Source organism: Pogona vitticeps, chromosome 4 (assembly GCF_051106095.1).
Source record: "Pogona vitticeps strain Pit_001003342236 chromosome 4, PviZW2.1, whole genome shotgun sequence".
Taxonomy (NCBI): Eukaryota; Metazoa; Chordata; class Lepidosauria; order Squamata; family Agamidae; genus Pogona; species Pogona vitticeps.
The window spans coordinates 15,989,787-16,050,357 of record NC_135786.1 but is presented as its reverse complement, the minus strand read 5'-3'; the positions used below and the strand labels follow the sequence as shown (position 1 = coordinate 16,050,357).

The 60,571-nt window shown below is 43.0% G+C and overlaps 1 protein-coding gene across 4 annotated transcripts; it reads right to left on the bottom strand.

Moving 5' to 3' along the window:
* Nucleotides 1–17,162: 17,162 nt before the first annotated feature.
* CTCFL (CCCTC-binding factor like) lies at nt 17,163–47,614 on the bottom strand. 4 transcript variants are annotated; one of them, XM_020797479.3, is made up of 11 exons: nt 47,483–47,614; nt 46,520–46,589; nt 43,422–43,947; nt 41,762–41,939; nt 38,659–38,826; nt 36,733–36,866; nt 32,210–32,330; nt 30,451–30,600; nt 23,982–24,142; nt 20,719–20,901; nt 17,163–19,893 (listed from the first exon to the last, which is right to left on the bottom strand). In XM_020797479.3, exons 3-11 carry the CDS (start codon nt 43,854–43,856, stop codon nt 19,765–19,767), a joined length of 1,659 nt encoding a protein of 552 aa, XP_020653138.3. In that variant the 5' UTR covers nt 43,857–43,947; nt 46,520–46,589; nt 47,483–47,614; the 3' UTR covers nt 17,163–19,764. The 4 variants fall into 4 exon arrangements, with proteins under 4 accessions (XP_020653138.3, XP_072852920.2, XP_072852921.2 ...); XM_072996819.2 differs by lacking the exon at nt 47,483–47,614 and adding an exon at nt 46,828–47,190; XM_072996820.2 differs by lacking the exon at nt 47,483–47,614 and adding an exon at nt 46,897–47,190.
* Between the last annotated feature and the right edge of the window lie 12,957 nt (nt 47,615–60,571).

The following is a 60,571-nucleotide window of genomic DNA, read 5'->3' as shown; positions in this document are numbered from 1 at the left end:
TGAATGTGAATAACACATTTCAAAACACAAGCAGGGACACTTTAATCCATGAAAGCTTTGGGTTCTTAAAGAGAAATGTTAATGTGAGAAGAGTAGTGGAATTTCTTTTGTCATTATCAAGCTTCATCTCTTCCCAGGCAAACTTTTTCAGTCAGTATCCTCAAATGAACTTTCTGTATTCCAACTTTTTATGACCTTGACTGTGGTCTACTAGATGTGCTTTTCTATTAAAAATAGCAAGAGTAAATGCTCCATGTAATTGTTGTCCCCACAGAGGTGTTTGCCTTTTTTTGCATTCCACAATGTCTATTTTCCTTCTGCCTATCTGTCCATTGCAGCAGCAGTCCCCAATCTTTTTGGGGCCGTGGACCGGTTGGGGGGAGCGAGCTCCATGCGCGAACGTGACACGCCCCCCGCAGGCACGACATGCCCTTCATGCGAGTGTGACATGCCCGCCACATGTGCATGCGGGGGGTGGAGATCCGTATCCGCGGCCCAGGTCCGGCAAGCCTATGGACCGGCACCAGGCCGCGGATTGGGGGTTGACAACCCCTCCACTACAGATCTTGGAAATGTCCCTTTTGTGAACTCCAGCTTCCAGACAAGTCTTGTTGTTGTCTTTACCACAACTGTACAAATTTCTTCCAAGACAGGACAGATTAATTCCTACCTTATTTTTGCTCTAAATCAAGATTGGGTAATTTTGATGGACCTTCCAGGTTTCCTGTTCAGCCAGATCTTTCCTGGAGATGCTACCCAGTGCTTATTTGAACCATCATCTGTACTGGACTCCAGCTTCCTTCCTTCCTTTCTTTTAAAGTAAGTCTCTCAAACTAGTAGCGATAGAAGGCAAAATGTGTACTCAATAATTTGACCAATTGTTTTGTGAGAAACACACCTCCATATGGCTAGCCAAAGCAAAGCAAAGCAAAGCAAAGCAAAGCAAAGCAAAGCGTGCTTCTTATATACCACCCCATAGTGCTTCAAGCACTCTCTGGGCGTTTTACAAGTTAATTATGCAGGCTACACATTACCCCCTCCCCAGCGAGATGGGTACTCATTTTACCGACTTCGGAAGGATAGAAGGCTGAGTCAACCTTGAGCCGGCTACCTGGGATTGAACCCCAGGTCGTGAGCACAGTCTTGGCTGCAGTACAGCGGTTTAACCTCTGCGCCACGAGATCAATGAGTGAAGCCATGTGTGCGTTTTCATACAGATATAAGTCATAGAAATGGGTAAATGATACAGTTGAGAGAACACACTGTCCTTTTGCAAGCAGCTGAAATCAGATTGAAGATGCCTTCATTTTTTTGTAGGCAAACAGTGCATAGAAAGAAATTAATCCATAGCAATGAATGCTACCAGGGTGTGTGTGTTTGTACGTAATTGGAAACCATTGTCTCCCTATTCCCCAAAAAGTTTCCAAGCTCTTATTTATCATTTTATGCATTTTTTTAACCTTGCCCCTCTTGTAAAAACGCCCTAGAAAGGCAAAATGATTTGGAAAGAAGGAGGAAAAAGAAACCCAGACACTGGATTCTTGACTGCAAAAGTGCTGCTATTACTATATTCACTATATTGTATTGTAAAAATCAGATTTAAGCACAATGGAAAAGCTACTGTTTTCTCTCCCTTTAGTGATTATAGGAACGGCAGGTTATATTATTTATTTGACTCTTTAGGCTAAAGTCACTCTCACTGGGAACTAAAATAGTCTACTGAAGTCATTGACACATATTGTAAATGATGTGTGATCAGCCTTATTCATTTCCCTGGGCCTACCTTAGTTGCAACTAAAGTGTGCTGCTGATTTACAGTAGATTTAGAGCAGAGATTCCCAAACCCTGGTCCACGGCCCGAGCCGGTCCATAGCCTGGCCGGACTGGGCCGCAGAGACAGACTTTTTCCCCACCCCCAACACACTCCCCCCGCACAGCCCATTTGTGTGTGCGTGCATACTCCTGCGCCCACATAAGTGCTCCCCCACTCCTTCATGCATGTGCATGCATGCCCCGTGTGCTGTGCCACTCTTTGTGCATGCGCACAAGCAGTGTGCCACCCTTTGTGCATGCGCACAAGCATGTGTGGCCCCACATGAGCTTCCCCACTCCTTTGTGCATGAGTGCACACACTCCTTTGTGCATGCACATGAGCGCATGGGGGTGCCCCACCTTCCCCAGCTGGTCCGCAGTGCTAAAAAGGTTGGGGATTCAAGAACCCACAAGAAAAGTGCCCTCTGGTGGTCTGTCTCTTCTACATCAGCGAGTCTGTGATGGATTTACCTGGCAACCGAGGTGGCTGACGGTGCACATAGTGTTCTGATCAGCACTGGGGATGCAGCCATTTCAATTTCCCACAATGCACTGGGCCCAGGGAAATTTAAATGACAGCCCATATTTGGCCTTCAGGACCCAATCCAAGAGTTTGATGAGCTGGCATTTGGCATCATAAACCTACTTTCATAATTTAGTTTTACAGTCTATATTTATGTGTATGTTTGCAGTGCAGCTGACATGACCCATTGGTAGGGTGTTTGTTCCACCAGGTGGAGACCATTGTCATAGGACACTTCTAAATAATAATAATGAGGCTCACGCTCCTTCTTATGATTTGTTGCTCAGGTGAGGGTTCAAACATATTTTCCCCTTTGCATTCCATGTGATTGATTGTTGGCCTACATCCAGGGCTTAGGTATCTATTTTGCCAGGAGAGCTGGAAAACACAATGGGTTCTTTGCATTTCCTGAAAGAGGTGAACTGGAATGGGCGGGGGGGGGGGAAGAGGACCAGAGTTTGGCCGTAATGAAAAGCAAATACTGAAAGCCTTTCTCTCTCTCTCCCTCCCTCCCTCCCTCTCTCTCTCTTTGTTTGTACAAAAAGGGGACGCTGCTGTTTCGAAGGCCAAGTATGGAAGTTCTCTGTCAGACCTGTGTTTATCATCAGAGGACTGCAGCATAAATGCATCTGATGGGCGCAGAATCCCCGGGATATAATTATAGCAATTATCCGGACGGATCTTCTCATCAATAACCTTTGCCTCATCTCCTGCAACCTGTCATCCTTCATCATCGGGCTGTGAGAGCAACGTATTGTTCCGACTCGTTCGCCTGCTGTTGAGAGGGAGAAATCTCCAGCAGCAGGAGAGTCTGACGGGGAGCCGTGTGTGAGCCTGACCTCCCGGAGCGAGCAGCCATCTGCCAGATGGATGGCAGAGCACCAGAAACACAGAGCCGCTTCTCCTCGCTGCTAACTGCTCCTGGCTGGCAAGCAAAGCGCAGGGAACACAGCTGCAGATCTCCCCAAAGAACAGTACGGAAAACTCACAAGGTTTCACATCACTCCTACAGGAATTTGCAATTCCTGTGGGCCTGGACTGAAGCAGTAGTAACCCATTCATGCACCTCTTTGATGCATAGAAGAGATGAAATAACAGGCTGACTTAAGGTCAGCTAGAAAGAGGGTGGCGGTTGGAACACCATCTGAAGGCTTTTGGGCCAACAGACACATAGGGAAAGCTGAGAAAGGAAAGGGTTGTGGGTGGTCTCATAAAATGGCCACCAATGCAAGGAGGACTTGTCCAAGCTCAAAATGGCTGCCATGGTGCCCACAACAAGCCACAGTATTTGCCAGAAGGCAAACTAGTGAGACTAGCAGAAAACAAACCTGCCCAAGGGGCAAAGAACTAGACCAGTGGTTCCCAAACTTGGGTCCCCAGATGTTCTCGGACTAAAACTCCCAGAAGCCTTCACCACTAGCTGTGCTGGCCAGGATTTCTGGGAGTTGCAGTCCAAGAACACCTGGGTACTCACGATTGTGAACAACTGTACTAGACAGAGATAAGGTGTGAGTTATCACACACAAAACACTCTTGTACACCCACTGTTTTCGGCTGCAACACCCATTTCACAGTCAGTTTGCTTAAGAAATAGAGCACATGATACACACGTGTATGCATGTGCACTTGCATGTATGTGTGTGTCAGCATCCCCCCCACTCACACTTGCTGTCACAAAACACTGATAAAAATGCCCGTTTCACAAAAGGAAATCTGGTGGTGCTCAGAATAATGACTGCCTAAGCAAAACATACCCCTCCCTAACTGCCCAGGCGCATGGGACGTGGTGGCGCTGTGGGCTAAACTGCAGAAGCCTGTGCTGCAGGGTCAGAAGACCAGCAGTTGTAAGATCGAATCCACGCGAGGGAGTGAGCTCCCGTCACTTTGTCCCAGCTCCTCGCCAACCTAACAGTTCGAAAGCATATAAATGTGAGTAGATAAATAGGTACCATCTCGGTGGGAAGGTAAAACGGCATTCCCTAGTCATGCTGGCCACATGACAATGGAAACTGTCTTTGGACAGGCGCTGGCTCTATGGCTTGAAAAGCGGGATGAGCGCCACCCCCTAGAGTCGGACACGACTGGACTAAAAATGTCAAGGGGAACCTTTACCTTTACCTTTAACTGCCCAGGCAAAACAAACAAGACACCAACCAACCCCCCTTCCAAACATAAAGTGAAACACATAAACACACAAAGTAGAACGCCTACTCCCACCAAGTTCTACCCGTGTCACTCGTGCGAGCCAGGAGGTGAGGTTGAGGAGCCTAATGCCGAGGGAGGCCCGGAAGGAGAAGACAAGAAATCGGGCCTTCTCGGCGGTGGCTCCTCGCCTCTGGAACAATCTCCCTCCTGAGATTCGCGGGTCTCCCTCGCTGGGTATCTTTAAGAAACAATTGAAGACATGGATGTTTGGGCAGGCCTTTCCATCATATTCCTCTTGACCTCCTTCTTCCCTCTTTACTGTTCCTGTTTTGCACTCTATGTAATGTATTGTAGTGTTTTTACTAATTAGAATTGTTTATTTATATTGTTACTGTATTTTATTGTTGTTAGCCGCCTAGAGTGGTCCTCACCGACCAGATAGGCGGGGTATAAATTAAATTAATAATAATAATAATAATAATAATAATAATAATAATAATAATAATAATAATAATAATAATAATAATAATAATAATAATAATAAAGGTCCAAATGAAACACAAAACACTGAACAAATATATTAGCCAACATAATCTCGCAAAGCAAAACATCCTGATCATTCACCATCCCCTCTTTCTGGGTCTCTCATTTCCAGGGGTGGATAGAATGAAATGTAAAATTAACCAGAAGAAGCAGCATTTTTAGCTTTAAGATCTGTATGGCCATCAAGCCTTAAAGCAGGCATTTCAACACTTTTCCAGCCCATACAAACGTCAGAGACCACAAAATGGTGTCACAGGGCTCAAGCCTTGAAGTGTCCCATCCTAGTACTGCTCCTAGCGAAGCTATTTTAAATATACGTCTGTTATAAAGTTGATTTTGTTGAATATAGTGGTGCCTCGCTAGACGATGATAATCTGTTCCACTGAAATCACTGTTTAGCGAAATCATTGTCTAGCGAAAAGCATTTCATTATTGGAATGCATTGAAACTTGTTTAATGTGCTCCAATGGGGAAGAATCGTCATTGTCTAGTGAAGATTGGCAATAGGAAAGCCGCTTTGCGAACCACCAATCAGCTGTTTAAATAGCTGTCTTGCGAAGCTTAGATCCCGAAAATACCCATTTTGCGAGTGCGGAGCGAGCTGTCAAAATAGTTGTCTAGTGAAAATCGGTTTGCGAAGTAGGGACCAAACATTGTCCAGCAAAATTCCCCCATAGGAATCACTGTTTTGCGAATTGCTATAGCGATCGCAAAAAGTCAAAGTCTAGCAAAAAATACTGTCATGCAGGGTAACTGTCTAGTGAGGTGCCACTGTACATTGGAACCTCATATGTTGCCTTTGAGAGGGTTTCACTGGGAGTGAGTTGCTGTGAATGTCAATCAACTTAGTAGCAGTTTACCTCTCTGCCTTAGAATTCTCAGTTATTATTTCATTTCTTATTTTTTCCATCTTGAATAATTTGCTTATTGATGTTTATAATGTTATCTTTTATAATGTTCTATTATATATGTTGGAAGCTGCCCAGAGTAGTCAATTGACTAGATGGGTGGGGTATTAATTAATTAATTAATTAATTCTTTTCCCTGCCTTTTTTCCTATCAGAGTTCAGTTAGTTGTGTGAGTTATGGAGTCAAAAGTGAACAGTTAGAGTGAAGGGTTTTGTCATCAATATGACCAGTTAGTTAATAATGAAGTAAATTAAGCTCAGTAATGTAACAAGTGAACATTTAAACAAAATATGTTTGTTTTTATATATGAAGAACTGTAAGTAAACAGAAACATTTTATTCTTTCAAATTTTATCTGAATCTCTGAGTGAATGTATTGAGGCATTCAAGAGAAAATTGGACAACTATCAATCTCCTTTGATTGGATTCCTGTATTGAGCAGAGGGTTGGTCAATGGCTTTATAGATCCTTCCAACTTAATTATTCCATGATTCTCTATAACAGATAAGTGCCTGTTGAGGTAAACTAAGAAATAAGGGGTGATCTACTAAGGGAGACTGTAGTTCAGTCTGATCTGTAGGTTCTTTCCTACTTTTACCTGCTGTGTAATACGATGTTGTTTATTTGTTATCCGACAATATTATTATTATTATTATTATTATTATTATTATTATTATTATTATTATTATTATTATTATTATTATTATTATTATTATTATTATTATTATTATTATTATTATTATTATTATTATTATTATTATTATTATCCACAATCAGAGCTACAAAAAAAACAGCAATATTAGGAACAGCATACATACTGTGTCGATACTTAGGTTTTTGGTTAAAACTTGTATGTGTTATATAATACCAGTCAATGTTTATTATAATGTTGACTGTGCCTGGTTTTTCATCATCATCATCGCCATCATCATAAAAACCAGGCACTGTCAATCAAAATTATAAAATTATAAAAACATTGCCTGGTATTATATAACACATACAATTTTTAACCAAAAACCTAAGTATCTCTTAAATATTGGTGCAGTATGTATGCTGTTCCTAATACTGTCATTTTTTGTAGCTCTGACGGTCTGATTTCTGAGATCTGCAACTGTTTAGTACTTTGTGAAATTTCTTGATATTATTCCCAAAGCCCCAGTGACTATGGGGACCACAGAAGTGTGTTTCATCTACAAGTAAGATGTTTCGATTGCCAGGTCTCTGTATTTTGTTGGTTTTTCCAATTCTTTATTTTCAACTCTGGCATCCCCTGGGATTGCAATGTCAATGATCCAGATATTTCTTTGTTCTATTACTACTATGTCTGGTGTGTTAGGTTCAAGGTGTCTTATCAGTTTGGATCCGGATATCCCACAAGATCATGACTTTCTCATTTTCTGACATCTTCTCTACTTGAGGTTCCCAGGAGTTTTTGGAGGCTGGCAAGTTATATTTTTTCCATAATGACCAGTGCACGAATTTTGCCACTCGCATGTCTAATTTTGTAATCTGTTTGTGCAGTCTTTGGATATGTGCAGATGAGGTGTCACACCGTTTCATCTTTTTCTTGGCAGAGTTGACATTTGCTGTTAGCATTAGTTCCTTGGATCTTAGCTTTCATCATGTTAGTTTGGAGTGCTTTTTTTGAAGCTTAGAAATTTATCTTGGGGATGAGGTTTTGCACTCAAATGGACAGACTGTGGAAGTAGGAGGGTGGTATTAAGGGGCAGATGGTCACTATCCAGCCTTAGGCCTACAGAAAATTCCAGTACCTCTCTAGATAAAGAATGGGAGATTAGCACAAAATCCACAGCACTGCTTCCATCTCCCGATACATATGTGAATTCAGGGCATCTGTCATAGTGGGGGTTCCCATTTAATATTATAAGACCAAGGCTACCCCAAATTCCTCAAAGTTGCAAGCAGACATTCCATTCGGTGTAATAATGACATCTGCTCATAAACTGGCAGTCTGCTAAAGGAGGCAATAAGATGAGTCTCCGCCTCCTCTTCTGGCCAAGCAAGACATGGAATGGTCTTTTTTGTTGCATGGCTATCATCCTTGCATTTTTCTGTAGGGTTACCATAATTATTTTGCCCATCAATTGAGTGGTCTTCTAAAATTTGAATAAGATCTTCCTCAGTGTGCTTCTCCTGGACATAGACTGGATTCTCCCTTTCTGTCTTCCTTGCATACTCACTTAACAAGGGTAGTGAGTGTGCTAAGTTTTGGAAGTACCTGAAGACTGTTATACCTCTCACAGCTAGTTCCTTTCTTCTACTATAAATCCTATTGGTTATTATACTATCCTTAAATTTTACAATTCCCCTGCATGGACATAATTGTGGAACAAATATTCCACATTTAGAATTTGGGATGTGGAGGTTAATTCAGGGATTATGGGTTCTAAGATATTTACCAGATTCCATTTGTGCTCATTCTGTGTAAAGGTAAAGGTAAGTATTCTTTTTTGGTTTGGGCATCCACAGAAAGCTAAATACATATGGAACCTCCTCTTCGACGATGATGCAGCCATTGTTGCCCACTCTGTTGAAGACTTCCAAAACATGAATCGTTTCAGCAAGGCCTGCCAAGACTTTGGACTAACAATCAGCCTGAAGGAAACACAAGTCATGGGCCAGGGCGTGGACTTGCCTCCCTCTATTACCATCTCTTCACAAGAATTGGAGGTTGTTCATGACTTTGTGTACCTTGGCTCAACAATCTCTGACACTCCCTCCCTAGATGTCGAGCTGGATAAACTCATTGGCAAAGCAGCTACCATGTTCCCTAGACCAGAGGTCGTCAACCCTCAGTCTGTGGCCCCGTGCCAGTCTGTGGCCTGAACTGGACCGGGTTGTGAAGACAGGCCTCCTGGCTCCCCCAATGCACTCCCCTCCCCACAGCTGCTTTGCACATGTGCCAGTGCCAGCATGAGCGTTCCCCTATCCCTTCACGCATGCACCCAAGAGCCCGAGTGAAGGGGTGGGTGTGTACGTGTGTGGGCATGCATGCACCCCTGCACATGCGCGAAGGGATGGGGGAGCACTCACACCAGCACTGGCAGGCGCTCCCCCACCACTTCATGCATGCACCTGAGTGTGCGTGCAAAGGGGTATGCAGGCGCATGGGTGGGTGTGCAGGCGCTCCTGTGCATGCACAAAGGGCCAGGTGCTCCCCCACCATTTTGTGCATGCGCCCGAGAGTGTGCGTGGACCCGTGCGCACCTGCGGGGGCTCCCGCCTTCCTTGGAGGCTCAGCCAGTATGCAGTCCCAAAACGGTTGGGGACTGCTGCTCAAAACTCACAAAGAGTGTATGGCTTAATAAGAAGCTGACGGCCTATACCAAGATCCAGGTCTCTACAGCCCGTGTCCTGAACACTCTCCTGTACTGCAGTGAGTCTTGGAGCCTTTGTGGATGGCAGGAGAGGAAGCTGAACATGTTCCATATGCATTGTCTCCAACACATTTTGGGCATCACCTGGCAGGACTAAGTTCCAAATAGTGTAGTCCTGGAATGAGCTGGAATTGTCAGCATGTATACATTACTGAAACAGCAATGTATACGTTGGCTTCGACATGTCATGAGAATGGCTGACGGTCGGATTCCAAAAGATCTCTTTAATTGATAATTAGTGCAGGGAAAGTGCCCCAGAGGGAGACCACAGCTGAGATACAAGATTACAGTATCTACAAGCGGGATCTGAAGGCCTTAGGAATGGACCTCAACAGATGGGAAACCTTGACATCTGAGTGTTCAGCCTAGAGGCAGGCGGTGCATCATGGCCTCTCCCAATTTGAAGAGACACTTGTCCAGCAGGCCGAGGCAGGCAGTCCCGAAACCAGCAAAATCAGGGAGCTGGACAGGGTACAGATTGTATTTGTCTTCAGTGTGGAAGGGATTGTCACTCTCGAATTGGCCTTCTCAGCCACACTAGATGCTGTTCCAAGTCCTCCATACAGAGCACGTTACCATAGATAGTCTCTGGGGATTGAAGGATGTCTAATCAAGTAGTAAACATATACTGTACCCTACCAATAATAAAAGACTCCAAAATGTTATCACCATCTTGAGGCATATACTTGTCACGGTAGCCCACTCATAATGATTTGTGCTGTCAAATTAGTTCTGATTTATGATGATCCCTATCAGGAGTAGATATTTTCTGGAACTTTCTGGCTTTCTTCATAATCCAGCGCATGTTAGCATAGATACAGTACAGAGAGCCAGATATCTAACTCATTAAGCTAGCCAGCTTTCTGGAGCAGGTTTAAAAGTTGGAGAAAGGGTTTTGCTCTCAGGCACAGGTCTTTTAGTTTGATTATTCTGTCACTGCTTGACTTAAACCCTGAGGCAGGTGTGCAGATACGTGCACAAAACGGGTGGGCCCTCAGTTACTTTGGAGTACTTGAAGATTCCATAGTCAAGGCCCCATTCATCCCCATTCGTCCAGAAATAAAGCAAATCTGTCTTTGTCTGCTTTAGACTTTGCAGCAATACTTTTTAAAAGAGACCTCTGGGTAGTGTGGGCGGCATATAAATTGAATAAATAAATAAAATAAAAAGTTTGGGGAAGGCAGAGCAGAAAACTCTGTTTGCTTACCACGCCTGATGTTCTTGCACCGTGTAGTCGCTGCTTGATTGTGAATATTTGCTTAGTAATGAGGCCCTGAGGGACGTGGTGGCGCTGCGGGCTAAACCGCAGAAGCCTATGCTGCAGGGTCAGAAGACCAAGCAGTCATAAGATTGAATCCACGCGACGGAGTGAGCGCCCGTCGCTTGTCCCAGCTCCCGCCAACCTAGCGGTTCGAAAGCATGCAAATGCAAGTAGATAAATAGGGACCACCTCGGTGGGAAGGTAACAGCGTTCCGTGTCTAAGTCGCACTGGCCATGTGACCACGGATGATTGTCTTCGGACAAAACGCTGGCTCTATGGCTTGGAAACGGGGATGAGCACTGCCGCCTACAGTCGAACACGACTGGACAAAAATTGTCAAGGGGAACCTTTACCTTTACCTTTAATGAGGCCATGAGGATGTATGGCTTTCACCCAAAGTTGTCAAGGCAAATACGATTCCAGTAGCTTCTAAGAGCTCGGGAGATCACCAGAGTGCAAGCTGTAAATCTCTGGCCATGTTTTGCACTTGCTCTAGTAAGAAAGAGGAACCTGCTTCTCTGCCTTGCTCGCCTTCCCTGGTGGCCTTTTGTCTCAAAGGAGAAGGCAACGGCCTGGCACTGCCTAGACCAACCTCTGCCTGGAGATAAATTCTTTCTGACTCCCAAACAAACTACACCAGAGCACAGAGTGCTGTTCTCTGAAGATGCCGGCCACAGAGACTGGCAAAACGTTAGGAAGAACAACCTTCAGAACACGGCCAAAGAGCCCGAAAAACCCACAACAACCAATAAATTCTTTCTGTTGGCTCGAAGGAGGACAGATAGGAGTAACACAATTCAGGGCAGCAGGTCATCAGTTCAGCTGGGTTTTTTTTCCTCTCCCCCTTTCCTTGTTGTGTTGATAAAAACAGCAGAAAATTCCAAAGGTTGTTTTGGTTCCCTAAAAGCTTGGCTTCAAAAACTTCCTCAAGAGCTATTTAGAAACTATTTAGAGGGAGTTAAGCGTAGTTTTTTTTTAAAAAAGACTATGGGACTTGTTAGCCTGGGAAGGCAGCCCATCTAGAAGGAAAACTCCTATTTCATACCTCCACTACCTTGTGGCTATATCCACTGATGGAAAAGGTGTCGGGAGTAAACCTTGAGAAAAAATCCGGAGGCAGTTCGTGTCGTTCTGGCAACTCCTGCGACGTCGCTGGAACCAGTTGTATTGGCTCTTGCCTTTCCATTGGACTATTTCAGCGATGTGGAGAGGGGGGATTTGCTGCTTGGGTAACAGCCTGTCCTCCATATTACTTTACCCAGGCTTCGTGCTCTAAGAGAGGACACTCCAGCTTCGCATACAGTGTCTAAGTCCTCTATACAGAGCACATTGCCATAGTCTCTCGAGACTGAAGGATGCCTATGATGATGATGTCTATATAAACGTTTAAAGGGTTGAATAAAAACAAAAGAGCAGAAAGGCCAGGGAGAGGACGCTGCTGACGCACCCCTACCGGAACTGGAACCTCAGTTCTAGAAAAGTAAGTCAAGAAGAAAATATCAATGCACTTTTAACAGCAACCAGTAAATGGGACTTGCTCACATGGCACAGAATGAAAAATGAAGGGGAAAGAGCAAAAATGAAACCGAGGACAAAGGGTTTTATATATATAAACAGCTCTTATAAAGGCATAACACATGTTTGATAGTAACCGTTCAGAATACTGGCAAACTGTTAAAACGTCACATTAAAAATGGTTCCTCGCAAACTGTTAACATCATTTTTTCATCGTTTATTATAGACATACAGCATAATGCTAGGCAGAGTTCAACTGTTTCGGTGGTTGAATTTAAACAATAGCGAGCTGTTGAGAAAACAAAACGAACCCAGGAGGGACTAGTACCATTTGCTGGGAAGTACTGCTTCATTAAGCAGGTTTCCAGGGTTAGCCTGACTGCCCAATACACAACGGCAATGCCTCCCAAAGTTTTAGCTGTGGAAACAGAGAAAGCTGCAAGTGTATGACTGTATGAGGCCTTACAAAGATGTTTTAAAGTGCCATCCATCCATCATGGAATCTGCCATGAATCAAATGGAAGCTCCTAGTAAGTGCCAAAATTCCTCCGAACCGCTCTCCAGGTGTCAATGGTAGAGTGGATAGGACTTCTGAAAGTAAGCTCATACCCAAACGGCAATGCAATCAATCAAACAAGTGAACAAAAAAGGACAAATGTGAAGTTAGTCTGCAACAGGAGGATTAATAGACAGCAGGTGTAGCTCAATGGGTTGCAGTGCCTGGTTGCATAACCAGAGGCTGAGTGTCCAAATCCCTTCTTCATAATGAGAAGATCAGCAATAGAATCTGAGGATAGGGCCTCCAAACCAAGAGTGGACGGCTGCCAGCAGATGGCAAAGATTAGGAGGGCCAGATTTGATCCAGGGCCTGAAGTGCCCCACACTGGTATTAATGCTAGCTAAGTTATTTTAAAGTTAAAGAGTTTTATAAATGTTTTGACCCTAAGTAAGTCAAGAATCAAATGCAGATTATTCTGGGACTTCTTGGAATGCACATTTAGCAAGGGCTAATGGCCAGGTGAGAGCCAGTGTGGAGTCGTGGGTAGAGTGATGGGCTGGACCCAGAAAACCTGGGTTCAAATCCCTGCTTGTTCATGGAATCTCACTACTTGAACACATCACAAACCTTGAAAATCCTATTAGGGCTACCATAAGTTGGAAAGATCATGATGACACATAACAATGGCCAGGGAGGCTTGCTGGCTGACACTGTTGTTATGGATAAGCTGAAAGTTACGTCTTGGGTTGCAGTTCGAAGAATCCCTCAGTGAGCATGACTAGGTGCTACTTAAAGGTAAAGGTTCCCCTTGACAATTTGTCCAGTCGTGTCCGACTCTAGGCGGCGGTGCTCATCTCCGTTTCCAACCCATAGAGCTAGCGTTTGTCCGCAGACAATCCTCCGTGGTCACGTGGCCAGCATGACTAGACACAGAACGCCGTTTACCTTCCTACTGAGGTGGTTCCTATTTGTCTACTCACATCTTTGCATTCTGCATGCTTTTGAACCATAATTACCTTCCCATGCTCTTTATCAATAATACTACACTTTTTTACAGCTGTATATTGCAAATGCAAACTGGTGTAATGGTATGTATCACTTCCTCAGTTTTATATGGCAACAAAAACAAAGAGTGATTGTTAACTGTAATTAGGGTAAACCCATTAAATCAGTGGACTTTACTTCAGTGCAACTTAACTACTCCCATTCCTACAAAGGGTCTATCCTAGCATGAACATTTTTTTTCTGAAGACACCTTGTCACTGACTTTCAAGTGGCCATTCTGGAGCAAATGAAGAACGAAAGCAGACTGCAGGGTCAAAAGAGCTGGATTGCAATTTCATAGCATGTAAACAGTACGATAACGAGACACTCGTCCATAAATATTTGTCCCACATATCTCTGATAAAATCTTTTGAGTTGCCACAAAACATTCTGTTGTTTTTATGGCAACAGATGAACAAATTTACCGAGTTAGGAAAAGTTACTTTTTTCTTTTTTACATCAAAACTCTCAGAATTCTCTAGGAAGCCTAACTACTGGGCATGGCGGTTTGAGGACGTTCTGAGTGTCAGAGGTCCAAAAAAGGGTATTTCCTAAATCCCGTGTCTTTTTGTCTGAAAATGGCGAGAGGGTTCCCTCTTCTATCAAAGTCATAGAGTGTCATCAAATATGCAAGTGGAATCGTATCGCCATCTTGAGGCATATACTTGTCATGGCAGCCCACTCATAATGATTTGTGCTGTCAAATCGGTTCTGATTTACGATGATCCCTATCTGGTAGAGAGTACTCAGAAGTGGTTTACCATTCCCTTCTGCTGGGGATAGACTGGGACTAGGCAGTTTGCCCAAGGCCATGCAGGCTGGATCCTCGGGAATTGCATTCCCAACTTCTTGCTCCACAGCCAGATACCTAACACATTGAGCTAGCCAGCCAAAGCCCACATCTATATGCTACATCAATGTGCAAGGACTTTTAAAGACAAGCTTCTTATTTACTTTACAGCACTGTTTTTGACCTTTGCTTGCTAAGAAATATTATTTTCTCAATGCATGAATAACAGTATTCTCTTGAAGACAGGTGTTGAAGGCATACAACACTGGTGTGGTCCATGTAGTGATTACAACGGGATAGGATCCCACAGGTGACCGTGGACTACACTCTCAGCCTGACTCACTTCATAAAGTTGTTTTGAAGATCAAATGGAGAGAATCACAGTCATGTAAGTATATTAAGGTCCGCATAGTCAAAGCTATGGTTTTTCCAGTAGCAATGTATGGAAGTGAGGGCTGGACCATAAAGAAGGCTGACCGCCGAAGAATTGATGCTTTTGAATTGTGGTGCTGGAGGAGGCTCTTGAGAATCCCCTGAACTGCAAGGAGAACAAACCTATCCATTCTAAAGGAAATCAAGCCTGAGTGCTCACTGGAAAGACAGATCCTGAAGCTGAGGCTCCAGTACTTTGGCCATCTCATAAGAAGAGAAGACTCCTTGGGAAAGATCCTGATGTTGGGAAAATGTGAAGGTAAGAGGAGAAGGGGACGACAGAGGATGAGATGGCTGGACAGTGTCACTGAAGCTACCAACATGAATTTGACCCAACTCTGGGAGGCAGTGGAAGACAGGAGGGCCTGGTGTGCTCTGGTCCATGGGGTCACGAAGAATTGGACACGACTTAACAACTAAGCAACAAAAAAGAGCATTAATCTCACTGAAGGACAGGCAGGATATAGCGGTAATAAACAAATGAAATATTTTTGCATATTTCATTCTCAGAGGTTGAGAACAAAAAATTTCAAGTGTTCTCCTTGAAGGGTGAAATTATAAGGGTCTTTTTTGGGGGGGCAGGGGTTTCACATTAATTTCATTTTATTTTATTCCTATGCTGCCTTTCTCCACAAAGCAACTCCAGGTGGTTCATAATAATTTCAATGTAATAAATTCACTTTTCATTCATGTTGCTGCTTTCGTCCTGCGCACGTGCAGGATTAACCCATTTGTGTGCATTCACAGAGACCACTATGAAGAACTGGCCCTTCTGCCCTTTTTGCAAAAGTGAAAAATTTAGCAACAGTTGGGGGTTTTGGAGTGTGCTCTATTTCAGTGCATCAAGAGAGCTTTTTTCATGGAGAAAAATTTGTAACTATTCATTGCATCCCTAAAAAAGATAGGACCAGTCCTACCATTTAATCAGAGTGAGGGGAACACCTTAGGTGGCAGATGCTCCTTGCTGTTACTCCTGGACTCCATGACTGTCCATCTTAAGACACATTTGAATTGGACTACGGTACCTAAATGAGAATGATGCCTCACATGTGGTAAGGATCTATCCCTCTTGTCAAGGTTAAAGTCATGTTGAACTGTTTATCCAGCCAGTATTTGTATATGGAAAATGGATCCACCTTTATGTCCTTCAACTTGGGCAGTAAAACCTCTCAAGCCAACCATGTTTTGCCATATTCTTGTTTAACCTCAGTCACAAATAAAAGCCCGATTACTGTCCTTACCCTATTCAGGAATTCAATACTGGATGAAGTTGAAAACATGAGCAGGGAGAAAGGTCTAGACAGAATCTGTTTTTTAAAAAAGCCTCTGCTAACATGTAGAATGTATGCATGCAGTTGAGGACCTACAGCAATTAAGGTTCTTGATCACATGGAGAGATTCCACATGTAGCAAACAGTGTCCTCTTCAGACGGTCTTCATGTGGAGACAGTGACCGGGAGTAAAGGTTCCCTTTGACATTTAGTCCAGTCGTGTCCAACTCTAGGGCGCGGTGCTCATCCCTGTCACCAAGCCGTAGAGCCAGCGTTTGTCCGTAGACAGTTTCTGTGGTCACGTGGCCAGCATGACTAGACACGGAACGCTGTTGCCTTCCCACCGTGGTGGTACCTATTTATCTACTCGCATTTACATGCTTTCGAACTGCTAGGTTGGCAGGAGCGGGGACAAGCGACGGGAGCTCACTCCGTTGCGTGGATTCGATCTTACGACTGCTGGTCTTCCGACCCTACAGCACAGGGGCTTCTGCAGTTTAACCCGCAGAGCCACCACGTCAGACAGTGACCGGGAGGGGGCAGACTAAAACTGTCTCTCTGCCTGCAATTTCAAAGGAACCCCTTTTTAAAATGCTTGACTAGACCTCATATTTTCAATGTTTCTAGAATGAACTCAAATAACTGCACAACAATGAAGAAATATTTATTGTATACTTCAGATGAAACTGGATCCTTCTGAAAGCAAGTACAGCTCTGCTCACAGAGCAAGTAAGTGAGCCGCACAGTGGGTAGACCTGCCTACTCTCTGTCATCAATTTCCTCACACGGAAAGTGAGGAGGTTTCTGATCATGTAGAAAGTCTCCAAATGAGTAGGAACGGGGTCCCCTCTTTAGATGCGCTATTTTCTGGTAAGGAAAGTGGTGACATAGGCGGAAGGGTTAGCCATTCCCACTCTTGAAGGTTAAATACAGCATGAGAAGCAACGCCTAAACTGAGTGTCTCTTTCAGTACCAATTTTACAGGTTTATACCTAATTTCCCAAATACTTATGATTTGAATTATTCACACGGTGAGACATTTTTATTCTACTTTTACTTCAGATCGTTTGCTTTATAAAAGTGAGAGACATAGATTTACCATCGCTTAAGAAACTTGGTGAAAAAATGATGTTCACAAATATTTTACAAAACGAAACAAGCCCTGTCACAAACATTAACAACCTGGCAACTCCTAGATATAAGACTATTGTATTGTAACATTTTTAACGAAATGACAGCATTCTTAAAATTTGAAGGAAAACAACGACACAACCATTAATACAATACAATGTTAAGAAATAGTACTCCCAAACAAAAGTGTGTAGATTTGTGTTTTTAGACTGCAACTCCCAGAATTCCTGAGACGGACTTGGGAATTCTGGAAAACTGTCAAAAACATAAATCAGCACATTTCTACTACAAACTGCTGTCTTACATTATTATCTTTGAAATAATCAAAATCTGGAAATGATGTACAACGGACTCCAACCTCTAGGATTTACCCCCTTGGCCATGCTGCTTAGGAGACAATGGGAACAATGGTGGCTAGTGACTCCAATTTTAGGGGAACTGTGAATCTGCTCCAGGGTTTAGTCTGTGCTTCACAGCAGCTATCCAAGGTGCTCAACACTATCTTCAAATAGCTTCAGCATCCGGAATGGATTCATAGACCCCTTGAGATTGGAGTCACCCGTCACTACTGACTGGGAGTTAAAAAGTAACTTTTCTTGGTTTTCCAAATAATTGTCTATCTCAAAAGGGGCAAACTCCGTTCTTTCTCTTTTTAAAGAGTTTTATATGCAGAGTGTCTGAGCGCCTGGATTTCTGCTCCTTAATTAACAGCTGCCATTGCCAAAACAGGGGTCATGGATGGGTGATTTGTTATAATAGGGAAGAATTATATAGTTAATGTCTGATGTAGCTTGGCTCTCAAAACCTCCAGAGCCTTCTTGATTTAGAAACAGGACAAAGCAGTCACTTCATAGGCAATGATGTCTCTCTCCTAAGACTTTGGGGGGGAAAAGCCATCTGAAAAAGTTGAGTCACTAAAGAGATCTACATCAATGGCATTGAAGAATGAAATCAAATCAATCTATCTCCAGTTTCTCAAATTGTAGTTGGGACAAGGGAATCCAACCGTTTATTCAGAAGTGTCTTGCACTTGGCAAGAGAAGAAAAGCCACTTGAAACAATTCTAATTGTTAAACCTTTATAAAAGCCATTTGCAAGACAATGGAATTACTTTGTATGACACTAGCTTGAAAAATGCCAAAATGGAATTTTTGCTACCTTTAACCCATGAATAACGTCATATTGCAACACACCATAAAAATCAACTGGGATACATGCTTCTCTATGGTTGCTGTTCTGGATGCAGAAGGCACATTATTTCAGCCACATTACTTGTCCATTAAGTTGAAGATCATTTCACAATAACTGTTGCTTTCCTATCATCCAAAAATTTACTGCCTTTTCTCCATGCTCCAACATGAACACCATATGAGACACCAAACTGAGAGTTCACAGAAGGCGCTGCTTGAAGAGACATAGTAAGAGAGACAGGAAAAGAGAGAGACGGGACTTTGCGGGAAACAAAAAAAAAAACAACAACACACACACACACAAAAAAAACACACACACACACAAAACCTTCATTGCCTCAGGGACTGTAACTTCATTTGAGGCCAATGCCCATTGCTCCATTTATTATTTGGGCAGGAAAATCAGACCTAAATTTTAATTAATTAATTAATTAATTTCCAACTTGTTGGGGGCTGGGGAAGTTCACCTGGTTTGGAAGGCTGGGTGATAAGACAATGAATTTGGTAGTGCCATTACACAATTTTAGACCCAGGACTAAATGGTTTTATAAGTCCCCTTCCCTTTCTGATGGCCATTGTCTTTCTTCAGCTGTGAACTATATACTAACATTTATCTGATCTCACCCAACCTCTGATGCTCTCTAATTATTCCTGAGTTCATGACATGCCAGAATAAAATACAGCCCCGATGATTACCGGATGGGAGGGCGGAATACTATGAGCCATAGGTACATTTTTGCCTTTTAAAAATCACTTGAAGCACTGCACCTTTATGACTATGAAATGCTGTATAATGGAGAGCTTCTGCTGCCTTGACTGTTAAGTAAATTTGCTTGGGGATGAACACTGTTCTGCTGGAGAAAGAGATACAGATCTCTTATATTAAAGGATACAATATTCTTAATGAGAAAATAATAAAATGAGAATCAGAACTCATGTGCATACCTGGCTTGCAATGACCTGTTTCCAGGCTTGAAACACAGAACACTAACTATTTAATTTGTTTACCATATATGCTTTTCTCAGACAGCAAATAGATCTATGTATTTTTTTTTTAACTAACTACTGAAATGGAGAACAGAACTTAGGAAATATACTTTTTTGGTCTATGACTCCCAGACTCTTCCACGGGCCATTCCAACTGGTGACTTCTGGAAGTTGCAGTCCAAAAAGGTGGCCGGTCTGATCTCTGTGCATGATTCAGGCTTCGGCCGTTGCAATGTCTGTTCTATTTATCGCCTGAAAACCTAACATCTGGAACACTGGTCATGTCAAGCTCTGCAACTCCACCTGAGATCCACTTAATTACTACCTTCTCGTTGACGGTTATGGCTGGATCTTTTGTCAGCTTTCTTTTTCCCCTTGCTTCCTTTGCTGGGCTGAATCGCTCTTCTTTCTTCACACTTTTCAGCATGCTTATGCATATTACTCTGGCCAGCACAAAGGGACAAAAACAATTTAGTTAACCACCTTTGTAGCTATGTGAGGATGAGATCCATTGGGGAAATACCCTGACACAGAGGGAAAACTTGCTTTAAGGGAGATCCTTTCCAGCAAAGCATCTCTTTCTAATGCGACCAGACACAATCTTTTCTCACCGTTTGATCACATGAAGTTGAAGAGAGACATTTTAAAAAAATCTTCCATGATTTAAAAAAATAAATAAATGCACCTATTCTAAACCTTCACTGAAACTAATACAGTGATGGAATTATTACAGAACCTTTCGGTCCAGTCCCCCAGTCAGCATGGACACTGGCTAGGAAATTCTCGAGAGTACTCATCCTTCAAAAGTAACTTTTCAAAACTTGGGCCCTTAGAAATTAATTGAGGTTTGCAGCCCTTTATTAATCTACTAAAGATCATTCAACAACCTATTTACTGTTCCTCCCTTATTTTATTTTATTTATATGCCGCCTATCTGGTCAGTCATGACCACTCCACTCTGTCTGAGAACCCATAACTGTCCCCTCCATCTGATCTGGACACGAATTGAGATTAGTGAACACATACACACATAAATATATACAGTATATGTGTACATACACACAAACACAGAGAGAGAGAGAGAGAGAGAGAGAGAGAGAGAGAGTATACAGTACAGTATACACACACAAATACACACACACACCGAATTCTGCAGCCCACACCAGACTTTGTGGATCCTTTGGGACATACACCGTTCAGGCTAGCATGGATCACACGTATATCACATGCATCTCCAAGAGGTTTCCTTAAGAAGCAAATCCGCTTACCCAGCGTGAATACTCCTTGCCGCATTTAGGACATTCATAAACTTTTGGCTTAAAACTGGAATCATGGTGTTTCTTGAAGTGAACTCTCAGAAGCTGTTTCTGCCGAAAGCACTTGCTGCACGAGACACAAACAAAGGGTTTCTCACCAGTGTGTGTCCACTTGTGTATCACCATGTGGCGTTCCTAGGGAACCGGGGGGGGGGGAGAGAAAAGCAGAGATGACTGTAACAAAGTCAACTATTTTTGAACAAGCCCATGCATCGCAAGTGGCTGAAAAACAGATCTTGTTTACAACTCCTCACATCACAATGACCAAAATCCTCTTGTTTAGCAATGGTGCTATAATTGCAATCACATAAAGTGCAGAAATAAATATGTTATCAAGTCACCACCTGTATCACTCATGCCAGCTGTGTAAGTTGGTGCACAACAGGAGATCCAACTAGCAGCAATTCATCACTGCAGTTTACACCATGACATTAACACTCACATATCTAATCAACAGGTATTTTCCCAGTGCCTTGTAGCCTATTTCTGTGCAGATTAGATAACAAAACTCCACTGAATGAAAAATGTCTCATCCTGGTGTATGGGGGTTAAGGCGCCCTTGATTTTTTGGGGTAGATTTCCCTCTCTGGAAATTAGTATTTGTGTCCGTGTGTTTTAAAACACAAAGCTGCAATTATATAGGAGAAATTGGATGAAAAGATTCTGGTGACTAAATGAATCCTTGTTCAGGCCCACCAGTGTCTTATTTTTATTTCAATGCCCATGTTTGGTATACACAGATGAGAACAGAAAGAGCATTAGTGAAACACTCCTGCTTTAGTTCAAGTTCACTTCAAAAATAAATAATCCCTTTTTGAAAAGATCACACAAATACATCTCATTATCTGAGTACCACGGACAAGCAAGCTCAGAAATAAGTTTTCTTAGCTGAACATGTGCCTGCTGACGACATCAGTAATACAGAATCAGCAAATAAATAAATAGGTTGCGGAGAATTGGCCCAACACAAATTTAGATATTTAAACCAAGATGTTTTTCAGGAGAGTGAAATTGAATACTTTTTAAAATACAGAAATGGGGAAATGTGTCATCCACTAACAAAGCACCAACTTTCATGTATTTTGGGGAAGGGGGGGAGGAAGGATTCCAGCTGATGGGAGATTTGACTGGAAAGGACGGTGAGCGAACAGATTCCGTTCCAATGCAGCCCTGACGTATCAGTTTCACACCTAGTACAGTGGTACCTCGCTAAACGACGACCCCACTAAACAACGAATCCACATGACGATGACTTTTTGTGATCACTATAGCGATTCACAAAACAGTCATTCCAATGGGGGATTTTTGCTGGACGTCGATTAGGTCCGTGCTTCGCGAACTGTTTGTTTGCAAGACGACAATTTTTTTCAGCTCTGCAAAATGGCTGCCCTGTGTTTTCTGGACCCATGCTTCGCAGGGCAGCCATTTTTACAGCTGATCGGCGCTCGCAAAATGGCTTCCCTATGGGTGATCTTCGCTGGATGACAAGGTATTTTCCCCACTGGAACGCATTAACCCGGGTTTCAATGCATTCCAATGGGGGAAGGGTTTTTGCATGACGACGATTTCTCTAAATAGCGATTTTCCTGGGACGGATTATCATCATCATGCGGGGCACCACTGTAGTAGGGCATAAGAACAGGCCTGAGCTCACATGACTTCTTCCAGGAGCAGCACTTCTGCACATATTGAGGTGCCCATGAACAGGCCCTTCCTCTTCTTCCACAATGCGAAGATGGTGACCATGGAGCTGAACGCAGTGGGAGAAGGTCATGTGAAGACAACACCTGGTCTTCTTCACATTTCCATCAACTCCACATAAGAGTCCACATCTGAATTGGACCAAAGGGTGAAATGACACACGAACGTAAGGGTGGGCAGCCTCCAGAGGTCCAAGGAATGCATGGGCCCCTCTGAGGGTTGCCCCTGTTCTCATGACACTCACTCCTAGTATTTTGCTTACAATTTTTTTCACTGAAAAAAATCGCTTGTGCCCTCTAGTGGCCCAAAATGTATGCTATCTAACTTTTTTTAAACTGGGGGTGGGGGTTGGCCACCGCTTCCTAGAGGGCACAGGAAATTCTTCTTGGCCCTCAATTTTAAAATGTGAGGGTGCATCCCAAGGATGTGAATGTCCCATATTAAATGGGATTGCTACCCCATCTAGCACAGGTTGAATCCCCATTCATTGATCTGCCTTTTCACATGCCCAGGGGCACCTCTGTCTTGTCTCGATTAAGCTTCAGTTTGTTTGCCTTCATCCAGTCCATGACTGACTCCAGACACTGGTTTAGAACTGAAATAGCTTCACTGGGATTGGATTTTAAAAAAGATGAATATTGCCTGCTTCTACCATGTTTCCCTTTAGGAATGTACTTCCTTTAAAGCTCTGTACTCGAGCAATTAAGACTTGCTAACGAAGCCCGTTTAACTCCTAATGACTAATCACAAAACAAAGGAAGTGAATTTGCAACATGAGGAATGAGGCAAGAATAAACAGACTTCCTTCCCCTCCAAAGAAAGTTTCTCTTCTAATGACAGAACAGTAATGTGTAGTTCTGTCATTAGAAAATCAGTCCAGTACCTGCACCAGACATAAAACCCCATGATCCTGCTCTCATCCCCTTGCCACCTGTAGAAGGCAAACAGCCCTGGCTCTCTCTGCTCCTGAGTTTGCTGAATGATTCACAGCTTTAAGCCTTACTACAAAACTGTAGCACCTTCTCAAAACCCTTAGAACAGGGGTCCCCAACCTTTTTGGGACCACAACATGCCCACCCGTGAGTGTGACACGCCCGTCCGCAAGCACGACATGCCCACTGTACATGCGTGTGAGGGGGGGCAGAGATCCGTGTCCGTGGTCTGGTTCAAGGAAGCCCACGGACTGGCACCGGGCCGTGGGCCGGGGGGTTGGGGATCCCTGCCTTAGAAAATATGGTAGAAATTAATCCATTATGATACTGTCATATGGCTATAGATGATTGGTTTCTGATCTTCAGTTATAATAACAGGCGAGCATCTCTGTTCTAATAACCTAATCACAAACTGCAAATATTAACATGTATGTTTTTGCATTCTGACATTTGCAAACTTTTATGTTTTACAGGAGTTTAACTGCAGACTGCTGCAATAAATATTTACAAGGTGATCAAAGAGAATACCTGCCCTACTAATCCAATCAAACCAGCACTCAGGACCCCAACTATCTTAAATACCTGTTTGCATGCATAATTGCACTGATCACATTTGAATCTCTTTTCATTTCTGTGCGTCTTCTTGTGTTGCCTGAAAGCATAGCGCTCGTGGAAGGCTGCGTCACAGTAATTGCACCTCAACGGCACTTCTATGTACGAATGGAGGTTTCGCAAATGGATACCTGGAAAAAGATTTAGTATAATTTTTTTCTTGTCAAAAATGGTATTGAGCAAAATACTTTTCAGCATTTCTGTGGATTTCCCCCCAAAGAAGTCTGAGTATGACATCAGTCCAGGGTGACGGGGGGGGGGGGGGGGGAAGACTACCTCCTGTTCTGAAAGTCAGCATTGGATCATGAAAGAGCGCCAGTTCACCAGGTGGTCACACTCTCCATGGCCACAGTGGAACATGCCATGTATTAAACAGAAGCAAACTGCATTTGCCATCAAATGTTAACTCGTCAGAGAGTCACCACTGATCGCAGCTCTTTGATGGAAACACTTGCACATGCGTGACATTTTCAGGAAAGAAAGAAACCATTTCAGCTCCTTGCATGAAAATGTCATGTATGAACTCTCTCCGCATCCTTTCCCAGGAGTTTTTGTATCACAGCTCAGAAAATCCCCTCCAGGTAGATGGGCAGTCTCCATACCAGTTGGGGGTTCTGGGATTTGTTGTCTCCCAAAATATATTCTGCGGTCTCTGGTTTCAACATTGCTTCATCTACCTGCGTAAAAGTAAATTTTATGTAAGTAGATGAAGTAAAACGTAAAATTTCTGGCAGAGTGGAGTTGATTTAAATCACAATTTAAATGTAAAAAACCCCCAATGTTTTCACTATTTAAATTTTAATAAAATTTTAAAAATTTAAATTGTGATTTAAACCAACCTGACTGTCAAATAATCAGTGATTTTAATTCAACTTGATTTCTGGGCATCTGGAAGGTAGATGTTGATCGGGCACTGGCCATGACATCTTACTTCTACAGCTCCCATTAACAACAGACTGTTGTTATCAGACTCCTCAGTGCCTTGCAGAAATAAATGAATGACCTGCATGAAATGCTTGGGTCTACATGCTTAACAAGTTGTCTGATTTCAGTCCTAGGGATTCCCTAAGGGATGATACGACCTAAGGTGGATTGTGTAGCCCTCCAAGAATTGCTGGACTGCCATTTCCATTAGTATTCACCAATGGCTATATTGGTGGAAAACATACCGTATTTTTCCATGTATAAGACACTACTTTTTCCTAAAATCATTACACTAAAAATTGAGGGGCGTCTTATACACTGAAGTAAGCTGATACAGCTGAGGAGAGAACAAAATGGCACATACCTTGCCTCTGTAAACAGGCTTCCTTCAGTCAGGAGGCTTAGCTTCCTACAGTCAGGAGGCTTAGCTTCCTCTAATCATGAGCCTTATGGAACTGATGTCAGCTGATGCTGAACAAACCAACTGGAACACACCTTGTTGGAGGTGGAGCCTGTAGGCAGTGCTCAGATTCAACAGGGACTCCTAATGTCCAACAGTATTCTGAGCACAGAGGCTGAATCCTCAAAGCTAAGTTTTTTATATTTTTGATTAGAAAATTGGGGGGGGGGGTCTTATAAACAGGGACATGTTATAAACGGAAAAATACAGTATATAACATGGACTGCTAAGAATTCTTCCTATCTGGACAATTTTAATGAATAAATCTATGAATTATATATCTACTACAGGAAATGAAAAAACAAATTAAAGAAAAAGGGGCAAATCCTATCCATGTGAGAATATTTCACCTTTCCACAAAAAAGGGCTGGGGCACTGTGATTTCTTCTCTGCTTCTTCACAGCGATTAGAACTGAACAAACTAAACTTGACTATTGCAACAGACCTCTTTCTGAAATGTGTTGCCGCTTTCTGCACTTGAAAAATAATTCTGCTCTACTGGCTGAAAGTAATTTAAAAGCAACTAGAGCTTCCAAGGGTCATATAATCAATTACTGTTTCCTAAGCATATATAAAAGTTCAGATGTTAATGGCTGCTTTGGGTCAGATCCATGCTGCCATAAAAGGCCATGAAAAGGCTCCCGTCAGCTTCAGAAGAAGCCTTCCTGGCTGGCTTTAACTGTATTTTCACTGCGATACTGCATCATCTTTCAACTCTCCTTGGATTTATCCAGAGTCATTCACAAATAAGAATTAATAAATTATTAGAAATTAATAAAATTTTCTCCTTCAACCTAGCACTTGCCACATTCAGGGTCTTATGTGGACATGATCTGCCACTGAACAATTCAGCCCTTTCTGCATTAATCATCAATAATCATAAGACTGCATCTACTAGCTATGTTCAGGGGTCAGCTCCAAATACCATCTATTATGTTGGATTTATGTCCATTTATTCTTTTGCATAGAGACCAACCTGATAGCTTTGCATCAAAATGTGGTAGAGGACATTGCTGGCAGGGGACATGATGGAGGACGAGGATGGGGTAGATGACCTTGTTAGGTCCTGGAACAGTGTGGCCGAAATAGACACGTGGATCTGCTATGACATTTCTTACAGAGGCTTGTATCTCTCTTTGGAAGTCTGTTGTTGCTGGTAATATAGGTGTCTTTCTGGGCTTGTCACATAAAGTCTCTGTGAGGGACATGCCATTGCTCAAGATGGACTGTAGACTGCTGGTAATACATTCAGGTGGTTTTAGCTAGAAACTTCAGGCGACAACAAGAATCTGTTCAAGGTCTGCCCTCTTGAAGATTTTTCTTGGGGCTTAAGAAATGCTCCATTTCAGTCTTCGTAGTAAAGGTCTCTGTCTGACAAGATGTGGTCATATTAAAACAGCTGGGAAGTGATTTTGTGGTTTGTTCTGGATGGAAACTGAAAGAATGGTCACTAGGACCTCCGTATCCACAGGGGATTGGTTCCACAATCTACTGTGGATGCCTGAAACTGCAGATATAAAGAAACCTTATATACAACATGCAAGGGGGCAAGACAACGGCCATGAGGAGGTGGGGAAAAGAGGGGCACCCTTGTATGTTGTATAGGACTGTGGCAAACCACGGATAAGCTGGTTCTCCCCCCCCCCCTTTCAGCTTGGGCACTTTTTCAATATTTTGGCTATTAGAATCTTTTTTCCTTCTTGTGATAACACACCTGGACTGTGTCCCAAGGATCTATAAATATTAATAATCCAGAATAAACTGTGACAAAAGCAAAATCAGGAGAGTTTGGGGGTTCCTTCTGAAGTGGAACATTTGAATGACTGCAAATAATTGCCACAAAAACTAGTTCAAATTAGTAAAAATATCTTGGGATTTAGAGAACATGGTCCACACAATGCTACAGTCACATAGAAATTTGTCTGAAGCAACATTTGACGTAGGTCTGAAGCTCTATTAGAGATCAAAGCATCTAAGGAGTGCTTAGAGAAATGCAGACAGTTCTTGATTAAGGTTACCAACAGTTCTCAGCACCTTTTTTACACATCCATTGCAAGAAAGGGCAATTTTGTTTGGTCCTCATTTTTCAGGGAAGCAAATTAATGTGCACTTCCCAGACCATTATGAAAATCAGAATGGTATGTTATCTTTCAAACTGCACACCTCTCTGAATTTTGTGATGTAGTTCTTAGCTCAAAACTGCGTATCGGAATGTTTAGGGAATATAAACATAAAAATATACATATATTATGATGGTTTAGAGAATTACCTATTAGAGCCAAAGGTTTCGAGTTCAATTCCCCACTGTGCCTTCTGGGATAAGAGCCAGCCTGTGTAGCCTTAGCCATGCTGCACAATCTCAGAGAACAGTAAACCACTTCTAAGTACCCTTATATCTAGAAAAGGGGTCACCATAAATCAGACTTGACAGCATATCGCTATTAATTAAATAAGAGAATATTACACAGAAAAAACATATAATAGCAAAAATACTATGCAAAAATGTGTATTGGGGAAAATAATATATCTGTGAAGATTCTCAGTCATCCAGGTGTGGTTATCTGGAAGTTGAGTCATGGCAATTGGACTTCTTTCCTGTTACGTTGAAACGTTTTGCCACTCATCCAGGTAGCTTCTTCAGTCTGTGCAGAGTTGGAACGACATGGATGATATATCCTTTTTTTCCATTGGGTTTCACTTCTCCCTGGTCTGAATTGGCTCCTTAAATGGACCCAGAAAGATCATCCGTCCCCAGAAATATTGGGACCACACCCACCAGAATGTTAATGACTGTTAACGACCCATGACAATGGGTGGAGAAGGACTGCAGAAGTGGAATTATCCCTCACCCCTTTGACCATCTAAGGAGCCTATTCAGACCAGAGGGAAGTGAAACCAACATGGAGGATAGATCAGGGGTCTCCTACCAACTCTCCTCAGACTGAAGAAGCTGCTTGGATGAATAGCAAAATGTTTCAACCTAAGAAGAAAGAAGTCCAGTTGCAATGACTCAATTTCCAGATAGGGGAAGTAATGTATGAAAACAATGGAAATACCCTTTCATCTAATGAGTAAACGGAATGCACTTATAATTGATTATATGTCACACTGATTTGAAATGGAGCCACACTGATTCTTGAAGGGCCAGGACTAGATTTTCGTCAACTTTGAGGTAGGCATGTCACATGCATTCTCTTAATGCAGAACCACCACAAGATGGTGCCCTCGCACTTTGTTACAAAAATAAATCAGAAGCCTGTAGATCCTCACCAATGAATGTAGGCAATGAGTACAGCCTAAAAGTCTTGCAGAAAGAACTGTCCAACCTACTCCGGAGTATACTACTTTGTAATTTGTCTCAAGCGATAAAACGAAGACATTTATTCCTGTGTGATCCTCTGGTAATTTCAACAGTGGTGGCAAGTCTGGTCGTAAAGCCTCCTTTTTGAAATTTCAAGCTTCCTCTGATTGAGTTGCAGTCAGAAAAACATCTGGGGGAGACGTGGTTCTCAAGCACCTGTGGTCCTCAAAGCCAGGGACAAGAGAGAGTGCCTACATCATAGTCTACTTTTCTTTTTCCAAATCACAGCCTCATTTCTTGATTTTTTTTTCCAAGTCAGCGAAACAAATGCATTATTTGCCATCTCGAATTGATTACTGCAGGGGTGGAAATATCAAGCAGTGTTTCTGGTTGCAGCCCCCTTAATTGCTCCACTTCAAGTTAATGGAATTCACTGGAACCAGGAACACTACTGGGGGGGGGGCAAGGAGGCAGTGAGATAACTCTGGGAATAATCAGTTGTGGGGAGCAGTAATTCCTTCCCACACTCTCTTCTCTAGTTTTACACAATTCAATGGAGCAACTTGTATATGATGCAGGACCTCTGTATTCATGGGATTGGTATATGTGGTTTCACCGATCTGTGGTTTTCCAGAGTCCTATATCCAGCATACAAGGGTGCCCCATTGTGGCCTTTTTCCCAACCCGTTGCATGTTGCATCAAGGGTTCCCTTGTATCAGTGGTTTCAGGCATCCACGGTAGATTGCGGAACGAATGACTCAATGGATGGGTGTTCTAATGTAGAAGAACAAAAGAGCTGTGGTACCTCGAAGACTTAGGCATTGATTTTAGTGTTAACTTTTGTAATTTATAATCCACTTCTTTTCTCTGGCATTGAGGAACTGGACTGCAATCTCTGGAAGTTTATACCTAAGTAAAATCTGCCAGTCTTTAAGGCATTTCTGTTTGAAACAGATATACCAGTTTGAAAACCTGCTTATAGCTTAAGCCTGCATTTCCCCCTCTTTTCCATCATTATTTTGGGCAATCTCTCCCACTAAAGCCTCACTGATTTTTTGGTCCAATGTAGAGAACCAATGGAATTAATTTTTGTATTAGAGCTCTCTGAGTTTATTTCTGTTCTGGCTTGCTCATCTTCTCCCTTACGGTGTGCACATGAACACTGTGACTAAATCAAATAGCCACAAATAGACTTGATGTGACAGCACAATTTTGTTTTGTGATATTATCTAGTCACTGATGCACACTGTTAACCACCAAGGAAGAAACGAAAGGCAAGTATGGTACAAAACACAAAGGTGCAAACAAAGCCATTACAAATCAAGAATGGAAAGACCGTAGATCACCAACGCTGTTCCGGATATACCAGAACCTGAAAACATACAGAGAGTTTGTGGGAGTCAACATTTAATAAGTCTTTTAATTTATAGGGCTGTCATAAATCAGAAATTATTTGATAACACACAATAAAAAAATTAACAAACATCCTAAGTGCAACTGATTTGTATGGGGAGCAGGAATGAGGCTTACTGGCGGCATCAAAAATATTTCATGCTGCCCACACTGGAGGAATCATGGTTTATTTGTTGCAAAGAGTCCAGGTTAATTATTGATTGGGAACAATCGAGCTGAATTAAAATGCATCTAGGACAGCACTTTCACAAGTCAAAATCTGATAATGATGCTCATCCCAACATTTGATTGATTTCGCAGAATATATATTTTTTTCCAACAAAGAAGGAATGAAACTTACTTAAGTCCCCTTTCCTGGCGACAGATGTTTGACAGTGCGGACACTGGTGTTTCGGCACATTTGTCTCATGTTTGTGCAGGATATGGAATTTTAGCGTTCCAGCCTGAGTGAACCTGGCTTTACATATCAGACATTCAAAGGGCTTTTCACCTAGAATGAAAAAAAAATGTAAATGAAAAAGCAAAACAGCACCATCAAAAATATAGGACATTGCTGCACATAAACATTTTCTTGACCTATGCTTTGCTATTGAGGTAACCATCAACTGCATATTTTCCCTTCCCAGTGTCTTAAAACACAGAGAAGCAGAATGGTACAGTGGTTAGAGTGACAGGACACAGCTTGGATGACTTAAGCCGCCGAGAGTGGTCCTGAGGGACTAGATAGGCGGGATATAAAATAAATAAATAAATAAATAAATAAATAAATTAAGTTCTAATTGTTCCTCGAAACTCACTGGCTAACCCTTGGGACAGTCACTTTTCCTCACCCTGACGATAAGACTATTTTGAGGAAAAAAGTAGGAGAAAGATAGTGTTGAGCTCCCTAGAGAAACACATGAACAAACACATATAAATCTACTGATGCCCACAGGCCTTAATTTGATTCATCGATGCAATTCAACTTGTTAAAATAAATACATATAATTTTCCTCGAGTCTTTACTGCTGCTGCTGGTTGGTGTGCCAACAATCACCTCATGCTAAGTGAGAAAATGCTGCAACTTTTCTACACTCCTTTGCCATGCGCAGCCTCTTCGAAGACAGCATCCATCTTACCTTTTCAATTCCTGGGAATGGAGTAGGGGGGAAATCGGCCAACCATGCTCGTCCTACCTGTCCTTCCTGGTATTATAATCAATTGCCGTGTGGGTGGGCCACATAAAACCTGCAGGCCACATCTGACCCTACCAGGGATAAATTGTACCCCAACCCCCAAAAGGCTAGAAAGGTTGTTGAATTTTTGAGAGGAACAAAGTTCCCTTGGGGCATGTGGAGCAGTTTTGACATATTTTGAGTGCCCCCCTCCCACTTTTTAAAATGTGGGAACTAAATGGCTTTTTAAGTTAAAAAAAATCAGTGTCTTAAAGGAAAAAAACTCTGGAGTGGATGCAACCCTCCAAAATCAAGAAATGGGTGTATCTGGCCAGTTGCGCTCTAAAGACTGCTCCCTTCTACCCTAAGGGCTCTGGCATAACCATTCTCCTCTCCCCATGGGCACAGCCATCTTGCCGTCCCGAAGTGGCCTCTCCCAACCCACCGGATAAGACAAAAATGTGAGCAAAAGCTGCGGGCAGTAAGGAAAGGGTGAGACTACAAGTGAGGTGGAGAGATTCAATCAAGGAAGCCACAGCCTTCAGCTTGTAAGACTCAAGCAGAGCTATTTGTGACAGGACTTTTGGGGAGGCCTTTAGTTCAAAGGGTTGCCATAAGTCAGAAACAAAGATGCCTAACAATAAAGCAACCAATGCAAGCGAGCTTATTCCTCAATTGCTTATACAAACAGAGTATGTTCCAACGAGTGTCCAAAAGGCAGGGGGAAGGGGAACAACTGGCTCTCTAAAGGATAGTAAGATCAATACAGGGTATGATCAAAGTTCAGTACCTACAGTACTGCTACCCCTTATTCTTCCTTCATGTTTCCCAGCAGTCAACAGTCCTTCCTTCACTGACGCAACGGAGTGTAACATCACAGAAGCAGGAACTGCATCACTCAGTAAACAAAATACTTTAGTGCAATCATTGCATTTGGCTGCTTACCTGAATGAGTCACCATATGTCTTTTCAGCTTGTATGTATCTCTGCTAGCATAGCTGCAGAGAGTACAGTGATAAGGCCGCTCTCCTGTATGGGAACGAATGTGACGCTTCAATTTGCTGGCCTATCAGATAAGTGAAAAGAAGCCGAATTAGAGCCATAGTCCAGCAGGTTATGTCCAGTAATGGAAAGGACTGCATCAGTTCAATTAAAATAGGTAGGTTTTCTCCTATCCCAACCATAACCCTTAAATGAACCCTCCCAAAAATCTGCTTTGCAGTACAGTGGTGCCTCGCTTAACGAGCGCCCCGTACAGCGATGAATTCGCATAGCGATCCCTTTTCCGGGATTGCTAATGCGAAGGCATCGTGTCGGCCCCAATGGGCGAAATTCGCATAGCGAAGATCAGTAAGCGTTTCGCTTACCGACCTTCGCTTTGCGACCCGCGGATCAGCTGTTCAGCAGGTCCAAAATGGCCGCCGGAACACCCGAAATGGCCGGGGGCAGCATTTTCGCGCCCTTGGTAAGCAAGGGGAGGGTGCAAAAACGCTGTGCGCGGCCATTTCGGGTGTTCCGGCGGCCATTTTGGACCCGCCGAACAGCTGATCCGCGGACTCGCTGCGGCTGAAATGGCCGCGTGGAGTGTTTTTGCACCCTCCCCTCGCTTACTGAGGGCGCAAAAATGGCTGCCGGACCTGGAAAACATCACTGTACGGTGAGTTTTCTGCCAATTTGGATCAATGGCTTTTTTTGATCCGTACAGCGATGTTTTCGCATAGCGAGGCACCACTGTATTGGGAAACTCTTCAAAACTAGTTTTCAGATGAAACCAACAACTGCAGAAGGGAGGGGAGAGGAAAGAAGGTCTGTGGAACCCAGGCGGCAGTGCCAACACCTTATCATCTCTACGTTTAGGATTAACTCCAGGTGACCTGCCAAAACTATAATTTAAAAATAGCTTACTGTCTGACAGACAGCAGCAGACACAGGTAACATCAAGGGAATGTATAAGGGTGTCAAGCAGGCTTTAGGTCCGATACAGAAGAAATCTGCTCCCTTGAAGTTTGCTTACAGACATGATCATCCAGGACCGAGCACAACAGATGGAACGCTGGGTGCAGCACTACTCTGAGCTATATTCCAGAGGGAATGTAGTAACCAAACAGGCATTAAAATAACACTGAGTGCCTGCTTGTCTTGGAAGAGTTGGACAGCAAACCAACTTTAGCAGAAATGAAAGTGGTCTTGGATTCCCTTGCCGCCGGCAAGGCATCTGGGAAGGATAACATCCCTGTTGAATTACTGTAAAGAGTTCATCACCACTGAGCTGTATGAAATCTTTTGTCTTTGCTGGAGGGAAGGTGGAGTACCACAGGACATGAAGGATGCAAAAATCGTCACATTGTATAAGAAAGGAGACAGGGGCAACTGGAATAACTACTGTGGCATCTCTCTTCTCAGCGTTGTAGGGAAGCTGCTTGCCCGTGTTGTGCTGAAGAGGCTCCAGGTGCTTGCAGACAGAGTCTATCCAGAATCACAGTGTGGATTTCAAGCTAATAGATCCACCATTGACATAGTATTTTCTCTCAGACAGTTGCAGGAGAAATGTAGGGAACAATAACAGCCGCTCTTTGTGGCCTTCATAGATCTTACAAAGGCATTTGATTTGGTTAGCAGGGACAACCTTTTTAAAATACTTCCCAAGATTGGATGTCCACATCGGCTTCTTAAAATCATCAGGTCCTTTCATGAGAAAATGAAAGACACTGTAATTTTTGATGGCTCAACATTAGATCCCTTCGATATCTGAAGCAGAGTGAAACAGGGCTATGTCTTCGCGCCAACCCTGTTTGGGATCTTTTTTGCTGTCTTGCTGAAGTACGCTTTTGGAACAGCAACAGAAAGTGTCTTATCTCCGAACTAGATCAGATGGAAAACTCTTTGATCTCTCTAGATTGAGAGTGAAGACCAAAGTCCAGCTGAAATGCATGTGGGACTTCCTCTTGGCCGGTGATGCAGCTGTTGTCCATTCTGCCAAAGACATCCAATAACTTATGAATCGTTTTAGCAAGGCCTGCCAAGATTTTGGATTAACAATCAGCCTGAAGAAAACAAAAGTCATGGGCCAGGATGTGGACTCACCTCCCTCTATTACCATCTCTTCACAAGAATTGTAGGTTGCTCATGATTTCGTGTACCTTGGCTCAATGATCACTAACACTCTCTATCTAGATGTCAAACTGGATAAATGCATTGGCAAAGCAGCTACCATGTTCTCTAGGCTCACAAAGAGTATGGCTTAACAAGAAGCTGACGGCATATACCAAGATCCAGGTCTATAGAGTTTGTGTCCTGAGTACACTTCTGTACTGCAGTGAGTCCTGGACCCTTTGTGCACAGCAGGAGAGGAAACTGAACATGTTCCATATGTGTTGTCTCCGATACATTTTTGGCATCACTTAGCAGGACAAAGTCCCAAATAGTGCAGTCCTGGAACGAGCTGGAATTGTCAGCATGTATACATTACTGAAACAGCAACGTCTATGTTGGCTTGGGCATGTCATGAGAATGGCTGACAGACAGATTCCAAAAGATCTCCTGTACAGAGAATTAGTGCAGGTAAATCGCCCCAGAGGGTGACCACAGCTGTGATACAAGACATCTGCAAACAGGATCTGAAGGCCTTAGGAATGGACCTCAACAAATGGGAAACCCTGACATCTGAGCGTTCAGCCTGGAGGCAGGCGGTGCATCACGGCCTCTCCCAATTTGAATAGACACTTGTCCAGCAGGCTGAGGCAAAGAGGCAGCCCCCAAACCAGCAAAATCAGGGAGCTGGACAGGGGACAGATTGTATTTGTCTTCAGGGTTGAAGGGATTGTCACTCTCGAATTGGCCTTCTCAGCTACACTGCACACTGTTCCAAGACCTCTAGTCAGAGCACATTACCATAGTCTCTTGAGACTGAAGGATGTCTACTGTCTGTGACTCCCAACCACTAGTCACTCTGGGTCCTAGTTCTTGTATAAAGGTGGGATTTTTAAAAAAATCAATACATAAATAGCTAGCTGACTAATTTTTGTTCCTCTTCTTAACTGGTTCCCCTGCTCCTGTAGATTATCGTATTTTTCGCTCCATAAGACGCACCTCTCCATAAGATGCACCAAATTTTTAGGAGAAGAAAACAGGGAAAATTAATTTGTTTTTTTCTCCTAAAATTTTGGTGAGCCTTATGAAACACACCCTAGCCCCCTCTGGCCCTGTGGCGGGAGCCTCCAAAGGGTCCTAGGGTGTGTTCCAGGACCCTTTGGAGGCTCACCCTGCCCCCCCCCATTGGGCCAGAGGGGGCAAAATCGCCACCTTCAGGGACTCTTCTGAAACTTCCCAAGCCTCAAGAGTCCCAGAAGGTGGTGATTTCGCCCACGCTGGCCCCGTGGGGGTGGGGTGGGGTAGCGTCGCAACGGTCCTGGAAGGTTCACTCGGACCCTTGCAACGCTCGCCCCCCCATGGGGCAAGCACGGTCAAAATCGCCAGCTTCCAGGACCTTTTGTGAGGCTTGAAAGGCTCAGAAAAGGTCCTGGAAGCTGGCGATTTCACCCCTGCTGGCCCTGTGGGGGGTGGGGGGAGCCCCACAAGGGTCCTGGAAGGCTCACTCCGGCCCTTGGGAAGCTTCCCCCATGGGGCCAGTGGAGGCGAAATTGCCACCTTCGCTCCATAAGACGCACAGACTTCCCCCCCACACACTTTTTTCGGGGGAAAGTGCATCTTATGGAGCAAAAAATACGGTAATACTAGAAGAATACACTCATACATACACACAAGAATGTATGTATTCGTATATACATATATGTATATATCAAAAGTAGGCAGGAATATTTATCTTTCCGAACAAGTTTCAAAGACAACTACAGTGGTGCCCCGCATAGCGACGATAATCCGTTCCGGAAAAATCATCCCTATACGGATTCATCGCTATGCGGAACAAAAAAAGCCCATAGGAATGCATCAAAACATGTTTAATGTGTTCCTATGGTCAAAAAACTCACCGTTATACAAAAATCCTCCATACAGCCACATTTCTGCAAAAAAGCCATCGATACGCGGATTCGTCGTTAAACGGGCCGCCCGTTATGCGGGGCACCACTGTACTTGGGGACAGAATGCTATTACCAGGTTCATGACAAGATGACCAAAAAAATGCAAATGTGGTTTCTTTCATATCGTTTCCCCATGTTTGAAAATGACCAGGGGAATGCATTTTCAACCTATGGACTTTTCGACCTACGGACACCGTTCCAATACGGATTAAGTCTGTAGGTCAAGACTCCACTGTATCTAACTGAGCTTGTGTTTATTTCCTATATACGCTTATACAAAAAAAGGTTCAAAATAAGAAAAAAATATGATCACATACACCACTGAGTAGCTATACAGTATGTCTTTCAAAGGATCTTCATTCCTCTGTATGCACAAAGTGCACAGAGGTGTAACACTAAAAGCAATGGTGCTATGAATGCCAGTCATACCTCCACACTACAATAACTACAGAACGTGCACTTGAAGGGCTTTTCAAGTGTATGCTTATACCGCCTGTGTCGCGAAAGTTCTCCACTTGTCACAAATGCCATATCACATTCACCACACTTGTGTGGCTTGGTCCCTGGAAGAAATTTTAAAAAATTCTCTGTTAAATGCAGGCTGCTGGATAGCTCAGTGGTTTGGATATATGGTTGCAGAGCCAGAGGTTGAGAGCTTGATTCCCCACTGGGCCACCTTGACAAGAGGTAGACTTGATGATCCATAGGGTCCCTTCCACATCTGCAGTTCCAAGATGACGATAATGATTTTGATAACTGAAAATGTTCAGGAAATTTTACTTTTTTAATTGTGCATTCACTGTGCCAAGCCGCTGATTTTATAATAATGATAATAATGTGCCGTCAAGTCAATTCTGACTTAACAACAATCTTTTTCGGGGGTTTTCTAGGTAGAGAGTACACAAAAGTGGTTAAGCATTTGGGGGGCATCCTGGGACTGTGCAGCTGGGTCAAGGCTACACAGGCTGGCAAATCCTCTAGGAGGCAAAAATGAGGAACTGAACGCCCAACCTCTGACTCCACAGCCAGATGCCCAACTCACTGAACTATCCAGCCAGTTACTGATTTGTTAACTACCGTATTTTGAAAGTTTTTAAAAAAAGAATTAAAGAACCTCTTAATGAGGGTGAAAGAGGAGAGCGCAAAAAATGGTCTCAAGCTCAATATCAAAAAAACAAAGATCATGGCCACTGGTCCCATCACCTCCAGGCAAATAGAAGGGGACGATATGGAGGCAGTGACAGATTATTCTTTCTTGGGCTCCATGATCACTGCAGATGGTGACAGCAGCCATGAAATTAAAAGACGCCTGCTTCTTGGGAGGAAAGCAATGACAAACCTCGACAGCATCTAACAAAACAGAGACTTCAGAGAATGAAGATCCTTGCCGACAAAAATAAGACATAAGACATAAGACATAAGACATAAGAAATTTATTTGTCATTGCGCTCACAAGTGGGTGCAACGAAATGAGGTGCTCTTCCCCAAGGTAAAACTGGACAACACTACAAAAAAAAAAAGTTAAAATATACACAACTTTCACCATCCAAATATAGATACCCCGTTTTCTCTCAGCAATTAAAATTCCACCAAAAACCTATGGCCCCGCATTTAAACTCAATACTGCACTTGGTTAAATCCGCATAGTCAAAGAGATGGTTTTTCCTGTAGTGATATATGGAAGTGAGAGCTGGACCATAAAAAAAGCTGACCACCAAAGAACTGATGCTTTTGAATTGTGGTCCTGGAGGAGAAGGGGACGACAGAGGATGAGATGGTTGGACAGTGTCATCGAAGCAACCAACATGAATTTGACCCAACTCCAGGAGGCAGTGGAAGACAGGAGGGCCTGGCGTGCTGTGGTCCGTGGGGTCACAAAGAGTTGGACACGACTAAACGACAATTTTGAAAGTTGGGAAATGCCCCCTCAAACCACTGAGGGTGAAACCAAATGCTGCACAGACATTTAAAAAGTATCTTTTTAGAGTACAGCTCTCAGACTTCCATACCTAGATGGTCTGGCACCAATACTGATTCTGGGATTCTGGAGCATGCAGTCCAAAAAAGTAACTTCCCCAAACTTTGGGAGGGCTAGTGTGGAGCTAGTATATACAGTTAAAGCAGCTATTTGGACTCTATACAATCAACACATAGAATACTTGTCAATACAGTCATCACAAAATTCTGGCTATAACAATCCATTTATAACAGCAGCTCCTTAGAATCTCCTGAAATGAAGAAATACAAGAAGCAGTGTTTTAGCAGTTACATGCTAAAAAAATGGCTGTGATAAGCCGTAACGCAGGATTTTTGTGTGGAGGCTATTAAGCAAAAGCAAATGCATACCAACCCTACCTGTGTGAGTGTTCACATGATTTCGCAAGAGAGAAACTGTACGGAAGGCCTTCAAGCAGAGATGACACATATGAGGCCTTTCCTCAGAGTGTTTTTTCATGTGACGTCTAACACCTGCAATGCTGAAAGAGGTGAATGTACAAAAAGGGCAACGCTGTGGCACATCCCCTAGGAAAACAAAAGTTAGTTTTAGGTTGAATAAACCGACTTCTAAAAAACAAAAGCACCACCACCAATTTGATACTTTAATATTTTACTCATTTCACCACATATGGCCCCTTCAGACATGTATATTCCAAACCTGACGACTTCAAGCCAGAGGCACTAATAATAATAATAATAATAATAATAATAATAATAATAATAATAATAATAATAATAATAATAATAATAATAATAATAATAATGATGATGATGATGATGATGATGATGATAATAATAATAATAATAATAATAATAATAATAATAATAATAATAATAATAATAATAATAATAATAATAATAATAATAATAATACAGTAATTCAGAACCGCCAGCCAAAAGGAATCCTAAAAATCTGTGGACCTGACCGCCTCCCATTTAAAAACTGCAGAACAGTTTTTGCTCAAAAAGTCCCTTCTCCCACTCCTGAGGCTTCCAGGATCAAACCATTTGACACTGGAAAATTTGGCAAAAGTTGGCCAAGCCCTGCTCCCCCAGCTGTTACATGTCTCAGAACTGTTCCTGGTTTTTTATGTACAAAAATGTTATTGACAACTGTCCTTGTTAAATCTGGGGCTGCTGCACCTCACCTTTGCTGGAGTACAGGGGCAAAAGCCTGGCCCCTAAGCATGCACAGATTCCCTACAGGTGATCTGCAGGTATACCAGGGGGGAAGTGGGAAACTCACAAAGCTGTACAAACGTAACATGAACTCCAATGGGAAAACACATGATGGACCTAATTAGGAACAAACATGAATGAGCTAGATCAGTGGTTCTTAACCTTTGTTACTCAGATGCTTTTGAACTGCAACTCCCAGAAACCCCAGTCAGCACAGCTGGTGGTGAAGGCTTCTGGGAGTTGCAGTCCAAAACTCCTGAGTAACCCAAGGTTAAGAACCAGTGAGCTAGATGTAGAAGGGAAACAATCCCCATCACATCCAGTACTCTTATTTCATTTATTCAGTTGGGGAAGGGCTTGTAGAAGCCTCCCCCCCTCAAATAGTCTCTCCTAAGTCCCACCGTGAAATGCTCTTTATACCAGAAGTCACCTCCGTAACTTCACTATCAATCCTGACTGACTGGATAAAGTCAATGCATTCTCTAGATCAGGGTGGCAACAGGGCCGGCCCTACCATTAGCCAGAGTGAGATATTGGACACAATCCTACTGTAAAGGTTAAAGTGAGTTTGAACTACCAGTCTATCAAGCTCCTGGATCTTGGATAGGGAGGAGGTGTCATTTCTTCTTTTGCTAATGCACCAAAATATGTAGAGAGTCAAGAATGTACTATCAACCAGCTGGTGACTTTTTTTTTTTCTGGTGGACCATCTAATACTGCTCGCCTTCTAGAAAAGAACTCTTGTTATTTAGTGGAACTAACAAGAGTTAGCTTAACACTTAACAAGAAAGTGTGAAGGTAAAAGGAGAAGGGGACGACCGAGGATGAGATGGCTGGACAGTGTCATTGAAGCGACCAACATCGATTTGACCCAACTCCGGGAGGCAGTGGAAGACAGGAGGGCCTGCCGTGCTCTGGTTCATGGGTCACAAAGAGTCGGACACGACTTAACGACTAAACAACAACAACATGTTCTTATTTGGTTACTTATTCAGGACATTTGACAAGGATGAATTATGCCTTTAATTCAATGGACGTCTGGTCCAGTCTAGCACTGCTCTTACATTCTTAGACTGTTTTGGAAAAACTTGGTATTTACAGCACCTGCCATTGTCCTTCAGTAACTATCCTGAGTTTAGAGTAAGCAACACCTCTTATTTTAAAAACAAACTAATTTCTAGGGTTTGAAAAGTGACTTTGGGTTTTTGGTTTTGTCTGCAGGTTCTCAGGACCCTTTAACCACCAAGGCCGTTCGCCGTGCTTGGTAGAGGATTCTGAAAGCTGAAGTCCAAAAAAAAAAAAAAAACCCAAAAAAAAGAAAAAAAAGAAAAAAAAGGAAAAAAAGGATTTTTTTTCACACTCTGCTTTGACTGTCAAAAGGAAGAATTTAAGTCCTACGTATAAATGGACAGTCACAGAGAAGCACTAGTGAAAAATATCTCCCTGAACCCAGCATTCCCACCCGCACCCCCCAGGTCTTTAATGTGGCAGGCGGCCACTCCAAAAGAGGCCTGGAACATATGAACCAGAAACTGGGCCTTTTTGGTAGTGGCTCCTCCGCTCTGGAACGCTCTTCCTGTGGAGGTGCCCTCACCCTCCTGAGCTTCCGCAAGCAAATGAAAACCTGGCTTTTTACCCAGGCCTTCTCAAGCACCACCCTTTCGTAAAATTATGCCGGCCCATTATCTGCCATCCTGGTGATTTGATGAGGGTGGGTAGGGTTTTGTTTGTTTTCTTCTAATATGTTTTTAATATTTTTAGCTGTATGTTTTATAATGTTTTGTAAGCCGCCCAGAGTAGTGGCATGCTCTCTAAATGGATAGGGGTAGAAATCTAAATAAATAAAATTCTTGAACCTAGCAGCCTCCTGACGTGATGGACTACAATGACCACCATGCCCAGCCAAGGAAGTGATGGGATTCGGAGTCCAGTACATTTCAAGGATGCCAGCGGGCAGACAACTATCCTAAAATAGGCCAGAAGAATACAGTGGGATCTGCCTAGATGAACTATTTTATTTATTTAACTTGTATGCCGCCCACTCAATACAATAAAAGGATAAAGCAATTAACAATAAAACTAACACCTTCTGCCCCAGCCATTGGTCCCTAACATATGCCAGCCACCCTTAAAGAACTGGAATTGTGACATTACAGTAAATCTAGATTTGTAACATTGCAAAATTGTACCGGTGATGTCACACCTCCTAGCCACTGGGCTGTGATCCTTTGGACATCGGAAAAAACATCAGTGCTTGCTACAACAGGATGCAACAACTCACCTTCATTGCTTTGGTCTTTTTTTTCAGAATTGTGAAACGACACAGGATCCTCTTTACTTCTACTGCTCAGATTCTTTGCTGCTTCAGCCAAACAAAAAGGACTTATTCTATCCTCTTCAGCTACAAGAAGTGGCTGTCCCTTATCTCCATCTGTAGCGACATCAATACTTCTGTCTCTCTGTTTTTAAAAACAAACACAAGAGATTAGGAAGAGAAACAGGACAGTAAATGGGAAGCATGAAGTATCATCTTAACGAAGTCAAAAGTGGGCCAAATTCTCTAGGATGATACTTCTCCAGGCAAAAGCACACATACAGCATTAGAATTCTTTTTTGTGCCACTAATTTTAACAATTAGGTGTATAGCTAAGCTTTTTACTACAGGGATTGTGTATAAGCTGTAAAACCCATCAACAAAAGCATCATTCCTTGCAATGTCTACTTTTTGTACCAGAGAAGACTGGGAGTTAGGGGAGAGGGCTTGGGGAGAAAAATCTGTAAATACTCTCAGTTTTGTGGAGATTCATCTACACATAGGGTTTGGAATCTTTTCCTCAATTTCAAGAAACAATTGATAAACAAAATCTGTATTTAACTCGAGTTTAAATCAGATGAATGTTCATTGTTGAAGCCATCTGGTTTTCTCCCCTACTCTCCCTCCCCCATATTATCAAGATACAAACTTTTTTGTAATTCTTCTTCAAATCTAAATATTACTGCAGGAAGACAGCAAAGTTTGCTGCTGGGTGGGATGATCTGCAGGGACATTTAACATCTGCTTCATAGCTTGCTGGAAACAGTCCCTGAATTTATATGAATAATCTCAGATATTTCTAGATTCCCAAGTGGACTCTTTATTTGTTACTATAAGAACAATCGAAGTGGCATATTTTCTGCACCTCACAAATCTAAAACTCCAATGATTCAGCCAAAGAATGTCAGGGTGCTTCCTCCTAATCCAAATAGCTCCAAAATGATTTACAGCTACAGTGGTGCCTCGCTTAACGATGATAAACCATTCCAGGAAAATCGCCGTTAAGCAAAAACATTGTAAAGCGAAAATAAAACCCCCACTGAAACGCATTGAAACCCGTTCAATGCCTTCCAATGGGGTAAAAACTCACAGTCCAGAGAAGATCCTCCATACGGCAGCCATTTTCGCTGCCTGTATAGCAAGGAATCCTTCCCTAAACACAGCGGGGAGCCATTTTAATCACCCGGCGGCCATTTTGAAACCGCCGATCAGCTATTCAAAAAATGTTGCTTTGTGAAGAATTGGTTCCCGAAGCAGGGAACCGATCATCGCAAAGCAAAATTCCCCCATTCAGACCATCGTTTTGCGATCGCAACTGCGATCGCAAAAAGATTGTCAAGCGGTTTCGTTGTAATGAGGGGCAATCGTAAAGCGAGGCACCACTGTACGTGTTTATTCTGCTACCCAAATAAACTGTTGACGTTTATGGTCTTACAAACAGAAGCTAAATTTCTACCTTGTACAGCTCTTCAACAGAGCTGTGGATCCTTCCAGCTTGTTTGTAATTTTTAGTGGTCTAATAAAGGCCCACCCTTGCCTTCGGATTGTGTACAAAGACCACAAGCCTTCACCCCCTTTTTTTGTCCCACTAATTAACAGAGCTGCCTTAATGAAGTGGCACAACTACCTCAATTCGAAGGGCATCTGGGGTCTTCCTAGTTGACTTTTCGTCCTCATTAAAGGCTTGCATTTCCTTCAGACAGTTGATGTGCATCACTTCCATCTCCTGCACTGTGTAAATGCCTTCTGGCAAACCTACAGCCACAACCTCTTCTAGGTTGTTCCGAATGCCTATGCTTTGAGTCATCACCTCCAGAGGCTCTAAGATGCACCTCTCTCTTTGCATCACGGCGTGGAGGACTCCATCATGCTGATTGGCTACAGACGGTCCCTGGACATCATTTTCCTCTATTTTCAAATGCACTGTCTTCAACAAGACAAGGTGTTTCTCTCCCTCTCCTGAAGAATGGACAGCATGAGTTTCTCCTCCTCCTCCTGGCACTCCACAAAATGAAATGGGTTGCAGGTCTCCCACCTCATCGCCATAAATGCAGCTCCCCATTTTCTCATGAGATGGGCTGTCCTCTTCTCTTTCAGCCACCTTTATTTTATTGAATTGCTCGCCATGTTCTGAGCCCACTGTCGTGTTGAACCTATTCGAAGGGAGAGGAGACAGTCACCAGGAACAGGAAGCAAAGCCTCGCATAAGAGAGGACACAAAGCCATGGCAGTTGCCATTAACAGCCAATTTTGTTTGTTTAATTGCCACAGATGGAGTTTGCGTCAGGGTGGACAAAAGGCAATGATTATCCACCACGGTTTGTGTTCCAAAATAACTTGGCTGACTTTATGCATCCTGATGCACGTGGATGTCAACATCTGGCTCAGGCAGCAAAGTATGTGAGGCTAGTCCTAAATAAACCTATCCTTCCATCTCATTCCAGTTGTCAAATCCTAAGCCCAAAAGATGATTCGAAGCAATGGTCCTCACCCATTTGAGTACATGTACCATTGCAGAAGTACTCTAGATGGGACACATATTTCTCATAACTACTAAGAATTTACTCTCTGTCCAAACCGGCTTGCCACAGGTGATTCATCTGCAAACTAGTACTGTAATGACTTTAGACAATGAGTGTTTCCTCTAATCCTCTGTTCCCTGTGTCCATCAGTTTAAGATAAATTAATAATATAATAGCAGAATGCCTGTTAATACATAAATTTCCTTATTGGGAAAAGCGGGGTTTTATTTGTATCAAGTCCTTGAAAAGAGTGATTGATATTTTATTCTGTATCTGAATGTATTCTGTGTTTTTTCTGCTTTGTGTGGTTGTGCCAACGGAGACTCATTCAATTTCACTGCACACATGTGCATTGGCAATAAAGGTATTATTATTACAAGATAAATCAGATAGAAAAAGTGGGCAGTTATTAGTTTGGAAACAGGATTAAAAGGATTTGATGGTAGTCCAGCTGGCAGTGTGTCTCTGGCACTGGTTAGGCCTCACCTGGAGTGCAGTATTGTGCCCAGTTCTGCACACCGCATTTCAAGAAGGATGCCAACAAATTGGAACAAGTTCAGAGAAGGGAAACAAGGATGATCAGGGGACATGGAAACCAAGCCCTAGGAAGAAAGACTGAAAGAACTCTGCATGTTTAGCCTTTAGAAAATATGACTAGGGGGGAGATACAAACGTGCTTTTCAAATATTTGAAAGGATGTCATACTGAGGAGGGTGAAGATCTGTTCTTGATCATCCCAGAGTGCAGGACATGCAACAATGGGCTCAAATTACAGGAAGACAGATTTTGGTTGATTATCAGAAAAAACTTCCTAACTGTTAGAGCAGTACAGCAATGGAATCAATTACATTGAGAGGTGGTGTGTGCTCCAACACTGGAGGCATTCAAGAGAAATTTAGACAACCCTCTGGCAGATCTGCTTTAATTTGTATTCCTGCACTGAGCACGGTTGGATTCAATGGCCTTATAGCTCCCTTCCTTTCAGTTCAACTTCATTATTCCATGATTCAGGCCACCATGTAAAACTGTCCTTTGCTCAAAACAAGTTGCTGACTTAGGGTTTTAATAACAATTCAATAATAAACAAATACCCAATTTTACATGGCAAACACATTGTTTGAAAGTCCCACCATATTAATGGTAATTCTTCAAAAATCAGATCTCTTCAAAATCTCCACATCTCAGTTCCGTTTAAAAACTCCATAGAATTTTGGAAACCCTAGTCTAAACATGTACTTTTTCCTGACTCACTTGGTTTGGTTTCTTTCTCCCAAATGTGTCCAAGCAGGGATTTTATGTGTGCAAATGGAGCGAATAATATATACACTTGTACCATGGTCTTGAACTCCCAACTTCTGGCTCCATAGCCAGAGACCTAAACTGCTGAGCTATCCAAAATCTTTGGAAGCTTACCTTTTGCTACCTATTAAGAAGGCTGCTCTGAATGTCTGAATTCAAACCTATATCCCTTATATTAATAATCTCCCTCATTAATTTCAAGACCACCACCCCAGAGTATATCCTACTAACTTCATGGCCGGATTTTGAATTTCTCAAATGTTCAGCACAGTGGATCTTGTCCTACTTCCACTCCTCCCCACCCTCGTTTGAAAATCTCTACTCCAAAATCCCTGTTTTCATTTGCCAAATGATAGCCCAACTTTATTCTCTGCTTCATTTCCAATTCTCAGATCACCCTGACACATAAATTGTTTTAACTGCAATCACATCCTTTAAATATTTTCTTCCTGATCTTGCACACCTTTCTTTGAAAGTGAGCGCCAGTTGTTAGATGGACTCAAGGAAGGAAGCCATAGCTTTGGGTTTGCAAGACCCAGCCAGGGCAGGTAATAACACACAGGAGTCACTAACACACAGGATCATCATAAACTGGCAGCGTCTTGATATGATAAGTGAAACATCACTTTATATAGTGGAGGAATTATTAAGGAAAAAAATTTGTACCGTGGATAAATTGCTCAGATGTTCTTTTATCTTCATGTTACTATATGTTAATTTTTTTTGCTTTTCTCTCTCTCACGCACACACCCAGAACATGGAATGCAACACTGCAATCTATTGCTGTCACAATAATTCCAATGCCGTCTAGGGAATTCTGAATTTACAAAGCAACCTAGAGCCAACAGATTCGATTTTATAAAACCCCTTGAGGTTTATCCCTAATAAAATCAGAAGTACTTACTCCACAAACACAGTTTGGGGCTGCCACGCAGACGGCAATCCTGGACACGTTCATCCACGGAAAAGCCCCACTGCATTCAATGAGACAGAGAGAAAAAAAAACCGGGCAAGGGTTAGCAATCTGATTTAGTTCCTGCTTTATTATAACCAAATCCCACTGAATTCAGTAGCCTTTAATCCTTAGGAAATGTGCTTCGGATCTATCTACTCTGAGCTGGGATGACGTGCGTCTTTATTCCGAGTTCCACACTCTGAGGTCCCGATTCAAAGTTACTCTGACGCAAGGCGGGATCGGGCCCGATGACCTACCATTTGCGAGGGGTGAAGGGCCTCGATCCTAGCCCTTACTGCCAGTTTTATCTCTAAAATACTCCTCACCCCCTGAACTACAAAGGCCCCGATCTTTTTTTCCTTCTCCATGTACGTCTGGCCTCCTCCAGCCCGCCCTTGCTTGGATCTAGACCCCCCAGCCGCCCCCAGAAGCCTCTTTGGATCCCCCGTCGGGCCTGCCGCAAGGGAGCCCTCTCGCCTCACCCCCAAGGAGGGCCTGGATTTTGCGCGCCCACCCCGGCCGGGTGTGCAAGGCGAGTCTCTTGCTGGCTTGCCCAGCAAACGTTGGCAACCATGGGAAGGGGGGGCACCAAGGAGGAAAGCGTGTAGCGTGCGCTTCCTCGAGAGTAATACCCCACTCAGAAGGGTCTCCCTCGAGGGTTGAACTGCACGCAGGTCCAGGCGTGCGGGATGAGCAGCCGCCCAAAGTAGGAATAAACACCGATGGAGGAGAAAGGGGCTTACTCGCGAGTAGGCGTTCTTACCGGAGGGCGCCGTTCTTTCCAGGTTAAGAGACGAACAGTACTGTAAATGTATCTGGGCAGCTACGTTTGCACCTATGGTGGAACCTTAGCTGTGGGTAAAGCCTCACGAGGGGCTTACTCGCAAGTAAGCATACCTAAGTTCGCCCTACCTGGCTGCAGTCCAGGGTTTTTCGCCCGAAGTAATCAGGAACGAACGGTTCAGCGACTCCCAAGGCCGTATGCCTTAATTAGGGCGTATTAGTGCATCGCATTGATTAACCGAGCTTTCTTTTCCTCATTAATAAACATAACTGCGTTGATCTATTTAAGGAATTCCCTGGCTTTTCAAGTTCAAAAAATACGCAAATATTAAAATACATTTTTAAAAAACAAGGAATTGGATACTTCTACACACATTGCTACAGGATCCATAGCACTACCAAGTACTGTACTGTAGAAAGGTTTTGCATAACGGACTTTTTTTTTAACCAGAAAAAAAAGTAGTTGAAAAAAGTTGTTGGGATTTTTAAAGGTTCAAAAAGAAATGGGAAACCACAGGGAGAAACTACACATTGAAAGTCCAAGCACCTCCACCCAGGTAAAATTCCATGAATTAAGCAGATATTGCACAATTAAAGCCTCCTTTTCAAGCATGCCAAGAATCCGTTAAATCTGTAAACATTTGTAAATTTGTAAATAAAATCATTGCACAATACCTTTCTTATTATGTTGGAAGTAGGTACCCTCTGGAACTAACCTAGGAGTGCTAGTTATTTTGGATTAGTGTAGTTTTATGCAGTGGCATATTTAGAAACTATGGTGTAAAACAGGTTTGGGACACCCCCTCCCCCACTTTATACATAAAATAAGGCTGCAGTTTTAAAGACTTTTGCAAGAGAAGAAGGATGCAGCTACAGAGCGTGGAGAACCTGGCTTGCTTCCAAGTGTTTCAAGCGAAATCCGTGCTGCTTTCTGTGGGTGAAATTGCAGTAGCTGTTCACACCAATATGAACAATTATCCTTCTGACAAGGGAATCGAGACAGAAAGCTGCAATAGAAAGGATCTTTGCTGAAGTCATTGATTTCTACTGGGTCCACCTCTTCCCTTCATTTTGTAATTTAATTTTAAAAAATATTGTTATTATTGCAAAATGCCATAGTGCTTATTTGGTAAAGTGTTACAGCGCATAATTTTAAGAAGAAAGAAAATTATTTGGAAATATGGAAACAATAGCTTAGTCGAGGGGAGCCCGTTGACAACCCTGCAGCTGCTCCTTTACATTGGATCAGGTGGATACATGTGTTGGAAAGTGGTGGGGAAAAACCACCACTAGCTTAATTTGAGCAAAATAGACTCTCTCCCATCCACTGAACAAAAAGAAATAATTTGTCAGTGAAAAATACCAGGCTTCCATACACTTAGCTTTATGTCATGTAGTCAACAGTGTTTACTTTGATTTTTATCTGTGTCAAATCCAACGCAAGCGGCAAGGTCAATAGCCAGCATAGACCCCAAGTCCTGTCCTGATAGCAACAGTTATAACAAAGCTGGACTGATACTTCTCTGGGAAACCACCCTAAACCGGTGCAAAGCGAGGTACGAGTAACAATATCGGGGAAGCTTTCTGGTGAGATCCATGCAGAAGCTGGTCTTTAAAGTAGAGCAAATACTTAGCCTGGGAAACACTTTTGATTATATTGGTTGTTGTGGGTTTTTCGGGCTCTTTGGCCGTGTTCTGAAGGTTGTTCTTCCTAACGTTTCGCCAGTCTCTGCGGCCAGCATCTTCAAAGGACAAGAGTTGTACCCAAACAAACTGCACCAGAGCACAGAGTTCTGACTCCTGTCCTCTGAAGATGCCGGCCACAGAGACTGGCGAAACCTTAGGGAGAACAACCTTCAGAATCCTAACCCACAACAACCACTGCAATGTTACTTTGGTCAGGTAGGAGGGCGAGAAAGGGGACCACTACAGTCCATAGGGAACAAGTTGACTATCCTTGAGGTAGGTCAAATGTTGCAGTTCTGCCATGCCTGTCCGCACTGGCTTTTGGGGTGTGGTTTGGTGTAGTGTAAATAGCATCAGTTGGATTGTGGGATGGGGGAGACGAGTGATACTCCATTTGGCACGATTCTGATGTCCAAATGGCACATCAACTTCAAACAACTCTCTAAATTTTTGCTCCTTTATAAACCTGTATCGGTACACGGTACACCTCACACAGAGCCAGTTTCCCACTCTTTTCCACACATACGGATGTCATATTCATGTTTTGCATGACAGTTCTCTTGCATGTACACAACTCATCCATTCCTCACAGAAGCCATGGAACCCAGTTTGTCTCTGAAACATCCACTCAGAGTCAGACCTTCCACTCTCCAGTTGCCTTCTTCGTGTCTCATTCTTCTCTCATGCAAAAAAACAACTTCCAATGCTGTTGCCAGCTCCCCTTCCCTCCCATTCCATCCTGGTCTCTCCATGGCTCTGGAGGAAATCTCGCATTCAGCCACCAAAGCTGCTCAGGGCCTGCTGTTACCATCATTCCCACACTCGCACACTCACACACACCCTGGGAGAGGATGGCATGGAGCAACTGTGGCTAAAATGGTGTCACCCGCATATACCTTGTCTTGCAGCTTGTATCTCAGAGGAGCACCTTGGTTCCTCTTTGACTCCTTCCACTGTCAATTGAACAATTCCCCTGCTTGCCTGCAAAGGGGCAAGAGAAGTGAACTTAGTTTAAAATGGGGTCTTGCTGGATCATAATTGATGCATTGATTCACTTAGATTAAATTCAACGAAAATGTTTTTCTTTACTTTTCTACATATGGGTGATTGAAACCATGGCTGTGGGTAGTTTCCCGATCAGCAGTACACAGAAAAGCAAAGAAAATGTTTTTTAAATTAATCTAAGCGAATCAATGCATCAGCAACCATCTTGCAGACCTAATAAAAATAATTCACTTCTCTTGCCCCTCTGCAGATGAGCAGAAGTGTTCAGTTTGCTGATATCGTGAAGCTGCTTGTAAACCACTTTAAGATACCAGAAATTAACATCAGAAGGAGCCTTTGACAGATGCAAGGTTCTACTGTAGTTTGGTCTGCTCCAAGTGACCACACGCATTGGAACAGACTAAACTAAAGTGCACCAACCCACACCAAAATAATAGAAGCCCCTGATGGGAGCTCAGAAAGGTCAAACTAGTCAACAACTCAAATTTGGGCCAAATCAGTCCGCTCCAATTTGACAACATCCATGTGTAGAGATGACGGAAAAAAAGAGGAGACCAACCTGCCCCGTCAGCACACTAAATAATGGGACGTACGTATGCGTAGGTGGACAACCTCTAACTCTGTTCCTATTGGTCCATCATGACACCCAATGAGTAATGTTTACTGCCTTTCAGAAACGTTTTCCTAATATTTTATTTCTAAGGCTGTTCTCTGCTGATGAACTAGCTTTCTAGCCTCTTCCATGTGATTTGTGGGTGCAGGAGAAAGACCATGTTGTGATTCTCCATTAGAGGAAGCATTTACTAATAGCTTGCAATGTTATTTAACCTTTGCCTCTGTTTACTAAGTGGCTTCTATCTTTCTTGCTGAAACTGCCCATGGGCACTTTTATGTTTTCAGTACACAGTCCTTTCTTTCTGTGCTCTTTGACACTGACAAGTGACTTAACTGAACAAACCCAGGGATGACATTAAAAGGTTACAATGCTTTTCATTTTCAAAGAAAACTGTGACTCATGAGTTCCCCCACCCCCAGCAAGTACAAGGACCTCTGTGCTTGGATAATAAAAAGAATTCAGATTATTGGAGACATCCTCAGTTAGGTATTGCTGGGATGAATAACATTGACTAGGGACCACACGAAAGATTCGCCATGAGTGAACTTTTATTTTGTCACCCACGTTCTAAGGAGGTGCCACAATTAGGGCCAAGGTACCAACTATAAGATGTACTACTTCCTCTTCCCATACAAATGCAGTCTTATTTGCAGTTACAAACATTTTTGCCCACGTATGTTCATTATGTCATGACAGTGAAATGAATGGCAACTACAGAGACCTTCCATAACATCTCAAATATACAGTGGTGCCCTGCTTAACGCTTACCCCGCTTGATGACGAATCCGCTTCACAATGAAGTTTTTGTGATCGCTTTTGCGATCACAAAACAATGTTTTAATAGGCAAAAACCGCTATACGAGGATTGGTTTCCTGCTTCGGAACCAATTCTTGGCATTACGACAATCAAAACAGCTGATCGTCGGGTTTTCAAAATGGCCACCGGCTGCTCAAAATGGCTCTCCGCTGTTTTTAGGAGGCATTTTTTGTTGCACAGGGAGCAGAAAATGGCCCCCCTATAGAGGATTTTCTCTGGATGAGCAGGTATTTAGCTCATTGGAATGCATTAACCGCTTTTTAATGCGTTTCAATGGGCTTTTTTATTTCGCTTGATGAGGATTTGCTCTACAGCGATTTCGCTGGAACGGATTATCCTCGTCAAGCGAGGCACCACTGTAGTTTCAAGCCCAGCCTAAGAGATTTTGCTCCCAGTGGGCAAGAATAAAATGGTTTCCTGGGCCCGTTCTATACACAGAAGCCAACCAGACTGGAAACTGAATCTTACTTCGGCATTGGTGGCCCAGATAGTAAGCTCCACACATTTTAGGCATGAATTTAAGGATCCCCAAGCAGGCTGTATGACATAGCTCAAAAACCACCACAGGAGAATGGGTAGAGACTGCCACAATCCTCCCACATCTGCCTGAGGTGGTTAATTCATCCTGTCAAAGGGTAGGACCAGCCATGTGCAGTGATTTTCAGCATAAGAAGATTCAGTAGCTGAATTTTGTTGGTGTAGATATGCGAGTGGAAGGGTGATTATGTCACCAGTAGAGGGGCTTTTTAAAATAACTTCTGTCCCATGGCTTTTCTGACATGCAAATGATCTATTTCATTATTTGGAAGGCATGGGAACCATGGGACAGGAGAAGGAAGTCTTACTGAAAATCTCATACTCATTGGTGTTTCTTTTTGTAATAAAGTATTTCCTTCTCCTTTCCTGAAGCTTCCATGGTTTCTATTCAATGAAAGGGATTATTTGCTTGTCAGAAAAACTGTGGGACAGAAGGAAGAAATCTTTCATTATCAAAAATTGCCCCCTATGCACCACCTTTCCACAGCTCCACTGCGCCAACAGTGCTTCAAACATTTTTAAACGTTAAGTGTGGAGTTAATAAGTTGTATATGAATGTGCATGTACCCTCAGAGTAGATAGTTTGTGGAAAATGTTTAAGTGCAGTGGTTATAATGACAGACCTCCTAGTGGGCAACTTCCAGAGACATGCCTGCTGCTGGAACATGCCCACTCCAGCATTCATCACCACAAATTCCCCCCCCCCCTTGTTGTTGTTTAGTCATTAAGTCGTGTCCAACTCTTCGTGACCCCATGGACCAGAGCACGCCATGCCCTCCGGTCTTCCACTGCCTCCCAGAGTTGGGTCAAATTCATGTTGCTAACTTTGGTGACACTGTCCAACCATCTCGGCTCCTGTCATCCACTTCTCCTCTTGCCTTCACACATCCCCACCTTACCCCACCCCAAATAAGGTTCTTCCACAAAGGCTTTTTAAAAAAACTTTAAAAGCTTACTCACACCTTCTATAGACAGAATTGTTTCTAAACATTACAATAACATGAGGGTGTTACAGGTGCTGCCCCCCTAAACATGACAGACAGACAAAATGAGACTTTTTGAGCAAAAAATAATGTAATTCTTTTTAAAAAGTAAACTTTCAGGGGCCAATAGATTTCAGAGTAGTGGGGGTCCTATTTGAGACTTGGGGATCACATGGGGCCAAGAGACCAAACTTTGCTCTAGACTTATTCCATTGGACAATCCACAGTGATGCTCCATATTCCATATTTCTATCATTTATACTCAGGGAGGTAATATTCTGCTTAAGAACTCCACCAGTAACATACCAGTAAATCACTAGCACAGCTCAGTTAAGGTTATAGGGCATTATTACTGCTTCATACAACCTGGAAGTAAACACTACTAAGCTAAGTGGTGCATCTCTCTGACTGAACTGGTAAATTAAGATTCTGTGGACCTGGACTGAACTACAGCTTTCCTTATTCCATTCAGTATGGCTATTGGAAGGACAGATCCTGAAGCTGAGGCTCCAGTACTTTGGCCATCTCGTGAGAAGAGAAGACTCCTTGGAAAAGACTTTGATGTTGGGAAAGTGTGAAGGCAAGAGGAGAAGGGGACGATCGAGGATGAGATGGTTGGACAGTGTCATCGAAGCAACCAACATGAATTTGACACAACTCCGGGAGGCGGTGGAAGATAGGAGGGCCTGGCGTGCTCTGGTCCATGGGGTCACGAAGAGTCGGACACGACTAAACGAGTGAACACACACACACAACTGTGGATGATAGGAACTGTAATCCAGCATATCTGGAAGCCACCGCACTGAAGGAGGCTGAGATTGTGAAATTCCTTTTAAAAATGTCATTTTTGCTTTCAAACTGTTAGGTGGGCAGGAGCTGGGACAAGCGACAGGAGCTCACCTCGTAGTGCAGATTCGAACTGCCGACCTTTCCATCGACAGCCCAGTGGCTCAGCGGTTTAAAGAAACACCAATTTTATGTAGAGACATTTTGTGCAAATTGGAGGGATCGGGATGAGAGGAGGGAAAGTGCTGAAGGCAAGAAGTCTTGCTCTCAAATTGATGATTGAGGCATCTAGCCTGAACTGAGGAGAATGAGGAATTTAGATACAGTATCTTTAAGAATTCAGTTGATCCTTGCACAGTGGCAATGGGGGGTGGAGCTGTGAGCTATCCTGGAGCCAAAGTTTGGAAAGAGAGGAGATTTATATTTCTCTGTTTAACCCATTGCTCTACTCGAGGCCTGTTTTAGACTCTTCCACATGTCCACAGAAAGCTGCCATTGTTGACAACAAGTGCATAATGGTTTTGCACGGTCCCAGCAGGGTGTTGTTTAGTAAATACTACATGTGAACAAATGGTATATTTCACAACACATCTGCTTTGGCCTTCCAAGTGAGAACTGAGGTGGAATAATGCTGAGAGATATACAAGCATGCTTTTATTCCATCTTAGACAGTGTGAAGTCTCAAATGAGGTCCATGCCATGGCCAGATATGGGGCAAAAAGGAAGGATTTGAGATGGCAGTTTAAACCAACAAAGAAAGCAATGACCAAGAAAGAAACTGGATGTCCATGTTTTCCTTTCTATAAAAGTGTTTAAACTTTAAACCGAAAGGGAGGCCTTAGATCCATTTCTCTTAAGTCTGTACGTGCATTGAGTTAATAAGTATTCCAGAAGGCAGGTGTATTAAATAACTTGTTTATACATCCATGCACAATGGGGCAAAACTGAAAACAACCAAACTTCCATGTTCACTTCCACGTTGGAATCAAGTACATTCAGTACTCTGTAGCGCTGATAATCACTTGTCTTTATGTCATTTCTGGAATGGGTACAATTTGTTGTGCTTTGCTGACGTCATGCTGCTTGGAACCCTTTCAGCCTGAAAGCTTGTAGGACTCAAAAGAGTGATGCAGAGGCACCAAACCCTCATGCCTAGTGTACCTGGAAGTCTTGCAAATCTTTACATATTCAGCCTGAAGATCTTGCATGGGTACTTTAAGCAGGCTCAGCTGAGCTCACAGTGTTACTGCAACCCTGATGAAGTTGGGTGTCTGGCAACGGAAATGCTGTAAGCATGGTCAGATGAACACACTTACAGCACGTATGCAAACTGTCCATGTGCAGGTCTGCAAGAATTCTGGGTGAGGGTGAGGATGTGGAGGGAGAGGGCTTACTTGCATCTTCACATCACTCTCAACCGCTGAGCCCTACGCGTTTGGATGCTGAATGTCTGGAGAGACGTACTAAGAAACCATGATATGATGTACTACCGTATGTCATGGCTAGGGCTTGCAATTTTTGATTCGTCCTAAGACAACCTTAGGGAGTTGTTCATTCCCTTCACTCATGGAGATTTCAACTCGTCAGGAGGATGAATCGAAGTCTCAAATAGAACTAGGAGTATTCAGTGGAATGGTTTTGAAGACAGGGATTTACCAAAATATTTGTTGGTAATAGATTCCATACATCTGCTGCAGACAACTGTCGATTCCGTGTCCTTTAAAAAAAAAGCAGCAAGCAATATAGTGCCAAAGTGGTTTAGCGGTATATCAGTATAGCGTGAAATATGAACTGAGAAAAATCATTTCACTTAAAACCACGGATTTTTCAAGATGTGGATTTGCCATTTTTTTGTTGTATGTGTATTGCATGCTTCTTTTTCATGTAGCTCTTGATTCAACCCCCTTTCCTAATAAATAATTTAGTCCCAGTAGTCACTTGGCAATAGGCAGTTGTACCAAAGTTCTTGAGGGAAAGGAAGAGTTTCGTATGGCATCGGGAGCAAGGAAGGGCAGAGGAAAACTTCCATGAATCGGCAGAACTATTCATCGGTTTGGTGCACTGCAGCAGTCAAGACAACGAAAGAAACAGAAACAAGACCGGCACCACATAAATCTATTTATGCAGCTTTACATAAAAGCTGGCTGCAGCTCTGAGCCTCTTAGCAGGCTGGAACAAAATGAAAAAGGAACAGAGGATGACCTTCCCTGTTAAAGACAAAGAATCTCAGCTGGCCAAATAATAATAATAAAAAGAAAATGAATTACTGTTGCATGGAAGGAGTGACAAGGGAATGACAAGTGTCTAGAATTATAAGCAATGCAAAGGAATTAATAAGGATGTTGAATTGTCCCAGTTTGCAAGGGATTAGTGCTTAGAAAAAAAATGCATTGCACTGCTGAAAAGTGTATTTAATGTCTTAACAGTTTAAAAATACTGACTGGATACCTGTAGTTTAGAGAGAGGTTGAGCGGTTGATTCCCCACTGTGCATTCCAGAAGAGCCAACCTGGGTAGCCTTGGGCAAGCTGCAGAATCCCTAGATGACCTCAGAAGAAGGGAATTGTAGACCACTTCTGAGTATTCTCTGCCGGAAAGGGTCCCCTGAAGTCAGAATTAACTTAGTACACAATGATGATGATGATGACTTAAAAGATTTTACAAATAAAAAACACATACCAAATGCAAGAGTAAGTTTATTTTCATTAATAATCATCAGCCCCAAAGTGCATTAATATAGTTGATAGAACTTTAAAAGCCGCCTTTAAAAAAATTGAAGTTAAAACTGGATTTTTCCAGGTATTTAAAAACCTTTCTCTCCGTACATAGTAAAACCACAACTGAGCAAGTCTGCCATTTTATACAAACTGCAAGCATGTGCTTTTAGTCTTAACAGTCCCTGCCTGACATAAAGTTTTTCCAACTTTTTAACCACATCCCTAAAGTGCACTTGAACACCATGGTCATCGTGTGTGTTTCCTTTGTCGTAACACAATGAGCAAAATGTTCACGGAATCTCGTGAAATCCAGGGTCTGGTTTTTCACAGTCTGAAGCTTAATTTAAGGCCTGTTTATGCAGCAGCAGTTCTCACAAAAGCAGCAAAGAGTTAACCATGCATACGATAAATGCCTTTAAGGCTCCAAGGCACACACCCGTGCAAGATGAGGGGCAGGATATAGAAGAAAGCAGTATTCACATATAGTGTAATGCACGCATAGGATAGGATACATAATATATGTAGAAAATACATTTAGGAAGAACAAAAGCGTCCGTTATACATATGAATCACTACAATACTACATAAGGTGATACACAATACAATATGGTAATATACTTGCAATATAATGTCAGAGAAATTATATTAAACTGACTGACTACGAATTGTAATTAATACAGCCAGTTCTTTATGTACTTTGTGCATGTATGTATATTACATGAGGATTCAGCGAGGGCCTACTATCACTAGGAGGAGGCCTGTTTGCAGTCCCAACCCTCCCGAGGCTGGGCTGGCAGAACCCCCACCCCCCACCCCAAGCATGCCCTTCCTCCTCCCCATTTCCGTCCGCCTTTTCTCCCCAGGCGAGAAAACGCATTCACACACACACACACACGCACAGTTTTTTTTAAAATTATAATGCAGTACTATACTGCATGGATTGCTGCCTTGTCGTGGCGAAGGGGCTTGAGTAACTCAGAGAAGCTATGGGCTATGGGCTATGCCGTGCAGGGACACCCAAGACGGACAGGACATAGTGGAGAGTTCCGACTAAACGCAATCCACCTGGAGTAGGAAATGGCAAGCCACTCCAGTATCTTTGCCAAGAACACCCCATGATCAGAAACAAAAGGCTAAAAGATATGACGCTGGAAGATGGGCCCCTCAGGTCGGAAGGCGTCCAACATGCTACTGAGGAAGAGTGGAGGACAAGTACAAGTAGCTCCAGAGCTAATGAAGTGGTTGGGCCAAAGCCGAAAGGACGCTCAGCTGTGGACGTGCCTGGAAGTGAAAGGAAAGTCCAATGCTGTAAAGAAAAATACTGCATAGGAACCTGGAATGTAAGATCTATGAACGTTGGGAAGCTGGAGGTGGTCAAACAGGAGATGGCAAGAATAAACATAGACATCCTGGGCATCAGTGAACTAAAATGGACAGGAATGGGCGAATTCAGCTCAGATGATTATCATATCTACTACTGTGGGCAAGAATCCCGTAGAAGGAATGGAGTAGCCCTCATAGTCAACAAAAGAGTGGGAAAAGCTGTAATGGGATACAATCTCAAAAATGATAGAATGATGTCAATACGAATCCAAGGCAGACCATTCAACATCACAATAATCCAAGTTTATGCACCAACCAGCATTGCTGAGGAAACTGAAATTGAACAATTCTATGAAGATTTACAACACCTTCTAGAACTGACACCAAAGAAAGATGTTCTTCTCATTCTAGGGGACTGGAATGCTAAAGTAGGGAGCCAAGAGATAAAAGGAACAACAGGGAAGTTTGGCCTTGGAGTTCAGAACGAAGCAGGACAAAGGCTAATAGAGTTTTCTCAAGAGAATAAGCTGGTCATCACAAACACTCTTTTCCAACAACACAAGAGGCGACTCTATACATGGAAATCACCAGATGGGCAATATCGAAATCAGATTGATTATATTCTCTGCAGCCAAAGATGGAGAAGCTCTATACAGTCAGCAAAAACAAGACCTGGAGCTGACTGCGGTTCTGATCATCAGCTTCTCATAGCAAAATTCAAGCTTAGACTGAAGAGAGTAGGAAAAACCACTGGGCCACTCAGGTATAATCTAAACCAAATCCCTTATGAATACACAGTGGAAGTAAAGAACAGATTTAAGGAACTAGATTTGGTGGACAGAGTGCCTGAAGAACTTTGGATAGAGGCTCGTAACATTGTCCAGGAGGCAGCAACGAAAACCATCCCAAAGAAAAGGAAATGCAAGAAAGCAAAGTGGCTGTCCAACGAGGCCTTAGAAATAGCAGAGAGGAGAAGGGAAACAAAATGCAAGGGAGATAGGGAAAGTTACAGAAAATTGAATGCAGACTTCCAAAGAATAGCAAGGAGAGACAAGAGGGCCTTCTTAAATGAACAATGCAAAGAAATAGAGGAAGATAACAGAAAAGGAAAGACCAGAGAGCTGTTCAGGAAAATTGGAGATATTAGAGGAACATTTTGCGCAAAGATGAACATGATAAAAGACAAAAATGGGAGGGACCTAACAGAAGCAGAAGACGTCAAGAAGAGGTGGCAAGAATACACAGAGGAATTATATCAGAAAGATTTGGATATCCCGGACAACCCAGACAATGTAGTTGCTGACCTTGAGCCAGACATCCTGGAGAGTGAAGTCAAGTGGGCCTTAGAAAGCCTGGCTAACAACAAGGCCAGTGGAGGTGATGGCATCCGAGTTGAACTATTTAAAATCTTGAAAGATGATGCTGTTAAGGTGCTACATTCAATATGCCAGCAAGTTTGGAAAACCCAACAGTGGCCAGAGGATTGGAAAAGATCAGTCTACATCCCAATCCCAAAGAAAGGCAGTGCCAAAGAATGCTCCAACTACCGAACAATTGCACTCATTTCGCACGCTAGCAAGGTTATGCTCAAAATCCTGCAAGGTAGGCTTCAGCAGTATGTGGACCGAGAACTCCCAGAAGTACAAGCTGGATTCCGAAGAGGCAGAGGAACTCGAGACCAAATTGCTAACTTGCGCTGGATTATGGAGAAAGCCAGAGAGTTCCAGAAAAATATCTACTTCTGCTTCATTGACTATGCGAAAGCCTTTGACTGTGTGGACCACAACAAACTATGGCAAGTTCTTAAAGAAATGGGAGTGCCTGACCACCTTATCTGTCTCCTGAGAAACCTATATGTGGGACAGGAAGCAACAGTTAGAACTGGTCATGGAACAACTGAGTGGTTCAAAATTGGGAAAGGAGTACGGCAAGGCTGTATATTGTCCCCCAGCTTATTTAACTTATATGCAGAATACATCATGCGGAAGGCTGGACTGGAAGAAACCCAAGCCGGAATTAAGATTGCCGGAAGAAATATCAACAACCTCCGATATGCAGATGATACCACTCTGATGGCAGAAAGTGAGGAGGAATTAAATAACCTCGTAATGAGGGTGAAAGAGGAGAGTGCAAAAAATGGTCTGAAACTCAACATCAAAAAAACTAAGATCATGGCCACTGGTCCCCTCACCTCCTGGGAAATAGAAGGGGAAGATATGGAGGCAGTGTCAAATTTTATCTTCCTGGGCTCCATGATCACTGCAGATGGAGACAGCAGCCCTGAAATTAAAAGACGCCTTCTTCTTGGGAGGAAAGCGATGACAAATCTTGACAGCATCTTGAAAAGCAGAGACATCACCTTGCCAACAAAAGTCCGAATAGTCAAAGCTATGGTTTTTCCTGTCGTGATGTATGGAAGTGAGAGCTGGACCATAAAGAAAGCAGACCGCCGAAGAATTGATGCCTTTGAATTGTGGTGCTGGAGGAGGCTCTTGAGAATCCCCTGGACTGCAAAGAGAACAAACCTATCAATTCTAAAGGAAATCAACCCTGAGTGTTCACTGGAAGGACAGATCCTGAAGCTGAGGCTCCAGTACTTTGGCCATCTCATGAGAAGAAAAGAGTCCTTGGAAAAAACCTTGATGTTAGGAAGGTGTGATGGCAAGAGGAGAAGGGGACGACCGAGGATGAGATGGCTGGACACTGTCTGCGAAGCAACCAACATGAACCTGACACAACTCCGGGAGGC

What these genes read in the sequence shown, in the direction of transcription:
- CTCFL (XM_020797479.3), bottom strand. Translation starts at nt 43,856, where the DNA reads ATGGGGAGCTGCATTTATGGCGATGAGGTGGGAGACCTGCAACCCATT. An exon ending in GTAGTTATTGTAGTGTGGAG is followed by an intron (nt 32,331 to 36,732) that starts GTATGACTGGCA and finishes CTTATCTGATAG; the next exon opens with GCCAGCAAATTGAAGCGTCA. An exon ending in GCAATTATGCATGCAAACAG is followed by an intron (nt 20,902 to 23,981) that starts GTATTTAAGATA and finishes CCGGTTCCCTAG; the next exon opens with GAACGCCACATGGTGATACA.